This window comes from Peromyscus leucopus, chromosome X, assembly GCF_004664715.2.
Source record: "Peromyscus leucopus breed LL Stock chromosome X, UCI_PerLeu_2.1, whole genome shotgun sequence".
Classification (NCBI taxonomy): Eukaryota; Metazoa; Chordata; class Mammalia; order Rodentia; family Cricetidae; genus Peromyscus; species Peromyscus leucopus.
In genome coordinates this window covers 135,084,725-135,156,813 of record NC_051083.1, presented here as the reverse complement: position 1 = coordinate 135,156,813, position 72,089 = coordinate 135,084,725, and the positions used below count along the sequence as shown (strand labels likewise).

At 41.1% G+C, this 72,089-nt stretch overlaps 2 protein-coding genes across 4 annotated transcripts; one reads left to right on the top strand and one right to left on the bottom strand.

The window, feature by feature from the left end:
• Window positions 1-17,157: 17,157 nt before the first annotated feature.
• On the bottom strand, window positions 17,158-47,300 carry Nsdhl (NAD(P) dependent steroid dehydrogenase-like). 3 transcript variants are annotated; one of them, XM_028861916.2, is made up of 8 exons: window positions 47,191-47,299; window positions 41,486-41,602; window positions 33,970-34,128; window positions 26,249-26,395; window positions 22,524-22,652; window positions 20,715-20,857; window positions 18,431-18,533; window positions 17,158-17,567 (listed from the first exon to the last, which is right to left on the bottom strand). In XM_028861916.2, the coding sequence occupies exons 2-8, from the start codon at window positions 41,558-41,560 to the stop codon at window positions 17,235-17,237; spliced, it is 1,089 nt and encodes a 362-aa protein (XP_028717749.1). In that variant the 5' UTR covers window positions 41,561-41,602; window positions 47,191-47,299; the 3' UTR covers window positions 17,158-17,234. The 3 variants fall into 3 exon arrangements, with proteins under 3 accessions (XP_028717749.1, XP_028717750.1, XP_028717751.1); XM_028861917.2 differs by lacking the exon at window positions 47,191-47,299 and adding an exon at window positions 43,788-43,829; XM_028861918.2 differs by lacking the exon at window positions 41,486-41,602 and having other exon boundaries at window positions 47,191-47,300.
• Window positions 47,301-47,365: 65 nt separating this feature from the next.
• Cetn2 (centrin 2) lies at window positions 47,366-54,129 on the top strand. The gene is made up of 5 exons (XM_028861919.2): window positions 47,366-47,572; window positions 49,575-49,733; window positions 50,032-50,160; window positions 53,003-53,140; window positions 53,544-54,129. Exons 1-5 carry the CDS (start codon window positions 47,381-47,383, stop codon window positions 53,631-53,633), a joined length of 708 nt encoding a protein of 235 aa, XP_028717752.1. The 5' UTR covers window positions 47,366-47,380; the 3' UTR covers window positions 53,634-54,129.
• Window positions 54,130-72,089: the final 17,960 nt, after the last annotated feature.

The following is a 72,089-nucleotide window of genomic DNA, read 5'->3' as shown; positions in this document are numbered from 1 at the left end:
ACATACCTCCATATGAATGCCATACACATATAACACACTCCACTTATAGCCCCCCATACACACAAAAGAAAGAAGAGGGATAGAAGAGGAAGAAGAAGAAGAAGAAGACACAGCAACTATGGCTGCCTATTAAAGACCTTCAATATTCCATCACAGATCAGGCAGGGGCTTATGAGGACCCCATCACCCCCTGGAGATCTGTTGTCAGCTAATGGTTGCTGGGGGAGGAGTGTTATTTTCATGGTGTAGTCACTGGTAGGTTGCCCATGTTCTAGTAAATAATGCTTAGCCAAGCTCATGCAAATGATGCTAATTAGACTCAGTGATTTCAAAAAGACATAAGGGTTAGAGGAACTAGCTGGGAAGAAAGGGTCAGCAGGAGTGGGAGGGGATAAGAGAGGGTAATGGGATGAAAATGATCCTAATATATTGTGTGTGCAGGTGCATGTGTGTGCATAACTGTCAAAAATCATGCTAAATTAGTCTTTTTTAAAAGCAATTTTCAAAAATCACTTTACTTTATCTCATCTTTCCATGTACAAAGTATCTAGGAGGTTTCACATAAAAATTATCATACTGGCTACCTCTAGGAAGTGGGTTTGTGTGGGCAGAGTAAGAGGGTACTTTAAATTTTCTTTATTTCCTTCCATGTTCTTTGATTTTTTTTTTAGGACAGTACACTACTTTCACAATAAACTAAACTAGTAAAAGCTGTTCTTAGCATGCAGGCTAGCTTTACCAGCCTCAGAAACTTTAGGTCCAGCTTAAGCAGTGACTCTGATGCCTCCAAGTAAGAGTCAACTTAAGTCATACCAGACCACTCTTTTTGGAGAACTTGTGAGATTCAGAGCCAAAGGCAGTTTTTGCTTCTGGATAATGCCTTAAGCCAGAAACTGTTTCCCCCCCCAAAAATAACTGGTTGTGGGTTCCTTCCCTTCTCTTTGCTGGAAGGAGAGGTTATCCCCCAGAGACACAGAAAGGAAACATTAACACAATCATGGAGCCAACAAGTTGTCACAGGCCAGAAAGCTCCAATAACATACTAGCCTGTCTTTTGTTTCCTTATTTTTAAGAACAGGGTCTCTTGTGGCACAGAATGGCATCCAACACACTTTGCTATGTAGCCAAGGATGGCCTCAAACTTTTAGTCTTACTGTCTCCACTTCTAGTGCTGGGATTACTGGTATGCGCTGCTATGTCTGGTAGATGTGGTGCTGGGCAGGGTTTTGTGCATGCTAGGAAGCTTTTTGCTTCCTGTACTGCAGCCCAGCCCCATCAGACTGTCAATCTATAAAGGTGACAGGAAGTATGGTCTGCAAAACAAGAAAATGGTGTACATAAAAATCTCTATTCTACACTTGAAGACAGAATTTGGAGTCACCCCAAATTAAGCTCCCTCTTTTTCCCCCACAGCTCATGAGCTCTCAAAGGCCAGTTCCTATTCCTTTCTGAGAAGTAAGTAAATGTTGGGGACAAGGGAATGGGATGATTTCCAGAACAAACAGCAAATAAAACACAGAAATGGTATTTTGCAAATGCCTATGTTTCTAAACTCAAGGTAGCAGGTGATGTGTCTGTCTCCTAGCATTCTCAGTATTCGAGTCTAGGAGGTGGCATGCAAAGCTCAGCTCAAGTTTCCTGACTCCTTATTGAGGTGGCAAAAGCTGTGGGATTCTGGGCCAAGACAGCCTCCTTGGACAAGTGGATCTGTCAAAAGTGGGTGACTTCTAAGGAGACAATAATCTTTTGATTGTAGTTCCTGGATTTCAATAAACACACACACAAAACAAACAAATAAACAAACAAACAAACAAACAGCAACCCCGAGTCACACTTTATAGGTCTTTCCCTCATGACAACAGGCAGAATGGCCTTTAACTGTCCTTACACGATTGTGTTTTGTTAGTTTTTTTCTTTTTTCTTCTCACTATGTTCCCTTTTGCTGTCCTGAAACTCACTATGTAGATCAAGTTAGTTTTAAATTCACAGAGATCCACTTGCCTCTGCCTCCTGAGTGCTGGAATTCAAGTTGTGTGCCACTGTGCTGGACCACTTTTGATGTTTGCTCAAAAGCATGAGTTTAGGTAATAACTGGTAGATTTTTGTTTTGTTTTGTTGTTTTTTTCAAGATTTATTTTATGTGTCTGTGTGCATGTGTCCGAGTGTATGCACTGTGTGTGTGTGTGTGCATATGTGCACGTGTGCACCCTTGCATTCATGTGCCTTTGGAGTCCCAACAAAGTCCTCTGGAGCTGGTCCCCTGGAGCTGGAGTTACAGGCAGTTATGAGATGCCTGAATGTGGATCCTCTGGAAGAACAGCAAGCACTCTTAACTGCTTAGCCAACTCTGCAGCCTCACTGCTCTTTTGCTTTTTTGAGACAAATTTCTATTCTGTAGCCCAGGCTGGCTTGGAATTTGTAGTAATGCTCCTATTTCAGGCTTTCCAGTGATAGGATTACAGATTTGAACTACCATGCCCAGAAATAACTGGTTTTAAAAACACATTAATTTATGTTTTGAAGTGACATTTTTTTTTTTTTTTTTTTTTTTTTTTTTTTTTTTTTTTTTTTTCTTTTCGTTTTGATCACTTTACCAGCTCTCGAACTCACAGAGTCGCTCTTCTCCGATGCTATTAGCGTGCGCCCCCCCCCTGAAGTGACATTTTAAAAGTCACACAAGCTGAGTAAGGTGACTCACTTCTGTAATCCCAATACTTGGGGGGTGCTTAGGCAAGATTGTTGCTGTGAATTCAAGACCTGCTTTCAGTAACCTTCTACCCATGAAACACAAGCATCCTGACTTCCTGTCATGAGTCAGGCCCAGATCAAAGGGTCTGAAATGCCCCTGAACATGGAGGCAGGAACAAGAACCCAGAAGGAGTCCCTGTGAATGGGGGGAGGAATGAGGAAGCCAGAGGAAGTATGTTAGAGGAAAAACAGGAAGGATCTGTCATATCAGTGAAATGCCAACATCATCAAGCCAAGGTTCTTTGTAGTGTATTCCCTATGTGTAACAGTGGGGCTCATGTCACAATCTTTTAGATAAGTGTTCCTTTATTATGTGATATTTCCCCCCAGGAAAGAAAATGGTAGGGGAGAGAGAAAAATGTCAGTATATACTTCAAAATAATATAAAGAGAAAAGAATGCTAAACACCATAATTGCTTAAATGGGACCCCCTAAGGTCCAAGGAGAGGAGGGGAACAGGAAAATGGCATAGGTGGGTACCTCCCTCCCTATAAAGTCTGGATTCCACATAAAGGGCAATAAATGTGGAGTCATATGCGTCCATCTTCTATTAGCTCACCCTGTGGCCACTTTGATGTAGGTTTCTTGCAGCAACAGCGGCAATGTTCCTGTGTGGCTGGCACATACTTATATCTCCCCTTTCCCTGACCCCAGCTTTGACCAGGGAGGTTTGGAGTTCAACAGTGGGCAAAAGCTCACACAGAAGGACTTGTATTTGATGTTTATCATATGGAGGAGTAGGCATAGCTCAGAAGGAATTGAGTCCAGTGAGAAGACAGCCTGCTTGCATCAGCTGGTTCTATCAATCCCCCTTTACTTAGGAATCAGAACTGCCATGTGAGACAATTTAGGACAACTGTGTCATCTTCAGGATTGGCTGGCTGAGGTGTGGGTATTCACAGTCTGGGCTGAGTGTAGCTGAAGTTTTCCTGGTCCTGCCTGGCCCACTGTCAGGACAAATCTCTTTCACCCACCAGTCCCGTATCCACTCAGACCCAAATAAACACACAGATGCTTATAGTATTTAAACTGTTTGGCCTAGTAGCTCAGGCTTCTTGCTATCTAGTTCTCATATCTTAAATTAACCCATTTCTATTAATCTATAAGTTGCCACATGGCTCGTAGCTTACTAGTACTTTACATATTGCTTCTCATGGCAATGGCTGGCAGTGTTTCCTGACTCAGCCTTCCTGTCCAGAATTCTCTTTCTTTGTCCCACCTATACTTCCTGCATGGCTACTAGCCAATCAGAGCAACACATTCACAGCATCCCCAGAACTTTCCCTTTTCTTTTTTTTTTCAAAAGGGAAGATTTTAACTTTAACATAGTAAAATTACATATAATAGAACAATTATCAAGCAAGAATTACAGTTATAATATCTAGTCTATTTATAATATCTAGTCTATTTGTATTTGGCAAAATTAAAGAAGATATCCTTTCTATCCTATATTTGTGAGTCTAAGGTTTCATATCTACCTTATCTGTTATCATAACTAAGGAAAATTGTAACTATCTAGTCTTCAACTACATCAAAGACCTCAGAAGGATATAATATTAACTGAGAAATGGAAGAAGGACACAAGCAACTTTTGGGAGTCTTGAGAGAGTAGACAGAGAGACGGCTGGCAGCCTGGAAATTCATCCAAAGTTCCTTTGTAAAGTTGGGGCATCTGTCTTCAGCTAACAGGCCTAGAGTCTCTCAATCATTTTTCTCTGTGTTCTGTAGAATGTCTGGCAGTTTCCTCTGCAAAGCAGGAACCTGAAGGACCATTTAGCCAAGCAAAGTTTACTTTTACTTAACACTTTTTACGTCAGGAATCTTTTCATCCCAGCTTCACATCACTCTATGGAGTATACTGATATTTATATTTTACACAGGGTGCCAAGAATGAACAGTTGGCGAGCAGTGGTGCTCCTGACAGTGAAGCTAATCTTTGCTGAGGCCTTACTATGTGTTAAAAATGGTGCTAAGTACTCCTAGGTGTCCTGAGAAATCAATCCTTGAGACTTTCACCCCCTTCCTTCTGCCGCTCCATAAAGAAGCTTCTTTTCCTTTGGTAAAAATTAAAGTATAGTCACAGCACTTGGGAGGCTGAGGCAGGATTCCTTTGAGTCTGAGACCACCCTGGGGCTGCATAGTGAGTTTGAGCTACATGCCAAGAGCTTGTCTCAAAAATGAACTTAAGAAGCAGATTTAAGTGTTTTTATGCTATAGCAAAAATGTGTGCAATGCCACATATGACAGAAAGCATATGATTGGCTTTTTAGTATATTTCTAGAAAGATCAGGAGGTAACTTGTACTTGGAAGCTGCACCCTAACTGTTTGACTGCTTGCAATGGGGGTGAAGGCCTCATCAGTCCCCAGCAGGGCACAGTCCATGACTGGCTTTCTTTCAAGGGGCTATGACCTTAGATACACCTGTTGCTGTGGCCCTTACTGAGAGTCCAGGCAGACAGACCTGATATAGGATATATGCCCATGTTTCCTGCCAGCTGCTGCCACTGGGGCAGGTGGCACCCTGAAAAGTTGGAAAAGGACCATACCTCCTGTTTGGGGTATAGTTCACAGGAGGATACTTGGGCTCAGAGTAGTGAGGGCTTATAGCCATATAGCTGTGAAGTGGCTGAGCCCAGATAGCAATCCAAGGCATTTGGAGCCCTTCAGAAAAGTGATTGTTCTGGGTTAAATAACTTGCCCCAAGGACACAATTCACTTTTGTAACAACTGCTCCTGTATACTTAGGCTTCTCCATTGATTTAGGCCATGCAGAAGAGAGATGCAGGGCTATAGTTTAACTAGGGAGCCTCTTCAACCTGGTATCTTAGCTTTGGGTCCTGAGGCATGAAAGATGTCAAAGGGTATTAAGGCTATAACATAATCAAAGCCCACAGCTATTGTTGTCAAGTGTTTCCAAAAGTCTGGTCGTTGACCTGCCAATTTTTGAACTGAATTCTATCCTGTCATGTATTAATGTGAGTCAAGTAAGCAACTGTACCCCGACATCAATACCAACTTGCTTATGATACAAGACTATGCTTTAACCCTTCATTACTCATGACTCTATTGAGGTGGTGGGGTTTAATTTTTAGTATCTATGTTTATGTTTTGGATTATCTTTTTATTTTCTGTTCCTTTTAGGGAATGTTCCTTCTTTTCCTAGATTCTGATAAATGGTTGAGAGAAATCACTACCCAAAATATTTAAGTCTGAAGAGTTTGTTGAGGGGATGAGTTGGATATCAGTTCCAGCAGGGAAAAATGAGCAGATCCATCCTAATAGATCTACTTAAAGGAACTGGCTTGTGTGATGGTAGGGACTGTCCAGGGAGGTCTAAATTTCAGAGCACAGCCATCAGGAAGAACAAGCTGGGTCTTTTGAATAAGGACCAATGCTGCAAATCACTATGACCATTTCTTTTTCCTCAAAAAAGCTTCCCTTCTGCTTTTAAACCTTCTAGCTGATTGGTTGAGGCCGAGGTAGATGCTCTAGGATCATCTCCCTAGTTACGAGTTAAATAATGATGGATTTGAATCACCACTGCAGAATATTTCACAGTAGTAAGCTTGATTGAATAACTAGGGTCTAAAACATTTGACTCATTCTGACCTACCAAGCCCAAATGTGCAGGTGTTTTCCTTTGTCCAACAACTGATTCTCAGAATCTCCAGATACAAACTGTATGTTTTATAATGAAATTACCTCTGACACAAGCTAGCTAGTTAGCCCACTTCCCACTTCAGATACCAGTTCATGTCCTAAGTTGCCATCTGCCCTTCCAGACAACTGGTTAAAAACTCATAGCTCTTATCATCCCTTCCTCAAGTTTAACAGTTTACTTGTGTGGCTCATAAAACTCTGGAAATCACTGTTTATTATAAAGAATGTAACTCAGGAAAGGCCAAAGAAAGAGCTGCACAAGATAGAGTATGAAGGAAAAGTTGATGGGCTTCCACATCCTCTTGGGCAAACTATGGTTGGTTTTGATGTTGAGTGTTCCCCAGAGGACCATATGCTAAAGGCTTATTCTCTGAGGTGGTACTGCTGGGAGGTGATGACAGTCTTTAGAAGATGGGTTCTCATGAAAGATCTTTCTGTTTTATTCAGGGAAGAACCCTGAAAAGGATTATAGTGGAGAGGACCCTTAAAAGGATTATCTACCAGCCTTTTCCCCTTTTCTTTTGTATTGTAGTGAAAAAGTGAATGGTTTAGCTTTGTCACACACTCGCATCATGAGGCTAATTCACCACAGGCCCAAAGTAATGGAGTCAAATATTCATGGTCTCAAATCCATGAAGGTACAATTTAAAAAAGCAAAGCATTTCCATATCTGGATGCTTTTACATGGCCATATTTGTGAACAGTCATCAAGATGAAAACTCATGCATGGCTGGGCTCTCCTTTTCTGTGTTATTCTTGAATACAGAGTGAAAAGTAAGAGAATACACAGTTTTGAGTTGTAAAAGGTTTTCTTTTCTTTCATAATATGAAAGATTGGGAGAGAATCCAGCAAGGATGGTCTTCCTTTCTTTTGCTTGTGAACAAAGACAGTCTTTGTATCACCAATGATGTTCAGGTCTATCTGTTAGGATACACAAGTGAAGTTTCAGTAGACAGGCCAAGAGTGGATCTGCCTGGCACAAAGTGATCCTGGTTGATGCATGGGGGATAAAGGAGAGATGGTTTGGAGTCTGGACAGCCTGGGATTGGGCTGTTGCTGTCATTAGGCTAATTAGTGGCAGAGTTAAAGGTAGTGCTCTAACTTCAGCTTTCTGTCCACGGCATGCCCATTGTCTGACCACCAATGATTCTGGCATGGTAGGGACAGCCCCAGCCCTGGCACTCCTCATCAGGGCCCATGGGCTTTGATCTGAATATTCCCTAACTGTGGATTTTGGCTCAGACTGCCTCTGGCTTCCAAACTCCTACCTCCAGGCCTTACAAGCAGCTACTTACTCACTTCAAGTAATCTTGCCTGCTGGAATTCTGGACAGAAACACCGTAGGGATTCTTCTCCTTTTGGGTGTATTAGGCAGGAGCCACACAGGTCCTTGGGGTCACAGTGTTTGGGCTCACAGTATAGAATAAATTAAAGGACACACAGTTTTGTAGGTATTTGAACCACTAGTAAAACCATTTTGATGATGTGTGGACAAGTGCAATACATGTGGTGCACTTCTCTGTACTCTCTGTCATCCTCAGTCACAGAAACCATTTGTGTGCCCATAGCTGGCCATTTAAAAGTCTGTGGAACTGAAATGAGTGGAGGGCCCTCCCCAGCCATGTTTGGTGGGACAGCTAGGAAAGGCTCAACATGTTACCACAAGACAAGGCTCAGAGCCTAGCAGTCACCAGACTGCTTGTGGCTAGATCTGGGCACAGAATGGAGATGATGTCACTAGAGCTTCACATTATTTCACCCAATTAACTGAGAGTTAATTAGTATTTCCAAAGTGCTTTGAAGGGTAGGAGTGTTGTTTATTCACTGCTGGAGTGGCAACAAGAGGATCACTCACTTAGAAGACATGTAACACTTATATCTCTGCAGACTCGTGGGAAAGGTTAGTTCGCCAGGGCTGTTGGAACAAAGAACCACAAACCATGGGGCTTAAAACAACGGAAGTGGATTCTCTTTCAGTTCTGAAGGCCAGAAGTCTGAAATCAAAGTGTTGGCAGCACTATCCTCCTTGGATGGTCCTTCTTTGTGTCTTCCAGCCTCAGTAGCCCTAGGTATTCCTTGGCTTGTGACTACATGGCTCCTGTTTCTTTCTCCAAATGGCCATCTTCAGTCATATATGTCTCTAGTCTTCTTTCCTGAGGACACCATCATATTTGAATTCACGATCCTATAATCTTATCTTAGCTTGATTTTTATCTACAAAGACTATTTACTAAAAAGGTCATAATGCAGGGGTTTGGACTTGGACATGGATCTGAGGTCCTGAAATCAGCCTGACAGTGTCTACCTGCCTGTATATTTTCCTGCCTTGCTCCTCCTTTCTTTATTTGAACAGCCCACAGTGACATCTGGCATCTTGGGTCTTACTGCTGTCATTGTGTTGGGCCCAGCCTTTGTCATCTTGCTCTTGGGGTCATATCTAGGTTGGAAGCCCCTTCAGTTGTAAGTCAGCTGGAAGTCTTTAGCTCAGCCTCTCAGCTTCCTTTCCCTACATGCTAATCGCAGCCCCCCAAAAGGCACAAAGGGGTATGCCCAAGTTTCTGAGTCCCATCCTTGCTGGAGCCAGAGACCCAGGCCTAGAAGTAGATGTTCCAGGCCAGAGCTTGGAGCAGTGCAGAACAAGCACTTGTTCACGCTGGGCCACAGGATTCACAAGAGGATCCACCCATATTTCTCAACACCATCATCTTGGTGACCTCTATATAGGTGTTGTACTAATCAATCAGTGCCAAATGAGCCCAGTGAATAATCTGAATAGTTCTGGTAGACAGGGCTGAACGTATCTAACAGTTTTCTCAAGGTCACAGGCCCTAGTGGAAGCCAAGCAGGGGCCCTTGTTGGGCAATAGGAGAATAAGGTAGGCAATCCTTTAGCACTTTCCTCTCTGAGCCAACTTGCCTGGCTGCCCCACCCTAGATTTGTGGCAACTGAACCTGTTTGGACTTGCCTGCCCTTTGACCTCTCTTCTAGGTAGAACTTAACTTCAAAACTGAGCTCCAGTACATTTCATGCCTCAGCAGGTGGCTTGGTACCCTCTTCTGTTGGTGCTTCTCATGGTTTTGGGGCTTTAGACTCAAGGCTGCCTGGCCCCACTCACTTGAGCTGCTTGTCTCTACCTTTGTAGAACCACATTCAAAGATTAGAGAACCAGGGTACTTTTGCCCTGAAGTCGCAACAGCCAGAGGAGCCATTTCTAGGTCTCAGTCATTATGATAGGTTGAATAATATTCCCCTCAATGATGTCCATCTTTAAGCCTCATAGCCTCCTGTTTTTGTTGTATGTATAAGACAAAGTGCTAAACGGTCTTATTAATTAAAAACCTGGAGCCATATATTGGTGTTAAAACTGAGAGATCAGAAAAACAGAAAGAAGCCAGCTACGTTCTCACCACTTGGAGATCTTTAGCCAAAGAGACCTACTTCCTGTATACCCATGCCTATATGCCTTTCTGTTCTGCCATTTCATTTCCTCTCTCCACCCAGCTACATCACTTCTTCTTCCTGCCCAGCCCTGTCACTTCCTGTCTGTCTGTACAGACCTCCAGACCTTTATGGTTAGTGTTTGGATTAAAGATATGTACCACCACACCTGGCTCTGTTCCCAGTGTGGCCTTGAACTCACAGAGATCCAGATGGATCTCTGCCTTCCGAGTGATAGGATTAAAGGCGTGTGCTACCATTGCCTGATTTCTGTGCTTAATATAGTGGCTGGCTTCTTCCTCTGATCCTCAGATAAACTTTATTTTAACAAATAAAATATCACTACATATATGGGCAACAAAGACTTTGCAGATGTGATTAAGAATGATAACCAGGCTGGGCTTAAGGATGATCATAAGTGTCTTCATGAGAATGAGAGAGGAATAGGATAGTATAAACAGAGATGATGAGAGAATGTCTTTCTGTGTGTTGCGAATATGTGTTGCTCTGACTGCTTGATAAATAAAACCACTTGGCCTATGGCAAGGCAGCTTAGAGGCAGGTGGGAAATTCAGAGGGAGAAACAGGAAGAAGGCAGGGTGGGGTGGGGTGGGGAGACGCCAGTGAGCCGCCCAAGGAGCAACATGTAATGGGATGCAGGTAAAACCACGGAACATGTGGCAATATATAGATTAATAGTTATGGACTAATTTAAGATATAAGAGCTAGTTAGCAAAAAGCTTGAGCCATGGCCATGTAGTTATAATTAATATAAGCCTCTGTGTGTTCACTTGGGGGACATGAGTGGGAGAGATTTGTCCCTACCGCCGGCAGGCAGGGATACAGGAAAACTTCAGCTACACAGAGACTGAAGTAATATGCTTTGAAGACAGAGGAAGGGGCCACAAGCCAACATAGTAGGTGATCACTAGATGCTGAAAACAAAAGGCAAAATGGATTGCTACTTGAGGTTCCAAGAGCAACTAGTCCTGATAGTGACTTGACCTGAACCTTCTGAAATAAAATTTGAGCATCTTACCTCTGTCCTCAGAACAACAAGAACGTATTTTTAAAAATATTGGTTTAAGTCACTGAAATGGTAGAGCAACCGCAGGAAATAAATCCAAACAGAGCTCTTATACCATGCAGAGGCAAGAGTACACACCTCACTTGTGTGTCCCAACATACAGACCTGAACATCAGCAGTGATACAGAGACTGTCTTTGATTTATTTGAGAGATTAAGAAAGTCATTGGGCAAAAGGTTATGGAGTTGGGGGTCAAGCCTGGGGTCAAGGTTCAGCTCTACCCCTAACAAGCTGTATGTCCAAGAAAGTATGCTTTTCCTCTTTGAGGCTTCAGGATTTCTTGCAAAGTGAGGATAATAGACCTTGTTGGAAAAAAATCAAAGGAGAGAGTGAATGGCCATTTGTCCCTCTGAATATTTGGGAATGTATGTATTCCCTAGTACCTGCTACCGAAAGCATCTCAAAAGAGTCACTGAGAGCAATTGCCTTCACCTTCTTACCTCCTTTCTATCCCTATAGCAATTCTCAGAACCCAGGGAGCTGATGTGAATTGTCCTCCTAGGGATGAGCATGTAGGAGGTAGACCTAGCAAAGGGAAATTTCTAGTTTGGTCATCATCATGTGGAACCATCCACAGTCAATGCTGAAGAGAGGAGCATACAGGGATGGGAAATTCTAGTGTCTTCCATAGTATGTCTTTTCTTTTTCACAGTTCCCATTTGTGCTTATGTGTATGTATTACACACATGTGCATGTAGGTGCACACTCCTGTGAGTGCATGTGTAGAGGGCAGAAGAGGACATCAGGTATCTTCCTCTATTGTGTATCTTCCTCAATAGATTTCCACCTTATTCTCTCAAGACAAGGTCTCTCAGTGAACCTGCAGCTCGTTTTTTTTTTTTTTTTTTTTTGCTAGGCTAGCAGCCAGCAAGTCCCAGCAATCCTCCTACCTCTGTTCCCCACCCCCAGCACTAGGATTACAGGTACAACCATGCCCAGCTTTTTATGTGGGTGTTGGAGATCTGAATTCAGGTCCTGATACTTGTAGAGCAATTACTTTATTCACTGAATCTCCCCAGGCCCTACTTGTGCTTTTTGAACTCTTCAGGTTAGAACATTTCCGATTGAAGCCTGCTAACCTGTAGGCTTAGAAACTCTTAGCTAAATTAGGCTGCCTAAATATGAATGTGAAAAGTGGGGTTTACAGGGCCTTGAGAGATCCAAAGCAAGTGGTCCCTCCTAGTTCTGAGAAGGATCTTTGGGGCTCCCCCAGGTGGCTAATGTGGGAACTGCTGGCTTTCTTTTCCAAAAGTCCAAAAGTCTTGGCACATTTTGTGGGTACCTTCCCTGGAATAAGTAAGGGACAGAAAGTCCTTGGGCTCTGAGGAGCAAGGAAGTCTATAGAGGATGGTGGGCATTTGGGTCAATGGCTATTATATGATTGAGGACATAATTAGATGGACATATGCTGTGGGATATCCTGTATGTTGTGAATAAATAAAACGCTGATTGGCTAGTAGCCAGGCAGGAAGTATAGGTGGGACAAACAGAGAAGAGAGGCAGGGAGGTGGAAGCTGGAGGAGATGCCAGCCTGCCGTCCAGGAGCAATATGTAAAGGCAGCAAGTAAAGCCACGGAACACATGGCAACATATAGATGAACAGAAATGGGCTGAGTTAAGTGTGAGAGCTAGTCTGTGGTAGGCCTGAGCTAATGGCTGAGCAGTTTAATTAATATAAGTTTCTGAGTGATTATTTTATAAGTGGTTGTGGGGTTCCTGGTGCTGGGCAGGACTGGAGAAAACTCCAGCTACAGACATGTAGGAAAATTATATTGGAGATGGAGTTTGAAAGAGAATCAGCTGCTGCTTTTCCCCTTCCCACAATGTGCCTTATGTTGGGCATAGGAGAATGCTGCTGAGGAAATGCATGGAGGGGGGCACAAGCTGCATTCCTGGGGATGGAAGAGGATAGCTGGGAGGGAGAGAGGGTATGATGAGATGATCAGAACACGCTGTCTCACAGTAAACCTGGAACCTCTGAAGGACAGGTCATTGCTGTTCTTTGCATGGGTTCCATGACTTCCATTTTGGAGTCATGGACTCCATAGTGGAATAGATAGTTCAGAGACTTGCAGACAGGGGTGCCTACTGCCCCTTGGTTTCTCTCTCTTGGATCTCTCTCCAAAGCAGGTTTCTCCACAGCTGCTGAGCCCCAATTCCCTGGCTTGTAATTTTTATTAGGTCATAGTCTTGTCTGACACTGGTGAAAGACACATATAGAAGGGCTAACTTACGGTACTCAGGAGTTTCAGACCCCACACATGTATGCTGGGACTGTGGCTCTGCTCTGCTCTACCCTAGCCTGGCTAGCCATTACCTTTTGTAGCTGCTGTTGTTCCTCTAGGACAACAAGCCAGGAAAGATGATCACCTGTGTTTACTGAACACCCACTCTGCGCTGGAAAGGAACACTGGCTGGCTCTGCCCCTTAAAAAACTTCTGGCCTGGTTGAAGTGGGAGAAAGCAAAGGCAGGGAACATATGAAATGAGGTGAAGGTCAAGAGCCACAGGCTGGGGAACCAGAGAGGAGACAGATAAAGCTAGGATTCTGGGAAGGAAAAGACTGGTCACTCTAGACCTGGAGATAGAGACACACAAATACACTGTCAGCAAACAGGACAACCTGAGTAAGTGCATGGATAACAGGGCATGAGTCAGAGTCATGGTACAGTTGTGCTGGAATACAGTACATGTTAGCCTAGTGGGAGAAGTAGAAAGGTAGGCTGGGAGAACATTGAGACCTGCTAAAGTATTGTTGGTAGTGAAGTGGAATCTAAAGTTTTTTAGGTCTGACACACCAGGTATAGAGATTGGACTGCAAGAGGGACAGATCAGCTTGCTGTCACAGCACACCTGACTCAGGTGCAGATGGGCCAGGAAGAACTAGGTCAACAGACATAGAGAAGGGAAGAAGGGCTGAAATGGGAGATCACCCCAATAGACACACTGCCTTCCTCTGGCTCTGTTTCTCCAGAGAGAAAGTACCACATGGGAGAGGCAGGGGTTAAGCTCCATGCTCTAGTCAGCCACTGTAGACCATCAGTCATCAGGAATGAACAGGTAGGGTAACCCCTAGGTCCTGGGTCTGTGATGAAAGCAAGTGTCTTGTAGTGGTTGAGGTGAGGCTCTAGCTGTACTCAGTGATCTGGGGGAGGCTACTTTAGTGGTTGAAATCATCTGCAGGGCTTGTGGACACAGTACAGGGCCACCCTCAGTCTTAGTTCAGCATGTCTGGGGTGTGGCCTGAGGCTGAAATTTCCTGGCAGTTGCACTTCCTCCAAATGGGCATAAGGAGTGAATGGGTCTGAGTGGGGAATGCAGGGAAAGACTGGTCAGCTGGGAACTTAGGATTGTCTGGAGGACTTCCTAATTAACTCACTTCACCTTTCAGGTTTGAGGGGATACTGCTTCCATGCCTAGCTATAGTTTCTAAATGCGCCAAGTTCACTCATAGGCCCATATCCTGCCCATGATACTCTGTACTTTTCCCTTAGAAAAGATTTATTTTTCTTTTCATATGTATCAGTGTTTTGTCTGCATGCATGTATATATGTGCATCACATGCATACTTAGTGTCTATGGAAGTCAGAGTAGGCATCAGTCCCCAGGAACTAGAGTTATAGTTTGTGAGCCTCCCAATGGGTACTGGAAACTGAACTGGGTCCTATGCAAGAGCGACACATGCTATTTACCACTGGGCCATATTCTTAGCCCCAATTTTCTCTTGGAATTTGGAACAGTTTTGTGTTATATATTATTTGTGTGGCCCTGCTACAATGTCCATGCCAGACAGGCAGGATCTATGCCCGCTGTACTCACTGCAGAAGCTCAGAGCAGCACCTAGTGAAAATGTGTGGACTACACAAGTAAACAAAAGCCACAGTTTGATTCTTGAATATCTCTTACAGGACTATTTGTGTTGAAGGTTTGGACTCCATCTCCTGGTGCAACTGGAAGTGGTGGATCCTTTAACAGGTGTGGCCTAGTGGGAAGAAGTTAGGTCTTTGAGGTATGTCTTTGAATGGGATAGGGCACCACAGTCCCAAAAGCAACAGAGCCAACCAACCTTAGAATAAGTTCTCTAAAACATTTCCTATTTTCAAGTTGTTTATAACAGGTATTTTGTCACAGTGACAGAAGGCTTACAAAATATTAGGAAGAATGCATTGGGCAATTGAGCTTGACAAGGGACATCTCTGGCCCAATAGTTGTTAACATTTTCAAGGGACTTTTAAGGCATGTGGTTCTTAGTGTTTGCTAGCTAGGTCTATTGCCTTCTCATCCAGCAGTTCTGAGTAATTCCTAAGCTTTGTTCCCATCTAAGGCACATCTTTCCTCTCTGTGCTGAATTCTGATTCCTTTCTAAGTATGTCCACTAAGTGTTCAGTTTTAACTCATGGAGAGCAGTCAGGATTTTCTTGATCCTTGCCCTCCACTGAGTAAATCCTTAATTGTTATGAACCACCACAGGCTGTCCAGACCTACAGAATAAAGGTTATTCTCTGCCTCCCGCTTCAGCCTGACCAATATCATCTGTTTCCCAAACTAGCCTTCCCACTTGTGTCCTCTACTGAACTGCAGTTATACCAGTAATTGCAAGATACACTATTATTTCATATATGGTCAAGAGACACAACATGCTTCTGAAAGCTGTTGACTATGAGACTGACCTCTTTAGTTTGAAATACCAATTGACAGGTCTGCATCAGTGACCATTTCTACATCCTTCAAGTCCAACCTCAGTGCATCACTTGTTCTGCAGAAACCATGTCACTTTACTTGTCTTACATAAGTGTATAAGTGCATACATTTTTATCATACTTCAGGGGCTTATGAATATAATTTCATTACTGTAAGCCTCATGGGCAAAGATGGCATCTTATTTACATTTATATCTGAATGCCTTGGCAGCTCAGCATGGTCTCTCCCCAGGCAGAGCTAATAAGCCAGCAACACAAAGTGTATGGCTTTTATACCTTTATTGTATTTCCCCCAGCTGCCTTCCTACCCTTAAATAGTGATGAAGAAGTTAGAATTCTTCAGGAATACATTTTAATGAGTTCAGAGAACAGAAAATTCTGGATTGTTAGATGGGCTGTACTCTTTTTTGGAAGATGGCCTGATACGTTCTTTGAGGTGAGCTGTAAGGATGTCTGTAGCCCATTCTGCATCATCTCATGAAGGAGTTTCTACTGAAACATCATGGAGATGAAGAAGGCCACTCTCTCCAGCTCACTGTCAACCAGCCCAATATCCCATGTTATTAGGAGCTGACCAGCTAACACAGCACACAATGTACCATATTAGCACACACTTCATCACATCACTACTGACAACTAAAGATCACTACCAGATTCTGTGGATAAAGGGAAATGTTTTGTGGTTAAACAATGGAGGCAGACACTGAAACCATTTTTAAAGAGACCCTGACAGCATGCAAGGCAGCAAGGAACCAGGAGTGGATTTATCCTTAAGGATTGGGGATTGGGGGTTATAGTCATCAATACTTCTAACTATTCTACTGTGATCATATGAAATGTATGTCTGAAGGCTTATTCTGTGTTTACAATTTCTGGCTTTGCTTCAATTTTTAAGACCTTGAACAAAGTCTTGTGGTTTTCATTTTAATGCTGGTATACTCAGGGTTGTCTTTATGATAATGAACACAGGAGATAGTGCTGTGGAAAACCCTCTTGTACACTGTGAAGATTTGTCGCTGTGTTTAGTTTAATAAACAAGCTGACTGGCCAATAGCTGAATAGGATAAAGTTAGGTGGGAAAGCCAAACTGAGAATTATGGGATGAAGAAGGGCAGAGTCAGAGGAGTCTAGAACCAGATGAAGAACAAATTGGACATACAAAATGGGTTAGAGGTAAAGGCCATGAGCCTCAGGGCAGTACATGGATTAATAGAAAAGGGTTAAGTTGTAAGACCTAGTTAGTAACAAGCCTGAGCTATTGGCTGAGCAGTTACAAATATTAAGTCTTTGTGTGGTAATTTGGAAGCAGCTGCCAGGAGAAGAGTGGGCTGTCAGGGCAGGAAAACTTCCAACTACAAGAGATAAGTAGGGGGAGGGAGAGAGAAAGACCAAAGTAGTAGATTATGTGTCTGTCTGCTTTAAGAAGTCCAATGCTATCCTGGAAGAAACGTCTTCTGTTGTTGTCACTTTTTTCATGGAAAGGGTCAGGTATGCTACCATCTAACCAGCAACGGGCATATAGCTCAAAAGAAACTCACTTAAGGATATTGGTTCATCAGAACAGAGAGGAAAAAGTTATTGGTGAGGGCACTGGGGCACGTCACTTGTCCTTCCGCAGGTGGTGAAAACTCTGCACAGTCCTTTCCACGGCGTCATCCATGGTGACCAGTGGCTGGTATCCAATGAGCTTTTTGGCTTTCTCACAACTGTAGTAGTGGAATGTGCCAGCCAGTGCCACCCGCATTGGCGTAAAAGTCGGCTGGATTTGGATGAGAGGACTGATCACCATTACCAGCAGAGATAGCAGGAAAGCAAGGTAGTAGGCCACCCAGTAGGGGATGTGGTACTTGGGGGCCTCATAATTGAGGCCTGTCAGAATGCGGGACAGGAACGTCCAGAAAGGGATTGGCTCATCGTTGGTAATGTGAAATGCCTGGTAAAGGAACACGAAGTTAGAAAGTCCTGCACAGCTGCTGGGGTGAACAGGTCACACATGGGTCTCCAAACTCAACTAGCTACTGGGTCCACTTATAACTCTTACTGTGGGAAAGCAGGGGCACACTGTCCTGCCTGCCCTATCTCTTTTGCAGGGGCACTAAATGGTGAGATATGTGTTATGAGGCCTCACACGCCTAGCTGCTGCAGTGTATCACAGTCTGTCTTAGACTCTCAGAATGGGCAGTGTATAAGGGCAGAGAGGGAAGGTGATATAAATTCTACAAAGAGGTCAGGACTCTAAGTGAAGTTTAGCTTGCACTTAGGAAGTTAAGTTTGTTAATTACAGCCCATGGTAAAACTCACAGTTTTATCTTTGCATGTAACAAATGGCCCATATTAGATCTTTCAAACATGTTGTTTGTTCTAAACCATAAGTTGTAAGTGGGAAAATGGAAAAGGTTAATGGGGGAGAAAAGAGTGCTCAGGAAGGATTACAGAGCTAGCAGTGAGAAACAAGGAAGATAGTGAGCCTGAGAGGGAGAAGGCAAGGTGGGGGTAACAGAGTAGGCCTTCTCAACTCTGCTGACTTCTGGGTGTCTTCATATATATCATTTGCTAGAGGAGTGTCAGGTCTGAGCAAAATGAGCCATGTGTGTGTGGTGAGGGAGGATGGAGATCTGAAATATGAGGAGAAAACTAACATACATGTGACCAAGCCTGGAGTGAGCATAGGGGCTCTAGAGAACAAAACCTTGAAGCTTGGGTCCTAGATTTTTGGCTCTCCAAAGGAATGTGATGCTGCAATGATGTAGAACTTCCCAGTGGGTCTGAAAGTGCTGGGAGAAGCAAGTGACTTACCTTCCCACCCAGAGCTGGATCTTGGGAAAGGTGCTCAGCTGCCAAGATATGTCCATGAACCACGTTCTCCACAAAGGTGAAATCAACCAGGTTCTCCCCATTTCTGTAGGTACACAAGTGTTTCAGTTGTGCTGAGTGTTTGGCTGCCAGTCCCACAAAGCCCTAGCACTGAGACATTTGAGAGATGAACTCACTTCTATCTTAATGGTGCCTGCTTCTGGTATACCTGAATGACTGCAACAGGTAATGAAACGTGGCCATGCAGAACTACTGGGACTTTTGGGGCAGTGGGATATTGAAGGACCAACCAATGAATGTGAGACTGTGGTATCCTGCATGCCCCAGCATGACCAGCACTAGTGTATCTTCTTGGGCTTTGATTTAAGGTATAGATCTTGAACACTTTCCCAGGATACACCAGGCCAATGATGTTTCAGTTTTCTCTCACTGTCTCTGAAATCCCTCAAAGTTTTAAGTCAGGGCATCAGTGAGATTTAGTAAGTACAGGAAGACAAGACATGGGGATAAAAAGGAAAAAAGAAATGTAAAAGCTACCAGGTATAGTGGCTCATGCCTTGGATCCCAGCACTTGGGAGGCAGAGGCAGGCTAGCCTGGTCTATAGAGTGAATTCCAGGATACCCAGAGCCACATAGTGAGACCCTGTCTTGAAAGGAAAGGGAAAAGAGAAAAGGGAAAAGGGAAAAAGGGAAAAGGGAAAGAAAAGGCCTGTCTGGCAGCCAACCACACCTGCTGTAATCCTCTACTTTTTCAACACACTATCTTCTATATCTATATGCAAAGAGTCAAGGGTCATTGTTTCCCTCCAGAGCTTCAGCTTCTTAATTTCTAAGCAGGGACACACATTCTTTCCCACTGTACCTAAAAAAGTATACAGAACTGAATAGTATCCTTCCAAACCTTATACCACTCTGGAAATTGTAGGGTTGACTTTATGTTGAAATGGAGTCTTTGCAGATGAAATCAGTTAAGGTCAGACTAGGGTAGAAGTCTGAGCTCAATAATTGATGTCTTAATAATAAAAGGGAAACTTGGCCACAGATAGCACAGAAGACAGCCGTGTGTAAAGGCAGGCAGAGGTAGGAATAATGCACTGGCATGCAAAGAGCAGCAAGGAAGAGCCCACAGAGGCCTGGACCATATCCTCACAGCAGCCAGAAGAAGCTAGTCCTGCTAATAGTTGTATTTCAGACTTCTGGCTTCCATAACTGAGAATTAGTTTTTGTTGTTTTAAGAACTGTTTGTGGGAATTTGAGATAGCAGTTCCAGGAAATCAACATGTAGGACAATGGAGAAGGTCACATGTATGGTTTAAATGTTTGTGTTCCCTCAATATTCTTGTTAGAACCTAATCTCTACTGTGCTGATGTTCTGAAGTGGAAACTTTGCAGGGCAATTAGACCATGAGAGCTCTGCCCCTGTGAATGGGATCAATGCCATTCCTTATAAAAGAGGCTTGAGAGAGGATGTTCGATCCTTGGGCCACATAAAGACACAGGTAAGAGGATTAGAATCTTAGTAGACACCAATTTTGCTGATGGCTGATCTTGGACTATTGTACAATACTATTTTAAGATGTGTTATATTTGTTCATGCTGTGGAACATTTGTTTTAAATAATGCAAAGATGTGTTGCATTCTTTTATGTTGCATTTCTTTAACTCTGTGAAGCTGTGTTACTTTGCCTGTTTAAAACATCTGACAGTCTAATAAAGACCTGAATGGCCAATGAGGCAGGAGAAAGGATAGGTGGGGCTGGCAGGCAGAGAGAATAAATAGGAGAAATCTGGGAGGAGAGAAGGAAGAGAAGGAGAGGAGGACACTAGGGGCCAGCCACCCACGGAGTAAGAGTGAAAGTAAAATGTACAGAAGTAAGAAAAAGAAAAAGCCTGGAGGCAAAAGATAGATGGGGTAATTTAAGGTTAAGAAAAGCTGGCTAGCAACAAGCCAAGCTAAAGTTGGGCATTTACAATTAAGAATAAGCCTCTGTGTGTGATTTATCTGGGAGCTGGGTGGCGGGTCCCTCAAAGAGCAAGGAACAAAGAGCCAAAAGAGTAAAAAACAACCAATAACACTTCTCAGTCTCCAGATCTGTGAGCTATGAGTTACTCTTATTTGTGAAGTTATCCAGACTATAGTATTTTGTTACAGAAGCCTGAATAGATTCAGACTATTTTACAATGCTGCTTGGCACTCTCAAATCATTATCTGCATGTATGCTCACACAGTCTGAAGGGGACGGAATGAACAATGGTAGTTGCCTTACCCAATCATGAACTTCATTTTGCCCTTTCTAGCCGCATCAATTAGGATGGGGACTAACTGTGGGTCCCTTGGGCCGAAAATGCCATGAGGACGAATGGCTGTGGTTAAAAAATTCTTCTCAGGGTCATTGGCATCCAGTACTACCTGAAAGAGAGCAGGAGAGAAAGGGTCCACTGTAAGACTTCTCCTGAGCTAAGATTGTACCTTACTATGTGTGAGTACTTCCCATTAGGAGACAGATCAATGACATACTTGGTGTATGTGCAGGTTACTGGATAGTTAGTTGTCTGCCTTGGGACAACATCTCACACTCTAATTCCATATCCCACCTATCCATGAAAAACCAACAATGAAGGAGAAAACTGGCTAACACCTGCTAGGATGAAATCAGAAAGCTCAGGTTGGGTTCAATGGCTATTTACACATTCAGCCAGAAGGTGGATCCTGGTTTCAATTTATGGAAAAGGTTTGAGAGTTCTAGTTAATGAGGTAGCCTTAAGCTCCTACATAAGGCTACTACCCCCAAAAGAGCTAAAGAATTCAGTGGCATGTACAAGACTTCAAACATAATCATTCAGTATGTAACAAACAGTTCAGTCAACAATAGACACATATAGTTGAGGAGTTAGCTCAGTCAGCAAGGCACTTGTCTTGCAAGCACAAAGACATATACATATACAGAGTATAGTCCTAGCCACTTTTAGCTAGTTATCGATTAAATATATGGCCATCAGAGCTTCCTGACCCCACCCCCCTCATATGCTGCTAAGCATCTGTGGTACTGAGGGGAATGACCAAGCTTTCAAATGGTCTCTGACATGGCTATCTCTATGGAGTTTGAAAAGCTGCTAGGCTAATCCCAAAGATTACTTATTATTATTAAAAGGATTTAGGATGTTGTTGATCTTTAAAACAAGGTAAGTTACTGCTGGAGTCACCTCCAGTTTTTCTAATTTCTAGCTGAATATTCAAAAAGTCCATGCCAGTGACACATTGATGGCTTGAGCCCAGGCTTCCATCTGGAGGTCATGAACAAACTCAGCTGTGGGTTGGAAGCCTAGCACCTCAGGTGACAGTGCATAGGGCCTCTGAGGTAACTACTATTATCTGAAGGCCCACAGTAGGCTTTGGTCTCCTTTAAGCCTAGTTCCATGGAATAGGTGGGCATAGCTTGGACATAGGACTTCTTAATTAGGTGAGAACAGGCTCTGCTGTGATTTCTATGTGACTGTGTCCTGTTCTGAGATGGAAGTGAGAACAGACAGAGCAGGGAGACCCATGCCAGTTCAGTGTAGAGCTTCAGTTTACAAGTACTGGCTTGGAGAGCAAACCTCAATGTGTGATGGGCTGCAAAGGCCTAGGAAACATAAGTCTACAGCTGCCCAAGTTATTGTGGAGCCCAGGAGTACCCCAGCTTGTAGTATAGGATTTCTAGTATCCTGGAAACATCAGTGCTCAACCCACAATTCTGCCCAACACAGTCACATTGAAATTATGAGATCCCTGATGAAGACTCTGGATTCCTCTTTGAATCAGTGTATTTTCCTGTAATCTGGAGATGGTAAGAGTGCCTGTTGTATTAGATCATTTTGGAGTTTAAAGGAAGTAGTCCCCAAAAAATAATGATAACAGTATCTGGCCACATTAAGTCATTCTGTCCTTTTGAAATTTAATTCCACATATTGAATGTACATCTCATGTTGGGTACTTGGGTCTCAAACTACTAACTTTTCCATGTTCACAGACATTTTTTCTTATGAGTGCAGACACTTGAGGTATCTCTTCATTTAATTGGCTTTAAAGTACATACTCTCTCCTGCAAGATCTTGGTCTCTGTGTAGTAGTCAATGGGATTCATGGCATAAGGGAGGTCTTCAGTTCCATTTTTTATGTCAACACCCTCAAAGACAACACTGGCACTGCTGGTTAAAATGAGTTTCTGGCAGAAAAACATTTAAAGGAAAACACATGTCAGGAATTATTGCTATTCCAACTGCCTAGGCATCATATATGAGCAAGCCCCATCCACAAGGCACTTCCAAGTCTCTTGCTGGAGTGCCTTTTCTTTTTAAATCTTCTAAGATAACCCAAAGATTACCACCCTTTTAGCCATTGGGACTTTAGACACATTATGGTATTACAATCTAAAAGGAGTGGATCTCATTTTCCCCATCCTATCACGTCTGAGGGAGAAAACAAAACTAATACTATTCATGGTAGAAATCTATGGGAGAATCTCCATGGAGAGAAGGATAGACTACCAACCTGTAGAGAAAATTCTGCTTGCAAAATTCCACCAGATACTCTGATACCAATCTTGCCATGTAAACACAAACATATGCATATGGACATAACTTAAGTCATGCTTTGCTAGTAGAGCCAAGCATCTAGCATGTATAAGACCCAAGGTTCAATCCACAACAGCAGTATAAAATGAAGGAAGGAAGGAAGGAAGGAAGGAAGGAAGGAAGGAAGGAAGGAAGGAAAGAAAGCAAGCTACCTATATTTTGAAGGAGGATGCTCTCTTTTGAAGGTCCCCAGATTGCATCGTCCTAGTTAAGAGCAGTTCATCTGATACTGACACTATTAGCTCCATTAGTTATACCTTTACTGCTTTTATTTTACATCATTCTACAAGTCCTAGCCAGATGGTAGAAGACAAACACCAATTTATAATGTTTTAAAAAACAAGAAACCAAACCAATCTCCTTAGCCCAATGTTTCTCAACCTTCTTAATGCTGAGACCTTTTAATACAGTTCCTCATGTTGTGGTGACCCCCAACCATAAAATTATTTCATTGCTGCTTTGTAACTTTAATTTTGCTACTGCATATACAGGATATCTAATATGTGACTCCTGTGAAAGGGTCATTCAATTCCCAAAGGGGTTGTGGCCCACAGGTTGAAAACTGCTGCATTAGTAGATGATAGAAATAAAAAGATACAATGCCTACATGGAAAACATGGGCAAGCCTATAGAAAATATTGGGAGTTCAGCAAACTAGCTGAATTCAAAATCAATATAAGGAAATTAGGAACTGGAAAGATGGCTCAGTGGTTAAGAGTGTTTAGTGCTCTTGAAGTAAACCTGAGTTGGGTTCCCAGCACCTATATGATATGGCTCACAACTACTTGTAACTCCAGTTCCAAGTGGATTTGATACCTCTGGCCTCTGAAAGCCCCTGTACGTGAATGTGCACATGCATACGCACACACACACATAAATACCAAACAATAAACCTCCTAAAACCACTATATATCTACATTTATTTACATATATGAAAATTAGCCATATTCTTAAATAGTAGCAATAACTGAAAATGTAGTATAGGTTGGTGATTAACAAATGATGGGGTATACAGGAATAAACATAACAAAAGATGTATAAAACCTTTGTGAAGTACAGTACAATTATCACAGTGGCATTACAGATTGGGAGATATTTCATATTCATAGATAGGAAGCCTCAATGTTAGAAAGATATCAGATCTTTTTAAAATTTCATAGAACATAAATGCAATTGCTGCAACAATCCCAGCTAGTTTCATCAAGGAACTTGACAAGCTGATTCAACATTGGATGGGAAAACTTCAACTAAAGGCTCTGAGCAGCTAAGGGATCTTTGAAGAAGTTGGTCAGGGAGTGTGCCCTACCAGATACTAAGGTAGAGTCTACACCCATGAGAATAGACAGAGGTCAGTGCAGTAGACAGAAAACCTAGGAATAGACTCGGGCAAAATAGGATGCCCAAAGTATGCTGCAGGCAGCATATATTTACACAAAGTTTGGATTAAGCCATCAGCATGCTGAACTAATTATTTAGAAAAAAATTTGATCTTGACCCTGTTGCACATAATCATAGATTCCTGGTTAATTAGATTTAAATATAGGAAGTAATTCTTTAAATATTCGAGATAAAATGCATTAAAGACTTTTTTTGTTTTTGGTGTTGGAAAAAATGTTCCTTAAATCAATTTCTTTTTGGCCTTACACACCAAGCTACCTATCCCTTAAAGGATGAACAAGAGTTTTTATATATATATATATATATATATATATATATATATATATATATATATATATATAGGCATTCCCAGAGAGGTTTAGATTGTAGAAGGAAATCCACCCTGAATGGGATCATGGGCTGAGGTCCGGAACAGGAAGAAAGGAGGAAGTTAATTGAATATTGGCATCTATTTCTCTCTTCTTCCTGCTTATAGAAGTAGTATGATTAGCCAATGGAAATTTCAAGTGATAGGAATCCAGAAGAGCTCCCCTCTCACCTATTCCTGTTGGACCAGTTGATTACTGGGAACTGGACAAAAGTACCCAGGAAGATTATTGGGAGAAGAGCCCCCACTCTTTTTAACCCTTTTCTCAGTTTCAGAGTATTTGTGGCATGTAGCACTGTGAGCAAATGAGCTGTTGCACCCAGAGGCTGTGGTTTCCATTAAGGTCATTCTAGGAACCAGATTTTTAACAGTGTTGTAAGCAAAATTTGTATGCCCTTAGGTTCAAGTCAGGATAGATTTCTATCAGATCTAAATAACAGTGCTTTCCTTTTTTTCTTTTAAAATAAAAGCAGGTTGGTAAACAATGTGATGAATTTTTAAAAAGGTTCAGCACTGAATGATTTAGGAATACCACCTCTGGGTAGATACCTGAAACAATCAAAAGCAAGGACTTAGGCAGGTATTTGTAGTCTCCATTCACAGAAGTACAATTCATAGCAGCCCCAAAGCAAAAGCAACACAAATGTCTACTGATGGATGCATGAATAAATAAAATACTTATATTTATTCTCTCTTTCGTGTGTGTGTGTGTGTGTGTGTGTGTGTGTGTGTGTGTGTAGGTCAGAGGCTTATGTTGGAGGTCTTCCTCGTCTCTCTCCATCTATAAATGGAGAGGCATTAGCCTTGAAAAATGAAGGAAATGCTGACATGCTACAATAAAGACAAATCTTACAGACATTGTGATAAGTAAAATAAGCACACCACAAAAGGATAAAAACTGTTTAAATGCACTCATGTGAGCTTTCTAAAGTAATAAGAGAGAGAGACTGGAGAATAGCTGCCAGGAGCTAGGGAGGGGCAGAAGGATGCAAAACTTCTGCTTACTACTTGGACAGAGAAGGACAGTGATAATGGTTAGACAATGAAATAATACAGTTAATATCACTGAATGCATACTTGAAAAAGGGTTACAGTGGTTAAAAACTATATTGAAAACATTATGTATATGTTGTTTCAACAGAGAAAATAAACAATGCCTAAATTTCATAGCTCTTTAAGCATAGACCAATAAGCCTTAGCCTGTCTGAGCACTCATATGGTCTATCTGTATTGGAAGAGTATAACACCAGTTGGCCTTCTGCGATATCAACTGGTACCCAGGGCTTAATTTTTAATTTCTTCTCAACATGGAAGAGGCAATCCTAGATAATCCCAGGAAGACAGTAACAGGAACCATTCATCTTTCCTTCTGAAAAAGCAAGAACATGCTCCTGATACTAGTCACCGCAGCATTCCCCTTACCTGAACCCCAGCCTCTTTGCAGGTTTCAATGACATTCTTGGTGCCAATAAAATTCACTCTATAAAAGAGTTCCTTGTTGTCACTGGATGGCGAGGGTGACGCACAGTGGAAAACTGTGCTTACACCTTCCAGAGCTGGGTACAGGTCCTGGGAAGCACACAAAGACAGAATCATTTCAGCTTAGGGCGGGTCAACAGCCTTCTCATATTCTCTGTCATCTGTGGTCTTTTGGCTTTTTATAATTATATAAGCAACACAGAAACATCCTCTTTGTAAAAGATTCAAACTACACAGAAGCATGTAAGATAAAAACCATACTTTCTTTTAATTGCTCCCTTTAATTACCTTGTCCTCAGTAAAAGAGGAGTATGAGAAGCCAGACAATGCAGTGACTGGAAGATGTATATAAAATGAGTCAGTTTCACTTACTTCTAGAAGACAAACAGGTAGCTGCATATCTGGGGCAGGAAACACATTAAATGGACCAGGAAGACCTTGGTTTATCATATTGGGAAATATGGAGGTTCTCCAAGCCTACTGGGGCCTTCAAAGACTTAAGAACCAACACACAGAGACTCCTTCTGGCCAAAGAAGAGGCAATTTGGTCATCAGTTAGAATAAGAGTTGTTAGTGAAAGTGGAGAACAGAGAATAAACTAACTCTTAAGGAAAAAAGATCTGAGGGGCTAAATGAACAGAATGACAAAATGTCACCATTGTGCCAAATTTCCACAAAGTAGTGGGGTTTAGGTATAATTCATGGTTATCACCAGAATAAAATCACTAGATGCCATAAAATCCTTTGTTATTATGCACAAACATGATAGTCCTGGAAAACCATTTGAGAGTAAGGTGTCATCTTCTAGGCATGTAGACCTTTGCCCAAATAACTATCAAATGATGAACAGCAGGCACATTACATAGGCTATTCTTTTTAAGTATTTTATATTGTTGTGTGTATATGTGCGTGTGCTTGTACATCTGGAGACCAGAAGAGGATGTCTCCCTTTTTTGAGACAGGGTTTCACTATGTGACTCTGGCTGGCCTGGAACTTGCTATGTAGATCAGGCTGCCCTCAAACTTACAGATCTATCTGTTTCCAACTCCTACATTTTAAAAGACACCTTGGTTGGCCAACAAGCTCCTGAAATTCACTCATCACCACCTCTCTAATGATTCACTTGCAGGACTGTATGACCATGCATAACTTTTTATTATTTGTGGATTTGGGAGATTTGAACTCTTGCTTTTATAGCAAGTGCTTTCACTTACTGAACCATCTCACAGGATCAGGGAGGTTAATTTATGGACTTCTGTTCAATTTGCATTTGTCTCTTTGTTCACGATTAGATTCAGGCTTAATGGTATTAGCAAACATTCGACATCAGTGCTGGTGTGTTCTTATTAGGGCACTTCTGGTTAATGCCAAGTTGGATCATTCAATGAAGGTGATGGCTGCCAGATTCTTAACCAAATCTGTGGGGTGATTATTCCATGGACTGGTTACAGCATCCACTGATGGTTCTGTCCTGGAGCATTTCTCATCAAATGGAGACATTCTCATTTGAGGGTGCCCTATACATTTACGGAGTTGACATTCCTCTGCCAAGTAGACTTCTGCCCACCTGAATTTTCTTTTTAATAACTATGGATATGTAGATTCCTTTAATAATATGTTAGATAACAGAATCTATGCATCCATAGATACTACACTCCCAGATTCCCTTTCATGGTTTTGTTTAACTTGTACAAGTGGTTAACAGAATTCAGGTAAACACCTTTACTGACTCACTATAAAGGAATTACAAAGGCTACAGGTAAAGAGATGCACAGGGCGAATTGTTAAGGGAATGATATGGAGCTTCCACACCCACCCTGCATACACCAACCTCCAGTCTCATGACTGAAGCATGGACATAAGCAAAGCGAACAATGAAGCCCAGCAAGGCCTTCTTGGATGCTCTGTGTAGCATTCCTTCCTCCTAGGTATGGGGATGGATCCCTTCTGACACTGGGTGGGGAAAAGAACATAAGACTCATCTTTAGAAAGATGAATTATAGTTTCTATAGCCTGCCTTAGAGAAGGAGCTGTGAACTAGAAAATGTGGATAAAAATGAATACTCTTCTTTCTATTTAATATCTCTAATATATTTACTCTCTTTCTCTCTCTCCTGTGTATGTGTGTTTGTGCACACATGCATAGGGGTTTGCAATCTTGATGTACCAGGATGGGGGAACCTGACACATCAAGTCTTTAGTTCTATAGAAATAAATGAAATTGGGTGTGGTGCCTCATACTTGTAATCCCAGCATTTGGGAGGTGGAAACAAAAGGATTAGTGTGAGTTTGAGGCTAATATCCTTGACACAGTGAATTCCAAGCTAGCCTAGACTACAAAGCAAGACCCTGTCTCAAAATATGCATGTGTGTAAATCTACCAAAGTCTAGATTTTGTATCATTTAGACATAACCAATATAAAATTATTGAGATACTTACTGGTTTTGTACTCAGTCTTTGAAATTCAACATGTATTTTAACGTGCCTATCACTGCAGACTTGTCTCAATTGAAGTACTGGATGGCCATACATGCCCAGTGGCTGCCTTACTGGACAATACAGTCTTAGATATACTCGTTCACAGGAAACAGTAGGTGGAACAGAGACATGCTGATGCCCTGGAGATGCAATTAGCAAAATCCAGACCCTGGGAAATGCTGCCTGACAGTGAACAAGCTAAGTACCACCAAGTCAACACATACATTAAGGCATCTTGGGAACTAAGAGACTAATACATTTTAATCAAATACAGTCTTGACTGTGTTTAACTCTTTATTTGGAAAAACAATTACATAGAAGTCTGATGAAGTAATTAATGAATGATTGGCATTAAGGAGCTATTAATGGTACCTCTGAGAGGTGAATGTGTAATGTTTGCAATAAAAATGATTTTTATGTTTTAGAGACAAATTCTGAATTTTTTTTCTATGTTTACAGATAGACTGATAGATATGTTGAAGATTGGCTTCAAAATAATAGGGGGGCCAGGGGGATGGACACACTGAGAAGATGGCTGAGTCAGCAAACTGCTTTTGATGTGCAAGTTATAACAGTCTGAGTTGGATCCCCAGGATCCATGTTAAAAATCAAAACAATACAACAAACCAAACAAAACCAAAACCAAAAAATAACAAAAACAAACCAATTGTGCACAGAGGTATGTCTGTAAGTCCATGGCTGGAGAAGCAGAGACATGCGGATACCTGGAGTTTCCTAGCCAGCCAGCCTAGGTGAGTCAATGATCTCCAGGTTTAGTGATCCTGTCTCAAAAAAGAGGTAAAAAGCTCTTTCTAGTGAAAGAGACCTGATGCCAACCTGTGGCCTCCACAAACATGTATACTGGTCCACGCCCTCATGCACAGAGAAAATAATCTGAGGGTAACTGACATGGCCATGAGAAGTTATGTAAAGGAGAGAATTTGTATAACAATATAAAGAAAGAAAATGAACACATGACAGAGGCTAAGATACAGGAAGAATATAATAAAGACTAAAACAGAGGCCTAGATATTTTAAAGAAAATCCTGAAGCCATGAGCAGAAAAGCCAGATGACTTACGAAGAACAACAATCTGAACTAAAAGCTTCATGTCAGCTACAAAAGATATCACAAGACATGGGGGCTGCAGAGATGGCTCAGTGGTTAAGAGTACCAGCTGTTCTTCCAGAGGACCTGAGTTTGATTCTCAACACCCACATGGTGGCTCACAAACATCTATAACTCCAGTTCTAGAGGATCTGATGCCCTCTTTTGACATCTGCAGGCACTGCACACATGTGGTGCACAGGCACACATACAGGCAAAACACCCATACACATAAAATAAAAATAAATAAAATCTCCAAAAAGTAGTATGTAATCTATATCTTAATACAGTAGATCTTGAACTACTTTGAGACCCTGCTTTCAGTTGGTAAGCATCTTTTTTCATCTGGTTCTTTGGAAGGCAGAACCAGGAGCTAAACAGAGTGCATTGAGAGGGTGTTCTTTGGCTGACAGCAATGGAAGGCTGAGGCAAAAAAAAGTGTTCCCCTGTCATGTTCTTTACTTGCATCATGTCTGCCTTTCTTTCCTTAGCTTAGAATTCAGGATCCACTGTTAGAGCTTTGCCTTATTCCTCTGACCCTTTATCACATTTGTCTGGCAAACGTATGCCCTGGTTCAATGCACCTTGCCCGCAGTCCTTGCCTATACTCGAGAGGCTGAGTGTGACTAGAGAACATGCTATGTTGGGAGGGTCTTCCTTTGGAATCAGATACAGGTGTGGGAAGTCTTTTACCAGTGCTGGGGTTACAACCTGAAGGAGATTTTGATGTATCACCCCGGTGACTGCATCCAGCACTAGTTTAGAAGTAACTGTGGGGAACAACAACAATTAGCTGGCTCAGACAAAAGAACAATATCCTCAAAACTCTTGGTGAAGAAGACCTTAAGAACAAAATAGGTTTCTATAAGAGACAAGAGTTCTAATTAGGGCACCTGTCAGTTCTGCCCAAGTTTCCTGCCTGTCCCACTAACTTCACACTTGTCCCCACAATCACATACTCTTATTCTTTGAATTCAATCTCAGTCTCTCTGTCCTTCCTGCCCTGTTCACAGTCCCCCCCACCCTGTGGACTGTCTCTTTGAAGAACCCTGGATGACATGTGACAAGAAGAGAATGGTGTAGGGGGATGAAAGTTATACAGGACAACTGCTGCAAGCTGCAGGAAAATGTAATGGAATTCAGCTACTATCACAAAAGCTACTACTTGGAAAAGTCAAGGAGACATTTCCAAAGGTCAAGCCATGCCTTAAGAAGTCTTGGTGATATTTTAGCTTTTGTATATATATTAGCTGGTTCCTACAGTGATTTTCTTGGAATGCTATGAGTGCTTCCAAGAACTCCTAATAGTGTATTTATCTAAAATACCTATCAAGCATCCAAGGCCAAATGATCTTCTGAACTAAGGTAACACCCTTATGGAAACAACGCTGGTCTCCTAGGTCAGGTGGATAGCTTTATTTCTTGTGCAATTCAAGCTGAGAACCTCCTTTCTTATACAGTTTTACTAACACTATAGACTCCTAACTTCTTACCTAACCACTTCTAGGAATGTAGACTGAGCACACAGATCCCCTTCTTGATATACTAACCAATCATTAGCTCTCAGTTGACCTCCTCCTTTAACCATTCCCTTTTTGGGGGGTTGTAAAAGAAAGCCTGACATGTCACTGCCTGAGGAAAATTCTTACCTGCCTTTATGATCTTGTAGGAATTCAAGCCTGGTGACCTGGCTGGAGGGGAAGGATTGCTATTGCTTGGGTTTATAACTGAATACCCTAGAGAACTTGAGGACAGAGAACTGAGAGGGATAAGGAGGATTTTGACTAGAGAACTTGAGGACAAGATGGAAGATGAGGAAGAGCCAGATGCGGAAGTATTAGATGGGTAAGAATGAGATGAGAAGAATCTAGATGAGGCAGAATTAAGATAAAAGAATTAAGATAGAACTTAAAGGGGACTGCAGATAAGCAGAGAGAAATCAGGCAAGAAAGGAGCTAGGCATGAGAACAGAACTGAAGCTGTGTAGATAGGATTTTATCTCTGAGGAACAAAGTCGACGGACAAAGAGCTTGGTGTACTTAGATTCATTTCCTGAAAATAGTTCTTGCCATTTATAGTTTCTCTTCTGGGCCCCTGGGAAGAATATTATTGAGGCTGGTCTGTGGTGGTATTGTGTTCCCCAAAATATTGTGCACCCTAATAAATTTATCTGGGATTGGAGACAGAACAGCCACTAGATACAAAGGCTAGAAAATGGTGGCACTCACACCTTTAATCCTAGCATTCCAGAGGCAGAAATCCCTCTGGATCTCTGTGAGTTCAAGGCCACATTGGAAACAGCCAGGCATGGTGACACACACCTTTAATCCCAGAAAGCGAGCCTTTCATCCCAGGGAGTGGTGGTAGAAAGCAGAAAGATATATAAGGCGTGAGGACCAGAAACAAGAAGCATTTGGCTGGTTAAGCTTTTAGCTGGTTAAGCTTCAGGCTTTCGAGCAGCAGTTCAGCTGAGATTCATTTGGATAAGGACTCAGAGGCATCCAGTTTGAGGAAACAGGATCAGCTGAGGAACTGGCAAGGTGAGGAAGCTGTGGCTTGTTCTGGTTCTCTGATCTTCCAGCATTCACCCCAATACCCGGCTCAGGTTTGATTTTATTAATAAGAACTGTTAAGATTCCTGCTACACTGGTCCTTTAATATATTCGAGAGACAACAAAGGGGCTATGGAGCCAAAGCTGGTGAGGATACTGTACAGAGAGTGACAGTAGAAATGACCAGAGTTGGTCCTGCTGCAGTAGTAGACGACAGGAGTAGGGAGAGATAAAAACAGTACCCAAAGTACAGTGTCTGCCAGAGAGAACATACTTATTGGGGAGGACAGGTCTAGGCTAGGGAATGACAATGAGAGTACAGGACTAGAGCATTAATTGCAAAGGAAAGGAGACAAAACCAGCAAGGCTATCTTCTTAAGCATCCAATTAGACAATAGTACCAGAAATGCTGATGGTGTCATCATCAGCAAGGAGCTGAAACCATTATGGAATGAAATGAGTCACTTGGGAAGGGAAAGGAATAAGTATGGATAGCTGCCATAAACAGACACAACAGCTTTGCTGAGCAACTTGGCAATACCTAAAAATATTCAGTATATAAATATCCCATACAACATGGATGGAACTTGAAAGCATTGTGTTAAAAAAAGCTGGCCACCTATAAAATTTGCAGAACAGTGAGAATGGAACAACTAAAGTGGATGAGTGAGCAGTGCTCAGGGGCTGGGATGAGAGTGGGAAGTGAACAGGTATAAGATTTCCTTTTGAAGAAAAGACGTTCAGGAAGATAATGGGGAATGACTGCACAGTTTTGAAGAGCTGCTGAAAATTATTTCAGTGTACATTTCAAAAATGTGAATTTGGGGGCTGGAGAGGTGGATCAGCAGTTAAGAGCATGCACTGCTTTTTCAGAGGACCCAAGTTGAGTCCCAGTACCCACATCAGATGACTTACAACCACCTGTAACTCAAACCCTGATGTGGGATGGAATATAACACCTACCTCTGGCTTCTGTAGATACCTGCACTCACATGCACATACCAACATAGACGTAAACGTAGATGTAGACATAGACACAGACGTATATGTATATGTGTGTGTATATATATATATATATATATATAAATATATATAAATTTTTAAAAATATGAATTTTTATGGCATATGAACAATATCTTAGTTAAATGGAATAAATACCATATGGCCTAGCATCTGCATAGTCTAAGGCAGCAGTTGGCATGCTGCAACCCATAATATGTTTGATGAAATGAAATGTTTTGGTAAAGTTTGCTTGGCACACAGCCTTCTCTGCTCACTGGACTATGACCCATGGCTGCTTTCATGTTCCTATGACATGTTCCTATGACACAATAAAGCCCCCGTGACACAGACAACAGTCATTCATTCTGAATACTGACAACATGGTATGTGAAATTATTTCCTGTAACTTCGACATTTTTCAAAATATATATTTTTTTCAAACTATAGTTTTCCTGGCCTTTGAGCACTTGGTTTTCCCTTCAGGGCCCTGTGGGAAGTTATTGAGGCTGAGTGGGTCCCTTACCTGTTGGCTGCAGAGATCACCTATAAAGAACTGCACCTGGGGGTTATCAAACCCTTGGCGGATATCAAATACATTGACAGCATAGCCTCGTGCCAGCAACTGTTCCACCATGTGCTGCCCCAGGAACCCAGAGCCTCCAATCACCGTGCACTTCTTAGCCTGGGGAAAAAGATGGCAAGAGGTCCAGAATTGTGAAGATGGAAGTGATAAAAGCATACACATCTGATTGTCTGAAACTGCCTGAGCTCAGGGAAAAGCTTGGTATAACTGTGTTTGATCACCAGTGTCACCTCTTCTCCTGAATTTAACAAGGAAGGAAGAGAAAATTAATAACACTAGGCTAGCCTGGTAAATTTGATGATATAATCCACATTTTATATTTAGTGGAAGGGAATTAAAATTCCTATGATCACACCAGACAATATAAAGAAGCAAAAAAGCCAAAGGCAGTGCCTTCTTGCTCCTGATTGGCAATCCCTGGCCAGAAAAAATAAACCTAGCCATTTGAGAGTTTGTAATAAAAGCATCTGTCTCCAAACTCACAGGACAGTAATTTTCTTTGCCTCCATGCCCACAAGGAGGGTGGCTCTTGTGACTCTGGGCTGACCACTTAACCCCTTCCTGCCCATGTATTAAGGGCTATGCTGCTGGGATCTCCAGGCAGAATTGGGGAGCCATTCATCACTCACACCCAGGGCTTTGCTGTGCCCTCTCTGAACTTGGAGGAACTGATGAATCAGCACTGGAGTGTGGTATTAGATTCCAGTCTCCCCAGTGTGACCAATTTCTTGGTTAAACTCCAACTCTGGAAGTAGGGTAATGGAAGGATAGTATACCACTTGCAGGTGCATAAATATTAGGACTCAAGGATATCAATGCAGATATTCACTGGCACCTGCTCAATAATCTGGCCACCTGCATTAGTAACCTTTTATCATCACTGTAAGAAAATATCTGTCAGATGCAACTTAAGGAAAGAAGAATTTATTTTATTTCTGACCAGGAGCAAATCCACCTACCCATCTAATCATTCCAGGAAGCAGGGAAAAAGGGAACATGTGATCCCTCTCCCTTTCAGAAAGAGGTCACATAGGAAAGCAAGAAGCACTGTCTCCTTTGGGCCATATAGTTCAAGGCCATGGGCAGAGCAAATACCACTACATTTCTCCTTTTTATCTAAATAAGAAGGTTCTAAACCTAATGCAAACTATAAACAAAAATGGAACTACAACCAACAAGAACAACTTTAAACAAGAAACATATGCTAAATGTCCAGACCATAGGTAAATGGCATAGCCATATCTGAATGGAATGGCAGAAGTCATAAAGCCAGCACAGCTGCTTGACAAAGATCGAGCAAAGCTGAGCCACATGATGGCTGCCATGCCACCTTTGGTTTTCATCTCCACCTGTTACATACTTGGGGCACTTTTAATATCTGTACAATTTGGGGATGTTGGATTGATGGAAAATTCCTTATGAATCATTTATGCCTTCTCCCAGGAATGCTGCTTCTAAGCTTATCCAGGACAGTCCTGAACATACTATCTCCCTCCCCTCTACTTTGAGGGATATATCCTTACTACTTGAAGGTCTTCCTTATGCCTTAGAGGTTGTAACACATAAAGAAGCCAGAGGTCTCTTCATGAGGCTATGAGACATTCTTGAAACACCTGTCCCTGTACTTACACAGGAACAAGATATTCAAAACAAAGTAAAATTAAAAAGGTCAACAAGATTCGGTGGGCTAGAGGAATTGTCCACAGTTGAGATTACAAGGCTCTTCCCACTGTACACTAAGACAATTACATGGCATACAACTCTGCCCTACATAGAGACATATTGATAAGTAAAGTATGGAGTGGAAAGATGATAAAAGTATGAGGTGTTAGGACCTCCCTCTCTTAGAAGTTAGTTCATGTAGAGTCACTATAATGTCATATGACCAAGGAACAACAGAATGCCAGGACTAGACATATAGACAAATTCTATAAGGATATAAATGTGGACATTGATTGTATTATGTCAGAATTTGAATAATAACTGCAGTAGCTTTGGCCTGAGGATTTTTCCTGGGCACTTTGACCACTAAGAGTTAATAATACATTGCTTGAGACATGGCAAAATGCCCAGGGTGGTTGAAGATTTTGTTTTGCTCTAGTGTCCTTGAAGCAACCAAAGCAACCAGCCTGAGCACAGGTTGCCATATGCCTCTAGATTCTCAAAAATTGGTTTATGGGGTTTAAGAGTAAGAATGATAACTCTGGCCGGGCGGCGGTGGCTCACGCCTTTAATCCCAGCACTCGGGAGGCAGAGGCAGACAGATCTCTGTGAGTTCAATGCCAGTCTGGGCTACAGAGTGAGTTCCAGGAAAGGCACAAAGCTACACAGAGAAATCCTGTCTCAAAAAACAAACAAACAAACAAACAAACAAAAAAAAGATAACTCTGTTTATTAATGATGTCAAAACTTGAAAGAAAATGGTTGAAAATGATAACTTTGTTCTGTTATAGTTTATTAATGATGACTCAAAGATGAGCAAAAGGAAGTAAAACATATGTCCCAAATCAAAAATGATATGATCTATGTTTTGGAACATCATGAATTTATCCATACTAATTAAATTCTATATAAATAAACACACACTCTGGCTGCTAGTCAGTCAGGCTGCAAGATTCTCCTGACCATCATGGCCTGGCTCACTTCCTTCTCTCCTCCTCTGCAGGACTCATCCACCGCCAGGGATGGCTCCCAGCAGGTAAATGGCAAATTACTCCAATAGCTGTCCTATCCTGATGAATCTGACTCTAGTACCTAATATGTTCTTAGCTAAGATACAAGAGGATTGTACCCATAACTATCCAGTCTTCAACCTCATCAAAGACCCAAGAAAGAAAATAATATTACCATGGTTTAAAGGATACAGGCCATCATGGTGGGAAGACATGATAGCAGGAGAGGCAGGTGGCTATATTGCATTCCTGGTCAGAAGAGAGGGAGGTACAGACACACAGACACACACAGACACACAGTGGCATTTCTGGTCAGAAGAGAGGGAGGAAGATAGAGACAGACAGACAGACAGACACAGACACACACGCACACACTCAGCTGGCTTTTTACTTTTTATTCAGTCTGGGATTCCAGCACACGGGATGCTGCCACCAACATTTAGGGCAGGTCTTCCCTTGTCACAGTTAAATATATCTGAAAACAACCTCACAGACATTCCCAGAGGCATGTCTCCTAGGTGATTACAAATTAGTTATGTTGACAATGAAGATTACCCATCACACTACCACTGTTCCTAAGGAGGGCCTGTAATAGTTTTCCTCCTCCCTGAGGTCTTTCCAAAGCTGTATCTGGGCTTCTCTAAGATGACAGACCCCAATTTTCTTAGCTTGTATAGTTAGTCAATGTTGGCTATGTGGATAGTCAAGAATAAAGCAACCAATCTCCCCCCTTTTTAATAATTTTAAAAAGATTTATCTTTATTTTACATGTATGGGTATATTGCTTGCATGTATGCTTGTGCACTGTGTGCATGCAGTGCCTGTGATGGCCAGAAGAGGGTGGCAAATCCTCTGGAACTGGAGTTACAGATGGCTGTGAGGCATTATGTGGATTCTGGGAAATGAACCTGGATCTGGAAGAGCATCAGTTGCTCTTAACCAGCCCACCAACCTCCCCTCTTGTACCTTAAACATTGGACATAACTAAGCTATGTGACATACTCAGGACTTGTCAGAGCCAGGTACTGCCTGCAGATTTACCTCTCACTTAATCAAAGTATCCATTCTGAAATGGCTCTCATAATCTGTAGAAATGATCAGCCTCATTACTGCCTATCAACTGCATCTCTGGCAGGCTCTTCCTTCCATCTCTTTCTACCTCAGTTGCATAGGCAGATTGTATGCACTTAGAACCACTCTGGTTTTTCTTGTTTTATTAAAAGTCTGGCCAGTTCTCAGAGCTCACTGCTGATACTCTCTAGCACCTCTAGGTTCAGGGATTCCATAAGGCTCGTGGCCTAATTGTTTTTAAATAAATCAATTTATGGGCTTAGTGGTTAAGAGTGCAGATGGCTTAGAGGTTAAGAGTGTTTGCTATGCAAAGATACAACGTGAGTTCAAATCCCCGGCACCAATATGAAAGAAAAGTCAGGCATGGCTGAACATGCTGGTAACCCCAGATTTAAGGAACAGAGACACAGATTCTGAGAGCTTACTAACCAGCCATATTAGGCAAAACAGCAGTCTTCTAGTTTACAGAGTATAGCAGTTTGAGTAAGAATGTCCCCCATAATCTTGGCATTTGAATACCTTGTTCCCAGTTGGTGATGCTGTTTGGATAGGTTTATGAGATATAGCCTTGCTGAAAATATGTCACTAGGGGTGGGCTTTGAAGTTTCAAAGTCTCCTGTCATTCCCAGTACTTTCTCTTGGCTTCATGCTTATGATTCAATATGTGATTGCTCATCTTGCTGCTCCAGCCACCGTGTCTGCCTATTGCCAACCATCCCTGCAGTAATGATGATGGACCTTTATCGTTCTGGAATCATAAGCCCAAATAATCCCTTTATTCTATGAGTTGCCTATGTCATGGTATTTTATTACAGCAATAGAAAAATTATTATGGTGAGAGACTATCTAAAAGAAATAAGGCAGAGAGCAATGAAGATACCCAATGTCTTCCTTTAGCCTCTTTGTATAAACATACGGGTGTGCACATCTGTACACTCACTTGCATAAACCACGCAAGTACACACATACACATATATACATGCACACACACATTTAAAAAACTCATAATTATGTATTTGTTTATGAATTTATGGATTTATTTATTTATGGAAACAGGGTCTCTCTATGTATCCCTGGCTGTCCTGGAATTCCTTATTTAGACCAGGCTAGCCTTGAACCTACAGAAAACTGTTTGCTTCTGTATCCCAAGTCCTGGGATTTAAAGGTATGCCATCATGCCTAGCTGTGGTGGTATTGTGTTCCCCAAAATATTGTGCCCCCTAATAAACTTATCTGGGGTCAGAGACAGAACAGCCACTAGATACAAAGGCTAGAAAATGGTGGCACTCACACCTTTAATCCTAGCATTCCAGAGGCAGAAATCCCTCTGGATCTCTGTGAGTTCAAGGCCACATTGGAAACAGCCAGGAAAGGTGACACACGTCTTTAATCCCAGAAAGCAAGCCTTTAATTTCAGGGAGTGATGGTAGAAAGCAGAAAGGTATATAAGGCGTGAAGACCAGAAACTAGAAGCATTTGGCTGGTTAAACATTCAGGCTTTTGAGCAGCAGTTCAGCTGAGATCCATTTTGGATGAGGACTCAGAGGCCTCCAGTCTGAGGAAACAAGACCAGCTGAGGATCCAGCGAGGTGAGGTAGCTGTGGCTTGTTCTGGTTCTCTGATCTTCCAGCATTCACCCCAATACCCGGCTCAGGTTTGATTTTATTAATAAGACCATCTAAGATTCCTGCTACACCTACCTCTCATTTCCAGATTTAAATGTAATTTACTCTTGGATAGGATGACATGGATTGCATCCTTACACTGATATAGTGATAACTGAGCCAATGGCTAGTCAGTAGATTTTTATAGTGATTAGAATCAAACTAGCCTCTGTTCAGAGATGTCAAACATGTAAAGGCTAATGTCTTTAATCATATGTCTAAGGTTATGTGAGGAGGCCATGTGAAATTATCACTAACTTTTTGCGGCCACAGAAGAAAAAAAAAAGAGAGTTAAGTACTGATAAAAATGAAATTTCAGATAAGAAGCAAGTAGTAAGACTCCAGAATAGACTAAATGGATGAATGAGCATCTCAGAGATGATAGTATTAATAATAGTAAAGGAATGCGCTCTGAGTGGGGTGTATAGCTCAGTGATAGAACATATCTGTTGGGTTATATCTGTTTGATTTCCAGCATCACAAAGTAATTTAATTCAAATGTATTATAATCTCAAGAGCATGGCTGGGGCCCCTGGGTTTTCTCCATCTTTCTGGTTTTACTTTTTCTTCAGCTGGATGGTTTTTTTTTTGTTGTTGTTGTTGTTGTTGTTTTTGGTTTTTTTTAAGAGTGGTCCTATGTAGAATATGCAATAATATTTTTTCTTAGTAGTTTACATTTAGACATTATTTCTTAGAAAGTCACTCAGTGGAAAAAAGAGCTCATTCCAAAGCATTAAAGAAGGTTGAAGAGCTGGGTGGTGGTGGCACATGCCTTTAGTCCCAGCACTTGGGAGGCAGAGGCAGGTGGATTTCTGTGAGTTCAAGGCCAGCCTGGTCTACAGAGTGAGTTCCAGGACAGCCAGGTCTACACAGAGACCAAAAACTAAAAACCAAAAGCCAAAAACAAAAATAAATAAATAAATGAATAAATAGAAAAAAAAGGTTGACGATACTAGCAGTTTATTACGATGATTTTTGGCCACAGGTCTTCGACCAAAGATGCCCACATGAAGCCTTATTTGAGCTCTACACCAATTCTAGATTGATTTGGTGGCCCCAGAATCATCTCGGAGAATATCTAATTTACTAATATTTGATAGACATATTTTGGAAGTGTGATGTTTATCAAGAGTGAACTATATCACAAAACTTGAAGACCTGACCTATGTGAAGAACCTCCAGAAGGCTTGACAATGATGAAGCAACAATTCCTTCAAGTCTCTTCTGAGACTCTTAGGGGCTACTGCCACCATCTGAGAAGACTTCTACCATTCCACTAGGAAGTCTAGGTAAATTAACATGTCTAGATGACAGCCAACATTTACTACCACCACATGCATGAGTCCACTTTGGAACATGCACACCAGAGGTGCCTGCATGATTGCAGCTAGATGAACAAGCCCAGAGAAGACTAGTGTAAAATCTAACTGGGCCCAGAGTCATGAGCAAAGATGTCATTACTCTAAAAAATTATTATTATATTGTTGTGTATAGGTGTTTTACCTGCATGTATGTCTGTGCACCATGTGCATTCAGTACTCTCTAAAGGCAGAAGAAGGGGATGCGCTGGGATTGGAGTTACAGATGGTTGTGAGTTGCCATGTGGGTGCTGGGGACTGCACCCAGGTCCTGTGCAAGAGCAGCTGGTGCTCTTAACCACTGAGCCATCACTACAGCTCCAATTATTGTTTTTTTAAACCCTTGCTTTCTGATTCTTTTGTTATACAGCAATAAGTAACTGGCACATCTTAAATCAAAGTATATAATACACAAAAACATAACCAACCAGCACTGACTGAACAAATAGATTAAGTACATTTAAAAATACACCGGTAATATTAATGGCTTGACTTTCCTCTACTTTTTTGTTTTGTTTTTTGAGACAGTGTTTCTTAGTATAACAGCTCTGGCTGTCCTGGAACTCACTATAAAGACCAGGCTGGCCTTGAACTCACAGAGCTCCACCTGCCTCTGCCTCCCGAGGGCTAGGATTAAAGGCGTGCGACACCACAGTCTGGCCTCCCCTACTTTTTTAATGCTAGTACTTACTTTGGAAATGTCTTTTCCCAAACGTGTCCCTGTGACCTGGCCTCTCTTTGACTCACCACCAACTGCTTGTTCCATTATGGCTCAAACTACAGTCTTGTTTGCAATCAACTCTTCTTCCTAAAGATATAATTAGAGAAAGACATTAATAGTATGTAAAGCAAAATATCTTTAGCTGTTATGGGCAAGTGTTCATAAATAGCTGAGCCATAGCTATACCTATCAGCCAAAGTACCCTGTGCATATCCCTGTGCTAGAGGCTGCTCTCCCAGGGTATCGTGGGCCCTTTAATTTACAGAGCACTTGGATTAGAGGTAGGATAGGAAGCCAGATAAATAACCTCTTTCACTAGTCATACTAAAAATCTTTGGGTTGTGGTTGGAGAATGGTGGCAACCAAGCACTTCACAATGGGAGAGAGGAGTAACCAAATGTAATGATGCTACCAAAGAGAAAAGTGCAGCCTGGGCAAAGACCTCCCCTCTTCTTTTACTTAAAATGTCAAGTTGCAAACACAAAGAATGTATTTACTGATGCAATATGTGTAAATGGCAAAATGTACCAGACATAAAAGAGTCTACCCATGAAAGAAAATGCAGAGAATGCCACTGGGGAAAGAATTGTCAGGCAGCCAGCACTGACTGGGTCTTGTGATGGCTCCAATCCAATTTCCACAGCCTGATACTTTCAAACAATTGGTGCATCATACATCCCCAGAGGATTTGATTTTATGAGTGTATTTATTTTGTGGGCATAAATTTCCTTGAAATGGATATTACAACCCTCAATGTTTGATGGGTCATTTATAGAGAAGTTTTATAAACTCACAGTGGAAGTTATCAGTTGTAATTATTAATCTTGTCAAACTGACAAGATTTAGAACCATCTCTAGGAGGCTTCTAGACATGTCTGTAAGGGCATTTCCAGAGAAGTTTAACTGAGGTGCAAAGACATACACTGAATGTGGTTGACACTACTCCATGGACTGGTATCCTGGACTCAATAAAAATGAGAAAGCAATGGAGATATGACTCAGTGGTTAATAATAATTGCTGCTCTTGTGGAAGAACTGTGCTTGGTTCCCAGCACCCACATGGTGGCTTACAACTGTCCTTAACTCTAGTGCTTGGGGATCTTACACCCTATTCTGACCTCTGTTAATACCAGGTATGTATGTAATGCACATATATACAATTCAGGCACTACACTAATACACATAAAATAAGATTTAAAAATCTTAATTCTTTTTAAATTAAAATAAATGAGAAAGTGAGTTGAGCACCAGCGTTCGTTTCTCTCTGCTTCCTGACTACAGTTGCAATGTGACCTGCTACCTTACGTTCCTGATATCATGACTGCCTTACCATGACAGACTGTATTCTCATACCATACTAAAACCCTGCCTTCCACAGGTTGCTTTTCCCCAGGTATTTTCTCACAGCAACAAGAAAAATAACTAATACATCAGTTCAGTATATTTCAGAACTTGTCTTTTCCTAGGTCTCTGTGCATATATCTAATGAATATGGATAGTTAACCTGCAGCTCTGTGCCTGCTCCATCTTTCTCTTTATTGCTCACTCCCCTGCATACTTGCAGGGACTTGACATCTACTCACCTCAAACATATGTGGCTGTAACTGGACTCATATGTTTCTATGTATATTAGGACAGAAGTTGCTGGAGAACAAGAATCAGGGCACCTTGTACCAGTCTTGTAAGTAGTCTGAGCTGGCATGCTTGCTGTTAAATCATAGGCATGCAAGACAGGGCCTAGCATAGGCAGGCACTCACCTGCCTGCTGGCCTCAGGACTCATGAATGCCTATTCCTAACTTTGCAAATAGATTTGTCAGATCCTCAGGGAAGCAAATGAGAAGGCAGATGGCATAAATGGAGGCAAGAGGATTCTCATGTCTAGCTTGCAACCCTGCCAACATCATTATTAAACTCTAGCAGGAGTCTCTGTAGTGTATCTGGGCCATGATGGTCTTCTGCCTGCCTGTGGGATCCTATCATAGTTGCAGGAAGGGAATGCTTCCTACAGGTTTGGAGTCTTGTTGTTTTAAGTTATGCAGTATGTGGTCAGGTGTTACACAGACCTGGGAGATGAATGCAAACTTACTAACCAAGTTTATCCCTGGAGGATACTGTTCTTGGAAGTGTCTGCTTACCTCCACTGCCAAAGCACATATTCCTCCACTCTTCAAAGCTATAAACTAATGAATCCAGAGCCTGTGCCTGGGTTCAAATCCCAGTTCTATCTCTGACTAGGAAATTGTCTTAGGAGTCATTTAAAAGAAATGCACCTGCTTCTTCATTTATAAAACAAATAGCCTTATAAGATCATGGTGAGGGGCTGGAGAGATGGCTCAGAGGTTAAGAGCACTGGCTGTTCTTCCAGAGGTCCTGAGTTCAATTCCCAGCAACCACATGGTGATTCACAGCCATCTGTAATGAGATCTGGCGCCCTCTTCTGGCCTGAAGGGATATATGAAAGCAGAAGCAGAACACTGTATACATAATAAATAAATAAATCTTTTTAAAAAAAAGATAGGAAAAAAAAGGTCATGGTGAGAAAGAAAATCAAGTGGAAAACAAAGATAAAGCCTGTAGCATAGTGCCAAATACTTGTTAAACACCCTGCTAAAAGCAGCTATTATCATCATATTATTTCTCTAGCAGCAGTCTACTTTATCTCACCTCCTAATAGTCCTCTTCTGAACTCCACCACTACTTTATGCCTCTCCAGCTTACCTGAGGCCATGCTGTGTATACTTAATACAGGCTGCTTAACATGCACAAGGCCCTGGCTTTGATCCCCAGCACAGAAAGAAGGAAACAATGAGTAAGACAGAAACTCTCAGGCAAACATGGGTAGAATAAACTTTCCTTTCCCACTGCATTCAAGGCAGAGCATAACAATTTACCCCAAAGTGCTTCACCTAGTTCTTAATTCTGTTCTAAAGTACAGAAAATTTCAACATTCCACTACTCAAAGCTTGGTACAAGAGGTAGGAAGAAATATGGGCTCAAATTGGGCTAAATAGGGGCGGGAAGTCTCAGGTGAGCCATTTTCCCTGGACTCTGTCTTTTCACAGACCTGATATGCCACATGTCTCTCACTTCTTCATGTCAGCTTGACTACTTACTTTTAGGACACAGAAGGTACCCAGCTTTGAATTTACTAGATGCCACTCAGGGTCCCCTTACTATACCAGAGCCTAGCTTCTACTGCTCTTTTCATAGTTCCTTTCTTTGCCAAAGTGAATTATCCCTTATCCTTCAAGACCTGTCTCAACTGGCCACTGTGAACCTTGCTTCTACTTCCTCAGCATCTGTTCTCAATGATCTCTTCCTGAGTTCAAGTGACATCTATTAAATTACCCCTGTTGCTGTTGTTTTAGAGGCTGGATCTGGAAAATAGTCATCTTTCCTGCTTACCTCAGACTGCTATGGGTCTCAAAGTAGCCCATAGGACTGAGTGTCACCTTGTTTACTCATTCACAAGTTACCAAAACCCAGCCACTGTCAGGCAGAAACCAACAGTTCAGGCCTTCAAAGAAACCATCAGCTTGTGTGGAAAATAGAAAACTTCCAAGAATGACAAAGCTATGTTTGGGTCCTAAGGAGGGTAAGCCCACAGAACCAAAGTAGGCTGCTTGGTCACATGAAATAATCTGGTAGAGGAAGCTGGAGACTGACCACCTTTCAGCAGCCAGGAAGCAAGAGAGATAAGAACCCCACAATCCACTTCAAAGGCATGGCCCTAATGACCTAATAGCCTCCCAGCATATCTCATTCTGTATAGGTTCCACTACCTTCCAATAACACCATGGGTGGGGACCAAGCCCCTAATACAGGAACTTTTGAGGAATATTTAAGAATCACTTTTTGCAAAGAGTATGGAGGGACATGAAGTCAAGAAGGTTAGTAGGGGTGAAACTTGGCAGGAGGCTTCAATGGGCTTTATTCTCTAAACGGAAGGTTATGAGCAGGGGACTGACCTGACCAGAGCTGTTCACTGCAAGACTGACTTGGTGGAGCAGGTGTGTATGTTGGTAGAAGGTATATACGTAAATAACAGGAAATTAAGAAACTACTTACCAACTTGCTGATAGACTAAGGTTCACTGAATACCTAACATGTATCCCTCCCTGCTCCAGGTACTGGCGTGCCAGCAGTGAACAAAAGATGCTTGCCCCCATGTGTGCCCGCCTTCTAGTGAGGTAACAAAGAACAAAAACGTTAAATTTACAGTGACTTAGCAAGTGCAGGTGCTACTATAAAGATAGAGCAAGATGAGAGGCTTGTGTGCAAAATGAATAGGGTGCTTAGAGTAATCTTTCTGAGAAGGTGACAATGGCTGAAGAACTGGAGGGGAAAGATGCAGGTCTAGTCTACAAAAGGGCCAGGTAAAGTGAAAGTTCAGTGAAAGGTGGGAGGTATGTAGTTCTGGAAGGAGTTAATGGGAGGAGTGGACAGTGAATATGATCAAATACATTGCCAGTGCTGGGTGCAGTGGTAGTGCATGCATTTAATCCCAGCACTCAGGAGGCAGAGGCAGGCAGATCTCTGTGAGTTTGGCCAGACTGGTCTACAGAATGAGTTCCAGGAAAGCCAGGGCTACATAGTGAGATCCTCTCTCAAAACAATGATGACAAAAAAAACTGTATGTATATGTGAGAAAATTCTCAAAGAATTAATATTATATTTTTTAAAAAGTTCATGGGCCTGGGTAAGGCCAATGCAGAAGAATGTATCAATCACAAAACCAGTATCCTGGGTGGGAGGGAGCCAGGGGTAAGGAGGTGGGTACCAGTGTGGGATGAGGGGAGGAGAAGTTGCATGCCAGGAATTACAGGCTTCTGTGAGAACTCCAGCTCATACTGCTGAGGAAGGGCTGGGGAGGAGCAGAAAGAAAAAAAAGGACACTTCAAGGACAGAACTGAGAGAACCCAGGGGCTGGATATGAGGGATTGCTGCTGGAGGGAATAGAGGAGTCAAATGGGTCACAAAAGTTTTGGATCTGGTTCATGGGTCCAAGGAAAGAGGGCAAGGGGGCTACATTAAATTTATGGGTTGCTGTTAAGTCTCTGGCCTTTCTCAGTTTGAGAGACTGATACCATGTCCTTAATGTCCCCAAACTAATATCCTATGCCTTGAAGGGAAGCAGGAAGCACTGCTGTAGCTGATCTCGGAACACCATTACTCCTGGCATAGTTCCAGGTAACTCCACCCTCCTGCTCACATTCCTCTCACTTCTCTACGCACCCCACCATTTCCAAAATTCCCGTGGCTTTGCTCATTCAGGGAGTCTCATTCAGGAATGCTCCTTCCCAAGAGACTTGAGTGTCTGCACATCTAACGGGGCACATTTTGATGACTTTTCTAAAACCAGAAACTCCCCAGCTTATCATCCTGAGAGCTAAAGTTATTCTTGTAGAGCTAAGTCCACAAAGCTTAGCTCGAATTCTGTTTCTAAGCTCCAGCTCCGTGAACCGCTGACACAACGCTCGGCAGGCCCTTTTTAGGCCGCAGCTGCCCCATTCACAGTCACCCTTCCACACAGTTAGGTCAAATCTTTCCTGGCCCCCAGATGCTCTGTATCCTCAACTCGGGTTTTAGAACGTCCCACCCATCCCCTCACACTTCCTCCCGGTTCTGTCGCCCACAAGCAGCGGCCTCCAAGGGCAAGGCCGCAGCTCTTACCCGGTTTAGACAATCTTGCGGTCGACTTCAGCTTGCTAGCCACCTGCAACCCACGAAATTCAACCCGAGACTGTCACCCTTTTTCTATGGAGAGGTATGAGCCCATGATCAGCCGAGCTTCCTTCATCATGTTGATTGGTCTAGCTCTGCTCAGCACAGCCAATTGAAGCTCGCAGCGCGATTTTGTCCAATGAAGCCAGTCCTTACAGCCGCCGCACTGCCCTCTTACCTTGGGGCGGGTCTAGCTAGATTAGCCCCTCCTGCTTCTTCTGCAAACCTATGGGAAGCCGGTGTCGCGCGCGCGGCGCGGTGGGAAAGGCGCCGAGGCTGCGAGTACTTCGTTGCCTTAACTACAGGTCGCAGACGAGTCCATTTGGCGATGGTAAGTACTGGGAGTTCCATGGACCTTACGCGGCGCCCCCGAGCCCTTCCTAGGCCTCATTGAGGCCCTACAACCTTTCCTGCATGGTTCTTCGCGGTGACGCATTAGTTCTTTCTTAGAACTCTATGCTGGAAGGGTAGGAAAGTGTAGCCGCCCGCAGTTAGCTTGCCTGCGCTTAACCACTGCTCCCTCCCCACCCCCAGTCACTTTCAATCACCCCTAACCTGCCTCTCGACCTCTGCTGGTTTTCCTGGAACCGCAGGTGATCATTCTGTTGCTAGGAACACTTAGGCTTCCCACAGACCCTGGCCTCAGTCAGAATCAGGCCTCCTGGCCACTGCCACCTGGCTAAAGTTTATGCATTAGTGCTAAGAGGTTTACTGTGTTCTGATGGCTTTCAGCAGATGCTTTGAGCTTCGCAGACAAGGCACGCAAATACCAAATGGATTGGTTCTTATTATTTTTTCCTGCAAAGTTATCTTAGTAACTTTACATTTGGCCAAATTTAGGAAAAATTAATCGGAGGAACAGAGTTCATGAGACCTAGCACCATAAGTAGATGTTTTAAGTACATTTCTAGAACTCAGATCCTCGGATTCAGGGACAGTTGATATCTGTTAAGTATCCATAATTGGTTTTTCAGCTAGCTCTCTTTCAGGATGAAGAATAAGGATTTCCTGGCTTCTAAAATCAATAGTTAAAAAAAAAAGAGTCAGAGGTTCATGGAAAGATTAATTGTTCTTTCCAGCAAACTTTGTTATCTCTCAATTTATTAGACAGATTTTTAGAAGCGATTGGTATAAACTTTTTATGTTAATTATCAGCTGTCTGAGTTAACAGTGGCATTAGAACAGGGAGGGATCATTTTCATCTTTGGTAATGAAAACTGAAGCCACACCATGTTTTTTTTAATTGAATATACAATATGGAAATTTGTGACAGTCTATTCATAATAAAATGATAAGCTTGTTCCTTACAAACAGATATGGTCTCACTTTTGCTGTTTACTAGCTTTGGAAAAGGAGAAAATTCAAGCATGTTGAATCTTTAGGTAAAAATGATAGTTTCATTCAAAGAGGGTTTTTTTTTCCTTTTTGATTTTTCGAGACAAGATTTCTCTGTGTAGTTTTGGCACCTGTCCTGGATCTTGCTTTGTAGATCAGGCTGGACTCGAAATCACAGAGATCGGCCTGGCTCTGCCTCCTGAGTGCCGGGGATTAAAGGTGTGCACCACCACCACTGCCCAGCTTATCAATTCAAAGAGTTCTTAATGTTGTCTATTTTTAAAAATTTGATTTAAGAAATTTTGATTTAAAAAATTTACTTTCCTAAAGTGACATGTTGATTAAAGGTATATAAACTTTCTGTAGCATAAACTTTAAGACAGTGGAAGTTCAGTTATATCCTCTGATGAAAAACTGGTCATGTTAACACCAGAAATTCATATATGTATATTCACTTGCTCAATGTTGATCTGTACAGGAACAAGGAGGAAAATGGTAATAAATTATTTTAAAACAAAAAGTCCCTTCAAGCTGGTGGCTCCTCAATGAAATATAGTTGGTTTTAATCATGTGAAATATCACATTATTAATAGAAATGATGTTTTAATTTACAGTTATGGTAGAAGACAACCATATTTAATTACTGTATTGCTGATTTTCTATTTTTTACAATGTGGTGGTAAAAACTAAAATATATTTATTAAAACAGTTGTAAATTGAAAGATTTTTCTTCAAAGAGGATTTTTTTAGAGTTGTGGTTAATTTTACTTCAGCTTTTACACTTGTTATTTGTGTGGGGGAGAAGGAGAGCATGACTTAGGCTGAGCATGGTTGACAGCAAGACATCTCACCAGCTTACAGAAGTTTATGTAATGTCATATGTACATTACTCAGAATGGAGCATAAATGAAATAGATATGGGTATCTACAACTGTCATAAATAAAATATGGACTGTGGTTTATAATACTGTGCTTCTGTATTTGTATAATGTCTGAAGGCCTCTAATTTTAAGAAGACAAACATGACATCGAGTAGCCAGAGAAAAAGAATGAGCCCTAAGCCTGAATTGACTGAAGAACAGAAACAGGAGATCCGGGAAGCTTTTGATCTTTTTGATGCTGATGGAACTGGAACTATAGACATCAAGGAACTAAAGGCAAGCTCTCCACATTCCTGCTTTGCCACCTTGTGTTTCCCTGTTGCTTGTCTTTTATCTGTCACCTTTCTCCTTTCTCGCTGTAAAAAGTAACAGAAAAAGGTACCCTGTGTACATTTTACCTGAAACAATGATCTAATTGATAAAGTTGATTACAATTATAAATTAAATCAGCATTACAGTGCTACCTGATCATTTTTCATCATTTTATGAGTTATTAGGTTAATATCCTCAACAGTCATTTTTGCTTCTACATCATTTACATGTGTTTATTTAGATGACCCTGTTTTCATTGTAGGTTGCAATGAGGGCACTGGGCTTTGAACCCAAGAAAGAAGAAATCAAGAAGATGATAAGTGAAATTGATAAGGAAGGGACAGGAAAAATGAACTTTAGTGACTTTTTGACTGTGATGACTCAGAAAATGGTAAGTTAGTTGAGATAATGAGCATACTTTCTATCCATAATGGTAGATACATGGGAATCTAGACATAAAAAGAACTTCATTCAATAAACTCTATACCATTCAGATGGTTGAGGAATATATTTTTAATTGAAAGGATTCCTAGGTTTCATTTAGCTTTCTTTAAGGTCATAGCATTACAGAAATTATTTTATCTTGTCTCATATAGCCACATGATAATCACAAGCAGTAAAAACCTGTTAACACAGATTTTTCAAATGCTTCTCATTTTAATTTTTTACTTTAATAGTATTAAAAATTAAATTAGCATACAATAAATCAGGTATCGTGGCATTTTCAGATAAATGCTTCTCATTTTGACAATTCAGTATATACAATTGGAGGCACAAGAATTTTGAGCTTTGGAAATGATAAGTTGTTTTGGTACTTCTAAAGTTTCTTTCATCCATCCGTAGTCTCTCAAATCCTTTTAGCAGGTCCAAAGGTTTGAGAGAACATGAACATGTCACCCGAACCAGACCATCTTTACTCTTTCATTGGCCTTCTGGCTTGTTGGTCTGGCTCACCTTCTCTCAGTATACCTGGAGAAAGGTAACCCCTTTCAGGTTCCTCAAAGTGTTTCCCAGGGCACAGGCCATACCTCTTTAACAGTTGATTTGCTTTGAAATCACCATACCTACATTGTGTGTGAGTGTGTGTGTGAGTGTGTGTGTGTGTGTGTGTGTGTGTGTGTGTGCGTGCGCCTTCGTGCATATGCATGTGTGTATTGATTTAAGAAATCAGGAAGCTTGGTATTCTGCAACCACCTAGCAAATCTAATTCACATTTAACACTGGCTCCTAGATTGTTCTTCCTAAGGTTTATCTCCAGTTATAGCTCCTGGCAAGAACCTTCCTGAAATATTTAAGGTTTGAATGTTTTTGGAAATTTTACTCTCTTTTTTGTTGGAGTACTCAGGGCCCCAGTAATTCTTTGAAGTCCAGTGTGCAAAATGCTTCTTTCTTCCTCCACCCTTATCAGTATATCTCTGTCTTCTGTTAGCATAAACAGTGTATTTTCTCTAATTATAACCCTACTCACTGCTTCTGTATTTCAAAAATGAATCTAGAATCTCCTTGGTTTGTACAGTGTTTTAGATTTCCTTTGTAAAATTACATTTTCTTTGTAACCCCTGAGTTTATGCTAAGTTTACTGACTTTGTCGTCTTTTTCTACAATGGGTCATACTTGTTTTTCTGTGACTGAGGGCATATATCACAATGGCTATCACCAGGACCATGTGGGATGGGGCCAGGGATTTAATCTAAGAAGATATTTTCCACTCTTGGCTTTAGCAGTGGGGAAAGTTCTGAACAGGACAAAGCACAAGCGGGGCAATCAGTATATATACCTAGTAATACCCAATGCTGGGTGTTGGAAAGATGAGCCCCAGCTTACTTCAGAAGTTGTTGTCTTCTGCCTGCAAAAACTGTCCAGCAGCACCAGGAATCTATCCTCCCTACATGATTCATTAGCTCCTTAAACCAGTGCTTATGCCCATTTATCAGGACTTCTTGGCTTTTCCACAAGCTGCGTCTTTTCCTACTGATTCTGACCTGATTATGAAATAGATGATGAGATAGGAAGTAGGCAGGGAGTACATTCCACCGTGGACCAGAGAACCTGGCTTGCCTGACTTCCTAACATGGCTCAGTCAGGTTATTGGAGACAAAAGTGTAGCATGAATCTTAAAAGTTCTTATTAATAAAATCAAACCTGAGGCCAGTTATTGGGGTGAACACTGGAAGATCAGAGAGACAGAACAAACCACAGCTACCTCACCTCGCCGGATCCTCAGCTGGTCTTGCTTCCTCAGACTGGAGGCCTCTGAGTCCTCATCCAGAATGGGTCTCAGCTGAATTGCTGCTCAAAAGCCTGAATGCTTAACCAGGCCAAATGCTTAACCAGCCAAAATGCTTAACCAGCCAAATGCTTAACCAGCCAAATGCTTCTAGTTTCTGGTCCTCACGCCTTATATACCTTTCTGCTTTCTACCATCACTCCCTGGGATTAAAGGCTCACTTTCTGGGATTAAAGGCATGAGTCACCATGCTTAGCTGTATCCTTGGACTCATGGATTTCTGCCTCTGGAATGCTAGGGTTAAAGGCGTGTGCTACCACTGCCTGTCCTCATGTTTAATATTTTGGCTGTTCTGTCTCTGACCCCAGGTAAGTTTATTAGGGTGTACAATATTTCGGGAAACAAAATACCACTTATTTGTCTAAAATTTAAAAAAAGCTTACAACTAATACAAGAAAAACTATCCAATAAGTATATATAATGTATACAGTCAAGAATTACATTAACCATGTCGAGTCCATTAACATTTGACAGATTCAGATAAAAAACTCCATTATATATATATATATATTTTTATATATATATATATATATATATATAAAACAATGTCCAGTCCAGTAACATTTGATAAACTCAGACAAAAAATTTTCATTACTCATCTTATTTAAAACAAGTAGTTCCTTTTTAAAAGTAGATTCCATAATTTCCCTTTTTATCTTATATCCATATTCTCTCTATTTTCTTTTCATAATAGATTCAGTAGTCTACCTTTTGTCATTTTTATATCTTCCCCTTTTTCTTCACTTCGGAGAGGTAGGACCACCATGAGAGTGAAGGGTAAGGTTTTTAGCTCTTAGCTATTGCTCTGATCTCTTGGCTTTCATCTCTGTATTGGCTCTGTGTTTCTTATATAATAAGACGGTTGGTTACATCTACACAAAAGGATGACCAAGAAGTGGTAGGGCTGCAGGATATGAGTAACTATCTGTTTTATATTCTGCTAAAGTCCGAGAAAGACACCAAAGAAGAAATCCTGAAAGCTTTCAAGCTCTTCGATGATGATGAAACTGGGAAAATATCATTCAAAAATCTGAAGCGTGTGGCCAAGGAGCTAGGCGAGAACTTGACTGATGAGGAGCTGCAGGTGAGTAATGCCTTACTCAGAAACTCAACCCCCACCTTTGAGCCCCCTGGCTTTCCCAGCTTCTGTTTTCTCTACCAGGACAACTTCTTTGAAGGGAAGCTAGTATCCCTTATGCTTCTGGTGATAATTTAATGCCCATGGACCATGCTTCTGGAATACACATGTACAGTTGAACTTACTCTTTTGGGATTCAGGTTTCAGGGTTATATTCTAACTCCTTTTCAATTGATACATTTGACAATATGTGTGATTTGGTTTTCAAATAACTATCACAAAAAGTGACACACTCACATTAGATAGACTACAGTTGTCTTTCCTCATAGCATTATTTGAGGTTTCTTGTCTAGTCACTTTTTAGTTTAGTTTGTGACTTAATCTAAGATGAACCCTTACTGCCGTGCAGGAAATGATTGATGAAGCTGATCGAGATGGAGATGGCGAGGTCAATGAGCAAGAGTTCCTGCGCATCATGAAGAAGACCAGTCTCTATTAAGACCAGTGTTTCTTTTTTTTTACTGCAAACACATGTGACTAGATTTAGTGCCTGCCATTTTGTGAAATATGGCTTTTGAGAACTCCCCTCCCCTACCCTCTGGGGTAACTAGCCATGACCTTGAATCTATTTTTGACTTTTGGAAGTTTCTTTGATATTAAGTTCTTTGTACATTTACCTGATGACTAACTCAACAGGACAGAACAAGAGCACATAGTGGGGAAAGGGTCTGAAAGTGAGACTACAGCCACTCCACCTTCTATTACTTCACATTGCTCATACATTTTCACACAGCTGCAAACACACAGTGGCTTCTTAGCTGTCCATGTGTCCACCTCCTCATAAGCTATGGTTGTTCTAAAATTGTCCTAGTTTTTAGTTGACACCAGAGTGTAGTTTCTTTCCTCTCATAAAACCCAACAAATGCTTGCTGTGGTATTTGGATGTGTGTTAATGCATTTGTTTTCTTTTAAAAATAAAACCTTTCTTAATTTAAGCTCTCATTCTTTAAAGGATGACTATTTTTATCTTTAACTGTGAGCCCATCTTATAAACAATTGTATTGAGGGCAGCCTGGTAGATATATAAAATTTGCCATCAGCCTATGGACAAAAAGGGAAATAATTCTTTGCTACTTTTCTGCCATGAATTGTTTCTTGCTTTCAAAACTTGTGACTTTTTACAACTGGTAGAATTTCCATATGACCTAAGCCTAAATGATGCCCTAAAAGTGGTTCCGGCGAACTGTAAAGCTTACAGAGTCTTGTGGGTAATTTGTGCTTGGACAAAATGGAGAGAGATAGGCAGTAGGTAAGATTCAGGCAATCTTGTGAGTTTATTTACTTAGAATGTTTCATAGAATCTTGGGGTTGGGTTGAAAAGGAAAGGGGTATTATCCAGGTGCCCTCTGGTCCCTGTACAGAATTGCTTATGAGGTAAAGCCAAAGTATGTGGCATTAAAGTCACCTCCATGGTGAGGGTGGGGAACAAGACGGGCTAAAGGGAAATGGAAAATGAACAATGATTGAATACTTATTGATCCTCACATGAGAAAGAGAGAATGGGTTTTTAAACTTGTGTGGACATTCTAGTCCTCTGAGGAATGTGTGTGTGTGTGTGTGTGTGTGTGTGTGTGTGTGTTTTCCATATGTATGTATGTATATATATATATATATTATATAAAATTATATTCACATACAAAACTAAAAACAATAAGAGCTGGACAGGTGATCATGCTTGTAATCCCAGTATATAGGTGGAGGAGGCAAGAGGGTGGATATGAGTTCAAGGCATGCTGGGGCTGCATAATGAGTTTCAGGTCATTCTGGGTCACAGTCTGACCCTGTCTCAAAGAAGCAAACCAAAACAATAGCAACAAAACCCCATACAACTAGATCAGTTTGAATCAGATCATCAATGGATATATATACATACATACATACGTTTAAATTTTTTTAGATTTATTTATTTTCATGTGTTTGATTATTTTGCCAGCATGTATGTCTGCATGCTGTGGGTGTACCTGGTGCCTGAGGCATCAGAAGAGGGCATAAGATCCTCTATAACTGGAGTTAGGGACAGGTGTGAGCTACTATGTAGGTTCTGGGTGCTAGAAATAGAACCCAGGTCTTATGCAAGAGTAACAAGGTTCTCTTAACCACTACATAATCTCTTTGTCCCCCTATCAGTCTCTGTCTGTGTGTCTGTCTGTCTGTCTCTCTCTCTATTTCTTTCTGTGTGTTTAATAATAAAGGCCTCCCACTAGTCCTCTTGTTGATCTAATGTTCAACTTACCTAGGCATTTTGTTTTTTCAACTGGGAGCCTGTTACAAAGGTCTGTTCCTGGGCTACATCTTTATATCTGACAGTCTTGATAATCTAGGGACACTGGAATGAGAGAGGGATTACTCCTTGAGAAACATAGGAAAGGAAACAAAGAGCCAAGAGTAACCTCAGACTTAGGTTATAACATGGGCTCACTTACTGGATGAACAATTGAGGGTAAGCTCCTTCTCTCGGTGCCTCAGATTCCTTGTTTGTACAATGGGGTGTAGCTGGAGTTTTCTCATGGTGGTTGCTGGCAGCGTCTCTCTGACTCAGCCTTCCTGTTCCCAGAATTCTCTTCTCTGCTTATCTCTCCTATACTCCCTGCTTGGCTACTGGCCAGTCAGCATTTTATTTATACAGAACAATATCCACAGCACTTCCCCCCCTTTTTTTTTTCAAAAAGGAAGGTTTTAACTTTCACATAGTAAAATTACATATAACAAAACAATTATCTAGCAAGAATTACAGTTACAATATCTAGTCTATTTGTATTTGGCAAAATTAAAGAAGATATCCTATCTATCCTATATTTGTGAGTCTAAGGTTTTATATCTAAATTATCTTTTATCATAACTAGGGAAAATTATAACTATCTAGTCTTCAACTACATCAAAGGCCCCAGAAGGATATAATATTATCTGAGAAATGGAAAAAGGACATAAGCAACTTTTGGGAGTCTTGCGACAGTAGACAGAGACAGCTGGCAGCCTGGACAGTCACCTAATGTTTTTCTGTAAAGTTGGGGCATCTGTCTTCAGCCCACAGGCCTCGAGTCTCTCAGTCACTTTTCTCTGTGTCCTGTAGAATGTCTGGCAGTTTCTTCTGCGAAGCAGGAACTTGAAGAACCATTTTACCAAGCAAAGTTCAGTAGTCACCTTCCTATGGGTCCTGCATATCCAGTTGATCAAGCAGTCCAGGCAAGATCAATTCCTTGCCCAAATGGCTATTTTTGCCAAGGAGAAGAGAAACTCCATATAGAGTGTCTTTGATGTCCATCCTCCTCTCTGAAGTAAATCGGTGCTGCCAGGAGCAGACATTTCTCACTGTCCAGAAAGTCTAAATTTTTAAAACATTTTAAATGCCATATTCTGTAGGTCTTTGAAGTGTTTGAAGATTACCTGTCTAATTGAATTATATCTGTGTATACCTAGAAAACTTAACTATCATGGCTACAAGTATGGTTATCATAGATGACTAATTATTAATCTATTTCTTAATTATCCATTACAATTTTAAATGAGCTGTACAAACATAATACCTTAAACAAGAGTAAAAATACACATACAGTATAACAAAATTAACTTTAAATTTTTATCAATAAACTAAAATCCATAGCAATGTAAAACATTTTTAAACAAGTTGCTCTTTAAAAGTAGATTCAAGGGCTGGAGAGATGGCTCAGAGGCTGCTCTTCCAGAGGTCCTGAGTTCAATTCCCAGCAACCACATGATGGCTCACAACCATCCATAATGAGATCTGGTGCCCTCTTCTGGCATGCAGCCATACATGCAGGGAGAACAGTGTACATAATAAATAAATAAATTTAAAAAAAAGTAGATTCAATAATCTACCCTTTTATCCTATCATATCTATATCATATCTCCTTTTCTTCTTTAGAAAGAGATCACATTTATAATCAACCTGATTTAAATAAAAAATATTTTTTCTCTGTCCCATACCAGAGGGCGCTTCTAATTTGGGACAGAGGAATCTCTCAACCTTTTTTTTTAACAATATGTTTGGGTTTAGAGAAGGAGTGAGCCAATTCCATCTCCAAAGCCAGCTTAGTATATTTTGGAATTTGGGCATAGCTTCTCTTACTACTTCCTGCTGGAGGGGGATGCTGTATCTTATGGGGACACAAAGAAAATTGTAGGATTATAGAATAGTCCATGAGGGTGTATTGTCTGAGCCAGTTGCCTTGAAACTGTTCTGGATGTTGGATCATCTGGGCCATGGTGTCATCTGAGACCTTTCAGGAGGTCTTGGCTGGTTAAACCTGATGTATTTTAATCTGGAATAAATCCATAGCCTCTGGCTTTCTGTGGAAACAAAAGCAGAGCCTCCTTTCCAAAGCAACATATCCTTAGATCCAAATTTTAAAGTCAGGGTATCTTTAAAATATACATATTGATTTAACTCAACAGCTTTTATGATCAAATGTTTTTCTGCAATTAAGAATATCAAAGACAACATAATCCAGATTCTCTGTGTGATATCCATCTTTACATGGCTTATTTTTTATATTGATTTTACTGTCCTTTAAAGACTTTATTTTTTAAAACTATGTATTTGTTTATATAACTGTATATCACCTTTTTTGTCTCTTTCAAGCCTATGTATATTTTACACACATTGTAAACTATTACATCTGAATCTGTCTTATTGTGAATCTATTGGTTTAGACTGCAGCATTTGTAAGACTCAAATGGTGCTTTGGCTGCTGGCTCTGCCCCCCCTCAGCTTCCCAATATGATGGTGGTACATTACCATCAGCTCTGGGAGCCATAGTGGGTCTATGTTTTTATCCAAGTACTGTGTAGCAAAGGCTAAATCCACCACACAGCAGCAGCATAATGTGCGGCTTGGAGGTGCCTCCTTCCCGCCATACTGCCGGTCAAGCTCACACTCCAGGAACCCACCATAGTACCTGAAACCCACAGGCTGCTGCTAACTTGAGAGAGACAACTAGGAAGCTGTTTTTAGCTCCGTTTTAGAATCTTCTTTCTCAGGTTTTAGCTGGAAACTCTTGCCAACCTGTTGGGCACCATTTGTAGCTAGAGTTTTCTCAAGTCCTGCCTTGCCCACAGTCAGGACAAATCTCTCTCACCTGCCAGTCCCGCAGCCACTTAGACCCAACCGAGTAAACACACAGAGACTTATATTGCTTACAAACTGTATGGCCATGGCAGGCTTCTTGTTATCTAGTTCTTATATCTTAAATTAACCCATATCTATTAGTCTATAAGTTGCCACGTGGCTTGTGGTTTACCAGTATCTTAACATCTTCTCATGGTAGTGGCTGGCAGCATTTCTCTGACTCAGAACTGTTTAACTGAGAATTTCTGGGGGTCAAATGAAATTTTCCCAACAGGACCTTGCTTTATGGTGTTCAAGAATGAGATGTTTCAGAATGATCTCATTCTTTTGTGGTGGTTTGTAGTTTGGAGCAGCTCCATGAAACTTATGATCATTGTCCCCAAAGTCAGTTGACAGCATTTTTAGGAGGATGTGGCTTTTGTCTTTTGATTATTGTTTTCTAATAAGAGGCATATGACCAGATAAAAAGCAAAGGGGTGGAAAGACTGACCCTTCCTTCCATTTTATTATAAAGTATAACCCTACAAAATCAATTTATGTTTAATGGGAAAGTAAAAATTCTATGTATTTAGTGTATGCACAGTTATATTTTAAAATAGATCTACTTTGTGAAATAGTGGGATCAAGCTAATTACCCTGAAAACATTTTCCTCCTGCTTAATGTTCCCAAGTATGAAATAAAATCTTTCTAAAATCTCTTGTGGGAGGTGCGAGGGTGGCTAAGTTGCATATCATTCCCAGTGACAAAACCAAATATAAGGAAGTCACCATGTCCTGCAGTGCAGCCATTATGTGATTCTTGGTTCAGGAAACAGACAGAGTGAGTCATCCAAGGAGGGAGGTGGGTTTGAACCAAGGAGCTGTGAGAAGAACAGGAGCCATGTAAGTTCAGTTCATGTGGAGCCAGGCAAGGAGCACTGTAGGGACTGGGTATGTAGGATAGAGAAGGAACTGAGGCAAAAAGATAGACGGGATGGGCACTAGAGACAATTGAGGGTGGTTCCAGCATGACTATACCAGAAAGACATGGGCACTCAGGAGGAGAGGGACAGCTGCAGCCATTCATGTCAGTAGATGTGTGACTGTATGTTCATAGAAGCAGTGGAAGCTTTTGTGTGAGGGAAAGGGGGAAGAATGAACCAGAGATATATTAGAGAGTAGGAAAAGGTCAGAAAATGGAGGAGCCAAGGTGAGTTCAGTTCATAGAGAACAGAACACAATGATATATGGAGGTGGTGGGGAGGAGGAGAGAGAAAATGGAAGACAGTTCATGTGAGGCTGGAACAGAAGTTTTGGTTGAGTGGTATTGAAGACAGTAGTAACAAATTGGTGTGAGGTGTGGTCAGTGCTATCTCAGTGGTGTAGTAGGAATGAGGAAGGAGCAGAGATGAGCTTTGGAAAGATGGTCTAGAGAGCTATAGGAGAGAAGAAAAGGTCCATTCATATTGGGCTTTGTGGGCCTCCTGAATGATAAAGACATAGTAAGTGTTCATGAAAGAACTTTTCAGTAGGTGAGTCTTCTTTTCTCTCTAAGTTGTTAGAAAAGCTAGTTTCTGAAGACACACTGGCATTGAGTTCAGAATTTATCGGAGAAAGCTGTATAAAGACAAGAGGTAGTTGAATTGCTGTCCTTGCAAGACATGGACACAGAACTTGGGCAGGACACTCGAAGAAGAGGTCTAAATGCAGACTGGCTTCTCTAGGCCATCTTGAAGTCCCTTTACACTCTGCCAGATCTTACATTCTTTGGGGACTGTTTTGCTTCAGTACCATATAAACAGTTTCTGCTTTTTCTCCCTCCTCCTGCTACAGTTTCTCTGGTGACTGAAATAATGAGAGATAGCATGTGCTTTACCATGTTCCCTGGTAAAATTCCTCTTTGGGAAGCCTAGTAGTTAGACTCTGTGGTTAGAACCAGTCCACATGGCTACCAGCTCCTGGGCATCTTCACCATCTACTTGGAAGAACTTCTGTGAAATTTAATTCCTTCTGAGAGTACTGAGCTTGCAAACACAGGGGTAAGTGCAAGAATCTTTGGCTCTCCTTCAGTTTTTCTCTTGAGCCTACTCTTGCTTTAACCACACTGCCAGGCTGCTCAACTTGATTTCATTTTTGTTATGCTTTCAGATATTAGAATTTTGGCAGCAGGGTCAAAGGAAATAATAGTATCAAAAGTACAGTTTAATAGCAGTTGTAACTTAGTTATTAGTTCCCAGAAAACATGCAATATTCAGCCCACTAGACATATAGGCATCTATCAGTTTGAATTGTTTGCTTCCCTGATGGCATTTGCTTGTGAAGCCAAGACCATCATTCCCTGTCCCAGTCCAGGACATGCCCTTTCTGAGCCTTCCACTGTGATTAGTATCTTATAGTAAGTTGCTTTCTCTTCCATGTTGATTCTCATGACCTGTTTTGTTTACTGTTCCATTCCTATGCTGGAATTTGCTAGAATATTCTGCACCTTCCACTATAGCCAAAGTAATCTGCCTGCAATGATTGTAGTTATGAAGCTGTGTCACCAATCAATCTAGTGTGCCATTCTAGAATGTGCATGTGCATCCCATACATGTAGGTGCCTATGCCTGCAGAGGCCAGTAAAGGGCTTCAGATCTCCTGGAGGTGAAGTTATAAAGCCATTGTGAACCACCCAACATGGGTGCAGGGATTTGAACTTGTGGCCTCCACAAGGATTCATACTCAGTTTCCTCCTCAAGAGCAGCAAATGCTCTTAATGACTGAGTCATCTCTCCAGCCCTGCTTAAAACTGTTACGAGAGCTCTGGCCTCATGGCTAAGAATATCACTATCAGCCTTTGAGGTATGTGGAAGTAATCCTCCCGCTTATGTTTTGCCACTGAGGGATCTTCTGTCCTCCCCATAACCACTGTTTTTTGCATGTCATTTACTTTTCCTTTCTATTCTTTGCTCTGACTATCTAGGCTGCCACCAAGACTTACTCTGTAGAATTCACTTTGATCTACCCCTCCCTTTTAATTTCTTTTCTTAAAAAATATTTATTTTTATTTTATGTATATGTTTTGCCCCCATATATGTTTGTGTACCATGTGAATGCTTGATACCCTCAGAAGGTGTAGAAGCTCCTGGAACTGGAGTTAAGGACAGTTGTGAGCTGCCATGTGGGTACTGGGGACCAAACCTGGGTCCTCTGCAAAAACAGTAAGTGCTTTTAACTGTTGAGCCATGTCTCCATCCTCCGTCTTTTAATTTTTTAAAAAATTACGTTCATTTTATTTATGTATATTTATGTGCCACAGCACATGTATCTTCAGAGGACAACCAGCATGAGTGGGTTATCTCTTTCTACCATGTAGATCCCAGGGATTGAAATCAGGCTTAGTGACAAGCATCTATACCATTGAGCCACCTCATCAGCCTCCCTCCCTTTTAATTCCTGAAGCTACCTCTCAATCCAAATATAGATTGTTATGCCATTCACCTACCTAGTCTCTATCTTGTGTTTTCTGAAGACCTTGTTCTCATGTTATCTTGCTCTGCAAAGGAGTGCAGCCTTTAGTTTTGATCCTATCTACTTCAAATTGCAACTTTTCTACTCAGCAGCTATAGCCTTGGAGGGCTAGGACTTCTTCAGTCTTGCTTTGCCTGTCTGGAAAATATGTGTGCAGTGAGAATAAAAGGAGCTGACAATGCCAGGCTCCTATACAGCATATTGCCAAAATACTGGTGGCCTCACATACAGCCTTCAGCAGATCAGTGCAGTCCTTTATGCTACTGAGGATCACTCTCCATTGGCCTGTTTTCCTGTTTCCCTGAATTTGGATTCTCAGTCCCTAATAAGAGCCTATGCCGGCTTGTTTCTGTATACATGCTCCTGTTTCTGCCATTGCCCTGGTTAAAATATTATCCCCATCTTTCTTCGAAACCTATATTTTTCATTTTTTCTCCTTGTGAAGTTCTCCAGAGCTCTCTCATTCTAGAAAACTATTTTTTTTGGGGGGTGGGAGTGGGGGGGGGCTTTCCAGCTGGAATTAATGCAAGACAGCAGTCTTGCAAATACGTTCTTGCCACTAGATGGAGTACCAGGACAGAGGTCCTGAGGCAGTTGCATTTGGAGTTTAGTATTGGTTTCAGCTGGAGCTTCTTGATGCCCGAACACCTTGGAGCATGATGGAGAGGATACCAGGAGGGAGTCGAGGTGGAATCCTGGTGGGGCTGGGGACCCCACAAAACTAGCAGGCATGGGTTTTGATGAAATGATAGCTTATTTGGATGGGTGCCCTACTGAATCTAATTGAAAGAATATAATGACAGGTTTGCAATCAGAATTGTTTACCTGCTACATGGCTTATTGAGATTCCTCAACTACACTGAACACCCCTCCAGGGAGGGCACAGATGTGTCTTTGAGTTCTTTACAGTCATGCTCTGTGCCTGGTGCAATGCTCAGCTGTAGTCAAACTTACTCATTTATTGTTTATGGGTCATAAATCAAGGACTTACTAACTCATTAAAATTTTCTAGCCTTCCATGACTGTTTTTCTGACAATTATTCTTTATTACAGGTTGTATTGTGCTTCCCTTAGTGTTGGTGTTGTAACTCCTGGTACCTCAGAATGTAACCTCATTATGGATTAAGGTCTTTATGGTGGTGATCATGGGCCCATAAGGGTGGGCCCATATCCAGTGTTATTGATTCACTTATAGAAAGGGAACATTGGGACACAAAGGGAAATGAAATTGTAGAATAGGATCCTTTGAACAAAATAGCTGCCATCGTCATCCTATCACCTGTGCCTACTTGTAAGAGCGCATCCTGATCAGGCTTGTGGACTATTGATATTCCCTTACAGAAGGGGTGGGGATCTGATAGCTATTGGACCCATACTTGAGGTTCTAGCAGCTCCTCTTAGCCCTAATTGTGCAGTTTCTGTATCTGGGGAGGGGCTAGAGTATAATAGGCTATGGAAGGTTAACAACAAGTTTCTATCTATACAGCTGTAATAAGCTATCATCCATGCTAGGTGAAGACTTTCCAGTGCCTCTGCATTGGGTCACCTATAACTCCTGCCAATAACCCCTCACCCAGTGCTTTGTGAGTAATCACAATAAATTCATTGGTTCTCCACATTGAACTTTGGTGGGATTGTATTTTGATTTGTCTTTGGGACCTCATAAGGAGAAGGTGGTAGACATGGTTTATACCTCCATAGAGAAAGAGTGTTTGTAACATGTAAGAGACTCAGAGAGAAGGATGTTTAGAATGCCCATGGAGAAGAGGCTAGAGCCCTTCCTTCCCTCATGCCTTAGAAGGAACCAGCCCTACTAACATTCAAATCTTGGGTTTCTGTGAAAACAAAAACAAAAACAAAACATATTTCTCTTGCTGAAACCTCTGAATTGGTGGTATTTTGTTACCAGACCTCAAGCAAAACACATATCCTTCTCTTACTGAAGTACTTGCTCTGCTTCTGGAACTGCTCTGCCAGAAGTATATACAGTACCTACCACCAAGGAAACAAAACTTGAACCTGGAACCTTTGCTAGAGAACTCTTTGCCATATGGATGCTGCTGCTGGCCTCTTCTGGAAAGATCTATGAGTCTTGCCTTTTACTCAATGTGTCACTGTCTGTATGTACAGCCTCCCAGGTCTTAAAGGCATATGTCTCCAATGCTGGCTATATCCCTGAACACACAGAGATCTACCTAGCTCTTCTACCAAGTGCTGGGATTAAAGGTGTGTGCTACCACCACCACACTCTTGCTATGGCTCTAATAGCTCTGACTCCTGGGCAACTTTATATATTAACATACAATCAAAATCACATTTCAGTACAATTAGAATACCACCACATTTACCCTTTTCTATTTTAATAAAAAGAAAAAAAAGCAAAAGGTTATAACTAACAAAAGAAAAACTATATACAAAAGTACAATAACTATATACAATATATACAAATAATAAATACCTAAACAATGTCTAGTCCATTTGTATTTGAAAAATCAGGGAAAATAATTCCATTATCTATCCTATTTTGGTAAATCTAAAATGTATCTAATTCACTTTCAATCCTAATTAAACTTCAGCTATAACTAACTAATCTTCAATTATAACTAACTAATCTTCAACTGTCTCAGAGATCCAAGAAGGAAATAATATTAGCTAACAAAAATAAAAACAGGAAGTGCATGCAAGCAACTTCCAAAAAAATTGTGAGTTGACAGAAACAGTCAGCTGCCTGGACAGTCACCTGAAGTTTACGCAGTGTTGGAGCATCATCTTCAGCGTATAGGCTTCGAGTATCTGAGAGACTCATTTGTGAAATAGGATGTACACAAGGTCAACAGTTCAACCTCACATTGGGTGAGAGCAGTCCATGTACCAGAAACACCTGAATTCTACTAGTGTCATGTCATGATTCAGGATTTTAAATTCTGGAAATTGTTGACAGTTTTTGAATTCAGCTGTCCATTTTTCTTGGCTGTGTATATATGGCTTCATCTCAGCATCCCCTTCTTCTCCATATCCTTCTATTAAATGCCAGTCTACTATTGAGAGGTGTGAGCTTTCAGCTGCTGTTCCATTGCAGAACAGAAGCCATCGGCCCTCTGCCTGTTAAGCTGCCTTAGAAGAAAAGGGCACTGTACCTTTTTCCAGATTGCAAAGGCCACTTCAGGGATGGTGCCATATTGTCCTGGTCTCAGAAGATGCCTTTTGATAAAGCCATAACCACACTTGTTTTGGCAAGAATCAGTAGTCTTTTATTTCAAGTTCTGTCTGTCCATTTTGTCCTGTTGATTCGAGGATACTTTGTTGTCCAGTGGCTAACTTTTGCCACAATGAAAGTTGACTCCATATGCAGTTTCTTCAATGCCCATATTTTCTCTGAAGTAGATTGGTACTGCCAGGAGCCGACATGTCTCAAAACAGAAAAATTTCTAAGTTATTAAAACATTTTAAATGCCATATTCTGTAGATCTCTGAAGGGTTTGAAGATGACCTGTCTAAAATATATCTGCTCAATTTTTAAAACATATCTAATATGACTACAAGTTCTATTGTAATGTCTAACTTCTAACTTTCATTTCTTTATGTCCTAATAGTTGGTAATAATAACATTCAAGGATCAGAAAATTGCATTACATTGTTAAATGAATGGTATAAATACAATTAGAAATATACATATAGCATTTTCTAATAATATCACTTTCAAATTTGTATACAATATAAAACAGTCCAAAACAATGTAAAGTATTTAAAACTAGTAATTGTCTTTTCTTTTCTTTTCTTTCTTCCTTTCTTTTTTTTTCTGCATTAATATTCCAGTAGGAGAACGCGTAGAAGGTAAAATAACCAAAATGCAATCCAGCTTTGGATCAATATGATCCACGTGCCCTTCATGTACTTTTTTTTCTACCAAGGCCAATTCTTTCTCAGCTTCAGGTGATAATTCTCTTGGACTATTTAAGTCCTTGTCACCTTCTAAGGTTTTGAACAAATTATTCAGTTCATCATTTTTTACCCCAACAATAGTTTGTAGATGAGAAATATCTCCAAATAATCTTTGAAAGTCATTAAGTGTATGTAGTCTATCTCTCCTAATTTGCACCTTTGGGGTTCTAATTTTTTGTAGCTCTATTTTATATCCTAAATAATTAATAGAATCTCCTCTTTGTATCTTTTTAGGAGCAATTTATAATCCCCAGCAAGGCAAAATTTTCTTTACTTCTTCAAACATTCTTTCTAAAGTATCTGCATTTGAGTCAGCTAGTAAAATATCATCCATATAATGATAAATTATAGATTTGGGAAATTTTTTACGTATCACTTCCAAAGGCTGTTGTAGAAAATATTGGCACAGAGTTGGGCTATTCAACATTCCCTGTGGGAGGACCCTCCATTGAAATCTTTTAACCGGTTGAGAATTATAAGTAGGCACTGTGAAAGCAAATATTTCTCTGTCTTTTTCTTGTAAGGGTATTGAAAAGAAACAGTCTTTTAAATCAATAACTATGAGAGGCCATCCTTTAGGTAACAGAGTAGGCAAAGGAATTCCAGATTGTAGAGAGCACACTGGCTGAATTACTTTTTTAATTGTTCTAAGGTCTGTTACCATTCTCCATTTACCAGATTTCTTTTTAATAACAAATACAGGAGAATTCCAATGGCTGGTTGATTCTTCAATATGCTGAGCATTTAACTGTTCTTCTACCAGCTCTTCTAAAGCCTGGAGTTTCTCTGTTGTTAAGGGCCATTGCTGAACCCATACAGGCTTGTCTGTTAACCATTTTAAAGGTATATCTGTTGGTGTCTTTGGAAGATCATCAGTTGTTGTGCCCTGTTCTTGTATAATATGGATGGCTGGTGACCACTCATTAGAACAATATATTGTAATATTTCTCTCAGAAACATGTGCTAGTTTATGATTTGTTTCTGAGATTGGAGGGATGTTAATCTGAGTATTCCTTTGTTGCAACAAGTCTCAACCCTACAGGTTCATAGCTATGTTAGCCACATATGGTTTTAATATTCCTCTCTGTCCTTCTGGACCTATACATTCGAGCCATCTTGCACTCTGTTTCACTTGAGATAATGTCCCAATTCCTAACAGTTGAACTTTACCTCCTGAAGAGGCCAATTTGGATACCAAAATTCTGGTGCAATTATGGTAACATCCACACCTGTGTCTACCAGAGCAGACAACAAAACACCATTCATTTTTATCGCTAATTTTGGTCTCTGTTCATTAATAGAAGTTTGCCAAAAATTTTTCTTTGTTTTCTCCTGAATTTTCTATTCTCTCTGTTTCATCATCCTGACCAGCATGATTTATTCCAATAGGCATTTGGTTATTTAATCACTCTGAGCAGGGGTTTCCTCTACAACTGCAAGAAAGGTTTGAACTGGATTTGCTATGGGGGCCTGCATGAAGCCCCTCTGGGAGTTTCCCAAAGACTGAGACAAAGATTGCCCTGTCTGTCCTTTGTTGATCTACATTCCTTGGTCCAGTGTTTTTCCTTACCACACCTTCTGCATACTCCAGAAGGAAGGGGCATTCTGTTGCCATTGTTCCTTGAAGAAACATTGTTTCTAGGAATGACCTGTTTACAGTCCCTTTTCAAATGTCCTTGCTTTCCACATCCAAAACATCTAACATTCCTCAAACCTTTTGAAATTGCTTCTCCTACCCACATATCATCATGCTCATGAGCCTCAACATTAACTGTGTTTCTAATCCAATCTTACAAAGGTGCAGATCTGGCTTTTAACAGCCTGATTATTATTTTGCATGCTGCATTTGCATTCTCAAAGGTCAAAGATTCAATTATTACCTTACTAGCTTCTGAATTTGAGACCATTCTCTTTACTGCTGAAGCCAGTCTTTGTAAAAAAATCTTTGAAAGATTCTTTTGGGCCTTGCATTACCTTTGTAAATGACTCAGTTTTTTTTCCTGGTTCCTCAACTCTGTCCCATGCATTCAAGGTTGCCGTTCGACATAAAATTAGGGTTTGGGCATCATATAAACATTGTGTTTGTACTGAAGCATATTGGCCTTCTCCAATAAGCTGATCCTGGCAAACTTGTATTCCTTTATCCCTCCATTGTTTTTCTATGTTTTTAGCTTCATCCTTGAACCAAGTTAGAAATTGAAGCCTCTGGCTGGGTTCAATAACATTTTGTGCCAGCTCCCTCCAGTCCTGTGGGACAATCTTATTATATGTTGACCAAGAGTTTAACATTTGCTTTACATATGGGGAATGCATGCCATAAGATACTATTGCCTCCTTAAAACTTTTTAAATCCAACATTTCAATTGGAGCCCAAATATTTTGTGTAGTCATTTGATCAGGCAACTGCTGTATGGTTACAGGATAAATTAAGGGTGACTGTGTGAAAACAGGCTTTCTTTCTGTAACCTTATGATCCAAACTTGAAACAAGTGACTATATGAAAACCGGCTTTCTTTCTGTAACCTTATGATCCAAACTTGAAATAACTTCACTGTTAATTTCTTCTGTCTGAATTTTTGCAGGTTTAACAAGTTTTTCTAAAGCTGTCATCCTGGCAATTAAATTGACTATGTTTTTAAATAGTAAAATGAGGATAAGCATAGTGATAAACTGCATAATTCCAACAATACTAATCTTCTCATATAGTTGTTCCATTGTCAGACTGCCTAAAATTTCAAACAAAACCCAATTTTCTTCCAATGTACACATAAAACCCATTTTTTTTAATGTGGAAAAAATTTGTCTTTTAAATAGTTTCCTTTAAAATACCTGATATGTTATGACTTACCAAATCTGCGTAGAACAGTAGAAATCTGAGGAAATTTCAAAATAGCCACCTAGTGTCCGAGGTGTAAATCCAGAGAGAGAGAGAGAGAGAGAGAGAGAGAGAGAGAGAGAGAGAGAGAGAGAGAGAAAGCGTAGCCGGCTAAAGCTTAAATCCAGCCACATGTTCCCTCTTGAGCCGAGTTAAGGCTTGGCTCTGGCTTCCTTAAGCTCCGACCATGTGCGTTGTCTTTACAGGCAGGGGCCCTGTCCGGCATGGCAGGCCTGAATTGTTTGTAGCACCGGCTTTAAGCAAGCAGCTCACGGTTATTCTGGCCTGTGGCCAAGCAGACCTGGGCCCAGGCTAGGGAGCCAACCGCCCTTGTGGGAAACCAGACCTGCCACTAAGCCAAGTGGTTTTTAATGGATCCTTGTCACATTGGGCGCCAGATGTAGATGTAACCAACCATCTTATTAAATAAGAAACACATAGCCAATGTAAAAGAGAAAGCCAAGAGGTCAGAACTCAGAGCTAAAAATCTCACCCTTCCTCCTGCGGTGGTCCTAGCTCTCCGAAAGAGACCTATTTCCTGTATGTATGTCTTTTCATAGTCTTTTGTTCTGCCTTCTCATTGGTTGTAAACCCAAACACGTGACTGCCTCGTCACTGTCTGTATGTACAGCCTCCCAGGTCTTAAAGGCGTATGTCTCCAATACTGCCTGTATCCCTGAACACACAGAGATCTACCTAGCTCTTCTACCAAGTGCTGGGATTAAAGGCGTGTGCCACCACACTCTTGCTATGGCTCTAGTAGCTCTGACCCCGGGCAACTTTATTTATTAACATACAATCAAAATCACATTTCAGTACAATTAGAATACCACCACACCCAAGGACCCATTACAACTGTTTCCTGACTGCTATGGACCCTTGGGACCACACTGCTATTGTCTTTGTCCTGGTCAGATGTCTGTGCAACCATTTAATGCTTGGAGCCTTTGGGACCCAACAGACTCACCCTTTGCATGACTTTTCTGCTATCTTCTTTCATCTCTGACATTTTTAGCTTGAAGATTAATCTTGTTGAAGGAAAAATGCCAACAAGAAGATTTTTACTACTTGGATTAATTCATTTTTTTCATTCACTCAGCAAAGACATCATACCTACTTTAATCAAGGCCTGCGATGGAAAAAACAAAGCCTCATGGTATTTGTATTCTAGTGAAGGAGACAGACAATCAGCTCAAGAAAAATAAAAGAGGATACAAAGATAAAAATGAATGGAGACAGGATGACTAGGGGAGGAAGACCTAGCCAAGGAGATGACATTTGAGCAAAAGCCTAAAATCTTACATAGACTTGTGGGAAAAGTGCCTAGTTTGAGAGAATAGCAAGTAAAAAGGTCCTGAGACAGCAGCAGTCTTGGCACAGAGTATGGGGAACTATGAAAAATCCCATCTGGTTGCAGCAGAAGATAGTATGGGATGAGATCAGACTCCGTAGTAGGTAATGAAGAGTAATCATGTGGTCCTAAGAAGTACAGTAAGATGCCAGGCATTGGTAATACCTTCTTTTTCTTTCCAATTTGGCTTACATACTTTCTTTATTTAATGTTTCTCATTTAGAATTATTGATTATTGGTTTGTGTATATGTGTAGTATATGCATGTGTGCACATGTGTGTTTGTGTGGATGTGATTGCCAATGTGGGTGTGGATGGAAGCTAGAGATTGTTGTTATGATGTCTTTGTCAACTGCTTTCACTTTATTTTTAATTATTTTCTCACTGAGTCTGGAGTACACAATTTTGGATAGACAAGCTAGCCAGAGAGTTCCAGGATTTTGCCTGTCTCAGTCCCCCAATACTAGTGTTACAGATAGTATTGCTATGCTTGAATTTTTGTTGTTGTTGAGAAGACAGAGTTTCATTCTGTATCCTGGAACTTGTGATATAGACCAGGCTGGCCTTGAATTTACAAAGATACTCTTATCTCTGCCTCCTGAGTGCTGGGGTTAAAGGTATGTACTACCATACCTGGGGATTTGAACTCAGGCCCTTATGGTTACTCAGCAAGTTCTTCATTCAGTGAACCATTTCCCCAGTCCCTTGTTTAGAATTTTTTATTGCATACAACAGGAATATTCACTTTTTCTTGCCTTTGGATTTGAACTGTGTCATAGGCTGCTCTTGAGTTTTGAGCCTGCTGTGTCTACAGGCTGAAACCACACATCAGCTCTCTTGGGCCTTCAGCTTGCTAATTCAACCTACAGGATTTGAGACTTCCCATGAGGACTAATATATATGTATATTTTATAATGCATAATGCCATACTTGTGTATGTAGCATAAAATATATGCTATGTAAATATATTTGTAGATTATTCCTGTTTACCCTAAGGTGCTAATTCTGGAGAGCCTTGACTAACAGCCAACAGAGGGCGATCTTTTTTATCAAGTTAGGCTTGTTTCCCATATTCATATGGTGGGAAGAGTTTTCTTTGATCATGTTCTTTCCCCTCACCCAACTTCGTCCAGATCCTACTTACCTACCCACTCGCCATCATGTTGTCTCTTTCTAAAAAAAATATAAAACAAACAAAAAACAGGTCAAAACAAATAATAAGACAAAAAACTCCTAATTATAGCAAAACAAAAAATCATGTCATTATCAATTATTTTGTTCCTATGTTGCTTTAGTACAATGCTGTGGGATGTTGTATATGGCAAATGTGTTGCTCTGATTGGTTAGTAAATAAAACACTGATTGTCCAGTAGTCAGGCAGGGGGAAGTATAGGCGGTACAAGGAGGAGAAGAATTGTGGGAAGTGGAAGGCTGAGTCAGAGACACTGTAAGCCCCAACCATGACAAGCCGCATGTGAAGATGCCGGTAAGCCACGAGCCACGTGGCAAGGTATAGATTTATAGAAATGGATTAATTTGAGATATAAGAACAGTTAGTAAGAAGCCTGCCACGGCCATACAGTTTGTAAGCAATATAAGCTTCTGTTTACTTGGTTGGGTCTGAGCGGCTGTGGGACTGGCAGGTGAGAGAGATTTGTCCTGACTGTGGGCCAGGCAGGAAAACTCTAGCTACAGTACAATATTAGTATTGGGTTTTCCCTTAGGCCCATGCCTGATCTACTCTCAGGAGAACAATCTTTTTAATTCTTTTTTTTTTATTTTTTATTTTTATTTTTTTTTAATTTGATGATGAAGGCAGCACCAGAGAAAGAGAGTAACATAAAGGATTTTTGACATATGTGACATGAGGTCAGTCTAGAACAGTGCTGTAGTGACTGAGGAATTGTGTGCTGTCCAAGACATAGCAATTTTGAGCTTCTAAAAACACTCTTCAACACAGCTTCTCTTCCCGAGATTCAAAGACCATCTTATAACCAGTGGGATAAGTTTTAGGTAGGTCAAAACTTTAGAAGTTCAATGTCTTAAACAGAAGGACCAATGAAATGGGTGAAATACAGAGAGAAACCAACAATAGTGACAATGCACAATCTTGAATATGTATACCAAGGTCTGAAAAGACCCATGCTTTAAAT

What these genes read in the sequence shown, in the direction of transcription:
- Nsdhl (XM_028861916.2), bottom strand. Translation starts at nt 41,560, where the DNA reads ATGGAACAAGCAGTTGGTGGTGAGTCAAAGAGAGGCCAGGTCACAGGG. An exon ending in GTGATCTCTGCAGCCAACAG is followed by an intron (nt 26,396 to 33,969) that starts GTAAGGGACCCA and finishes TGTGCTTCCCAG; the next exon opens with GACCTGTACCCAGCTCTGGA. An exon ending in AAAATGAAGTTCATGATTGG is followed by an intron (nt 18,534 to 20,714) that starts GTAAGGCAACTA and finishes GTGTACCTACAG; the next exon opens with AAATGGGGAGAACCTGGTTG.
- Cetn2 (XM_028861919.2), top strand. Translation starts at nt 47,381, where the DNA reads ATGAAGCCAGTCCTTACAGCCGCCGCACTGCCCTCTTACCTTGGGGCG. An exon ending in GACGAGTCCATTTGGCGATG is followed by an intron (nt 47,573 to 49,574) that starts GTAAGTACTGGG and finishes TAATGTCTGAAG; the next exon opens with GCCTCTAATTTTAAGAAGAC. An exon ending in TGACTGATGAGGAGCTGCAG is followed by an intron (nt 53,141 to 53,543) that starts GTGAGTAATGCC and finishes ACTGCCGTGCAG; the next exon opens with GAAATGATTGATGAAGCTGA.